Raw genomic sequence first — 72,089 nt, forward strand, 5'->3', positions numbered from 1 at the left:
TCCGGTAGTAGATCTGGAGGCAGGGCAGGCAATTAAAAAAAACAGAACAAGCAGGGCAAGATTGCAAAAATATTACAAGTTCAGGAAGAGGCTGGAAGCTACCCAGGTGAGAGTATCAACCGGCGCTGGAGTGTGGACACGCCACTCCTTAAATCCCCTGGCCTTGCTGATGGGAAATTAGCAGCAGCTGAGGCTCTCCGACACGCCCACCTGCAAAGAGACTGAGGCCTAGTCCACACGTAGCCGGGGTTTTTTAAAAACGAACATCCGCCCCTCCAAAAACTTGCATCCACATCACCGCGTTTTAAAAACAAACTCTGTCCGCACGTACCCGGATAAATACGTTGTTAAGGACATGCCAGACCTGTAGGCGGCAGTACTTCCCCCGTTCTTAACCTCGTCCTTCGTTTGTGGTCTTCCGCAAGGAGCAGTAATTCCGCTTGCAAAAACAAACAAGCAGAAAGCGCTTGGACAATTGATGGATCGGGCAGTGACAGAGCGCAGCTCTGAGGGCTTCCATGATGCCAGCTAGTGTAAACACAGGTCGCACACGTGATGTCAGCATTTTTTGTCGCGGAAAGTGACGTTGCGGACCTTAAAACTCCGGTTTTGTCTGTCCACACGCAGACACCCAAAACGGAGAAAACGCAGATCTTCACTTTGGCCGGAGTTTTTAAAAAGATCCGTTTTCGTGTGAAAAAACTCAGTTTTCGTGTGGATGACAGGCCAAAACGTAGAAAAATATCTACGTTTTGGCAGATCCCCGGCTACGTGTGGACAGGGCCTCAGAGAGAAAAACAGCAGACTCATGACAAACAGAGGGGTGACGTGTGTTCTTTTTGGCTTATTGAAGACCACACGTGCCGCTGCGTTCTGGACCATGTACACATAAAATGCCTGCTGTTCATTTTAGTAGCTGTTGTTAAAAATGAAACCTCTTTACCACTCGCTAGGCCGTTGTGATTGTCTCAGGTCCCATCAAGCAATAGATTGTTACACTGCAATGAGACTGCAGGTATCTCCTGGTCTGAGAACCTGGCAGGGCCCAATGACTGATGGGGGGTCCTTTAAGACTCACATCAGGCATCTATATCTTCGGACTTCAGAACCAATCGTCATCAGAACAGAAAAGTTACAGATTATGTAGTTTGCCATATTTTGTTTCAGAGGTCAACAGAGACAGAGAACCTGATAATCACACAGGGGATCTCCCCCCGATGCACAAAGTACATCTGAACTTATCTCTTAAATATGTTACACACAAGTCTAAAATAATTCAAACCCTTTGCTTATTCTACCCAGTATATTTATTCTGTAGTGTGTACTAGCTATTGGGAGAGAAGGAAAAAATAAACAATAAAATGTTAAATAATGTTTTGATTTATATTGTATTAAAACAGCTGATGCAAGTTTGTTATAACAACCTGAGAACATGGTCCATGTTAAATCAGAACCCATACTGACCTAAAACTACAATAGAAATCCACTTAGGCAGCACAGCCAAAGCCTACCTCTTCAGAATGAAATGATTTCAGTAGAAAAGCCACTTTTTTCCAGGATTCTTCTACATCACAAATGATAATAACAGGCTAGTTTATCCTGTCGTCTGTAGATCCATCCCGGACAACTACACTTCCTGAACCTCCTGGTTTGGTTCAAAGAGACCTCCTAAATCAGTGGTTCCCTGGAGTTACATAGAGTCTGCTACCTCATGAGGGATACATGATTGCAGAGGATCTTTGCTGAGGTTATCAAGATTATATTTGTAAAAATTACATTTATAAAATCTCAATAACACATCTAGTAGCACAATAAAACTGCATGAGACTGTGTCTGTATAAACTTTGTAAATCATCACTTGTACTGAGTGTATACAGGTAGGATTGGGGTTGGGGGTCCTGGCTTGTCTTGGCAAAAACAAGGAGTTCCTCCAGGAAAAATGGTTGGGAACCACTGTCCTAATTCTCTTCAGCAGCAGGATCATTAGAGGCATGACATTTTTTACAGCCTGGTAAGAAATACTGGCTAGCAACGACACCACCAGCTTAGCCAATAGCGATGGCTGGTGTGGCTAATTCATATTCAAATGTAGAGTAGACGTTTTACCTGATGAGGGCGCTACAGTGGCAGTTTTAGACAGGATAATTATAGTTTAGACAAGGTGCACTAAAATGCCATAATAATTCAATGTGCATTATTAGACATGCATTTATACAGTTTATCAGCAGAAAGAAGTTCATCTAATGATAGCTTGCATTTTAACAATTTACTGGCTAGAAATAATAGCGACAACGTTCTCTTCACCTGCACTTCTTGGCAAGAAATGTTTGAGTTGTCAAGCTGGAAACATCACCTTCACCATGCAGAGTCAGCTACCTGGGATTAAGAATGTGTCAGATAACCAGAATGCTTGCCGTTAGTGAGAAGCTAGGAGATTCTTCTGCCTCTGGAGAATTGATTTTATTTACTTATATCTCTGCTTCCAGTAATCAGTGCAGCAGGAAAAAGCTCTTGCTCAATTTTCTGTTATTATTAATGTTATTGTTATTATTATTATTATTGTTGTTGTTGTTGTTGTTGTTGTAATGAATAAAAAGGGTCAGTTTTCACCAGCGAATTGACACAGTAACCTTTCATGCACACCAGAGCTGCAAAGTCAAGGTTATGCCAGCTGGAGGAATCAGACGTAAAAATCGACCTTTTGCTCACTTATTGTTCTTCAACGCAGACATAAAAAACTGCCAAGGTCTCCCACAAAAGCCCTTTCCTCCTTTATCTCAGACTGCTGGATACCTCACTCTGAATAAAAAGGGAACTTTTACAACTCATGTCTATCGGATCTGATCCATCCTTATGTTCCCTCAAGAATCCTTCGGTCAGCACAGCAAAGACTGCTGGTTGTTCCCAAACACAGACTAAAATCTCGAGGGGGTCGTGCTTTCTCAGTACTGGGGCCGAGGCTCTGGAATGAGCTACCTACATGTGTCAAACAAGCCACCACGCTCTGCAATTTTAAGAGCCGTCTGAAAACACACTTTTATTCTTTGGCTTTTACTCAAGAGGAGTCTCGTTAATGGGTTGCTTTGCACTTTTTGCTCCCCCACCTAGATTTTATCTACATGTTTTTGTTGGTTTTTAAATGGTTTTATATGGTTTTATTTCTTTATGTTCATTTCTGTTGTGCAGCGCTTTGTTTGGTCCTTGGGCCATGTGAAGGTGCTATATAAATAAAGTTTAGTAGTAGTAGTAATAAGTTAAATAATCATATGTGATGACTGAACAAGATGTTTAAATGAATTGTTTGAATAATATGTGCTTAAATCAATGAAGTTGAAATGAATGTTGCTCTTACAATGATCCATTCATATCACTAATCACTGTGTTTAATTTAACAAGTTAATCATTATCTACACTCATACACATCTTCATAAGATACAAATTAAGGTTAAGGTTCACCTCACATAACATTTAACGGTTCTTTATTCACAGAATTAAGATTCTTGTATCTGAAAGAAGGCGTGGCTTTCTAAGGGATGTTGGTAAATACCTAGAAACTTGTCAAATTCTGATTTGCCAGAATACACTAGAAATCCTAACATTGCGGTTTAATAAAACAGGAATTACTTCCCGAGTAATTCAGTTTCGAATCGAGTTCCGAACCGGCCAATTCGGAACATCCTTGGGACATCTCTTTTGACGTACGGTCAACCTGTTTGCACGCTGCAAGCTGACACAGCCAGATGGCTCCCTAAAAGCCGCATCCACTTTGGATGCAGACAAGCATTCCAGCTACTGTTGTGACCTGGAAACATCTCAAGACTGGACGGGTTGAATCAAAGTCAATCTACTGGCTTTAGGTGCCGTGAAGTCCACCCAACTTCTTACAATCCGGATCTGCTGGGGATCTCCGCCAGGGTTTGTAGACACAACAGATTGTGTCTGATGCTGTTTTATTAATAATCATCTCTTTAGTTTATAGCAGACAACAAATTATTTTACACCCAGATTTCACAATTTCTTTTATATAAAGGTTCTGATAAACATCTAGTTTACATCCCCTCACACATCACATTCCATCACCGCATATCCACTCCATCACATCTCATTATTCATATCTTGTCATGTATAATCATTAGTTTAGAAAAGAATAAAATTCCTTTTTAACTATATACTGACTGTCTGAATTAATACGAAGTGTGTTTATGGTCCCTGAACAAGCAAGGAACCTTATAATCTTCTGATTAAACATTCAAAGATCAATCAGATTGATATTTCACATTTATATGGAATCATCACATCTTATTGGTCATATTTAATATGCAGTCATCACGCTATAAAGTGTGACTTCTACATTATTACTATTATTATTATTATTATTATTATTATTATTATTATTATTATTATTATTGGGGTCATGGAATAAATGACTCAATACTTGGTTTTATTTTTTTATTTGGACTTTATTGTTACTCAACAACAAAGAGCTGGACTTAAAATCAACATTCCAGCACATGATCAGCAGATGAGGATTTTTTTTTACCATTTTGTAAAATTAAAGATGATTTGTTCATTTGGGTTAGGAATATAGCACCCGATGCCTGTGAAAATATAAAACATTTAAATATGTTTAAATCAAATTTGCATTAAGCTCGGTGTTTATGTCTGTACACTTACCGACATCAGGGCGCAGGATGTGGTTGTCTGATGTTTTGACCAACAACTCCCAGTAAGTGCGTTCTTTCTCATTCCCAGCCAGACCATTCACACTCTCCAGGAACGGGCCGTAGTTTGGATCCTCTGAGTAGGTGAATCTGTCAGATCAAGCGAAACATGGTTTCTGTTTAAACATCAGCTGATTCATCTGCCTGTTGGGACCAGGAGGTCTTCGCCGGGTTGGTTCATTAAATACTGGAGAATTAAATAAAATAATCATTTCTGCAATCAGAAGCAATCACAAATTCAAGTATCTTTTTTACACTTTACTTGTAACACATACACAGCCATATAATGTGTACAATCATATATGTACATACGATCATTTTTAGTAACACAGATGTCGTTTAATCAGGAAATAGTGAAAGAAATTAACTTTTATCTTGGACAAAAATCCTAAAATTTGAAAAAGTTAAAGCATGTAGAGCTTGAACAGCTTTATGTAGTTGAACTTTACTCCTCTGGTTCAATAGATTGGGATTTCTCTTGACTGTCTGAGTCTATTGCAAATTGCATAAAGCCCCGTTTGTAAAACTTTCAATTAAATATTGTTATTCAGACTGTTACAACCCCAGGGGTTCATAAATAGTGTAGGGACACATACATGTTTGCATCACTGCAGGGAATTTGACAAGTTTAGCTTGAGCATCATTTAGAATTTGAGCCTTTATATAAAGCCTCAGTAAGGTTCCTTCAGTGGTGATCTAATCTCTGGCTGCTGAACTTGTACAGAAATGACACAATTTATCCATTTGTCCAAAAAGTTTAAGTCGTACTTAAAGTCTGCATTAGAATTCATGAGTCTTCTCATGGCTCCGATAAGGATCCCTCTGTAGACCACCTCAGTGCTGTAGGTCAGCGGATCTTTGTTCAGCAATCTGTTCTTCACCACCATCTCGATGGAAGTTGACCCACTGTCTGAAGAAATAAGCACTTTAAAAAATGGTGACAGGTTCGTAGTGGGCGGTCAACTTTTTTAGAGCTTACTTTCTGTCAGAGTTCCAGGCAGCAGCAGCAGCAGGCCGGCGAGGAGGAGAGCAGGCACCTTCATCATAGCTTGCTGGTTCTGCACAAGTCAGGAAACTGAATGGTAGTGAAGAACTGGGACAAGGTGTTTTGTTCAGTCATCGCTGTTTACATAAAGGTGTGGACTGAACTTTATACTTCTGAAATCAAAATCTAATATCACCTTTTGCTCTTGTCACAAAGCAGGGTGTGTTCTGATAAATGGCCTTAAATACACAATAACACACCAGTATGCTGCACCATGCAGCAGATCCAGAACCAGGACATGAGTGGATTAGAGACTGAACTGTTTCTGAAGGTTTTCTATTGTGGCTGCTTGAAACAGAATCAATTAGCAGAAATATCATATTAGCATGCAGATTTATAGCTTTAGATTTTTTTATTTGAAATAATCGTTAGTGTATTTAGGACTAAATTATCACTTAAACCAGAAGCAGGAAAAAAATCTTTTTGGGGCCTCCCTTGTTCTGCTGGGGGTCTTCAATCAATCAATCAATCAATCAATCAATCAATCAATCAAATTTTATTTGTAGAGCACCTTCCACAACGTTATCGGAAGCCCAAGGTGCTGAACAGCATCATAATAAGAAAAACATTCCCAGTACATGGGCATAAAAGCAAGATAAAAACATAAAACCATAAAATATCAAGCAAACAATATTACAAATAAAGAGAGATAACGGAATAAGACTAATCGATCAAAAACAAATGGTGGACAAAATAAAATCAAGCATCTGGGTTAAAAAGAAGAAGAATTAAAACCATAATGTCAGGGCAGTTCAAAGAACCCTAGCGCTAAAATGCAATCAAATAAAAATGAGTCTTTAAACGAGACGTAAAGACTTGAAGGGATGGTGCCTGCCTAATGCTCAGTGGCAATTTGTTCCACAGAGTTGGAGCCAAAACAGAAAAAGCACGACAACCCCTCGATCGATATTTAGACCGGGGGACCACCAGAAGTTCCTGGTTGGCTGAGCGAAGAGACCGAGATGGAGAATACGTCTGCAAAAGTGCAGTAATGTACGAGGGGGCACTGCCCTGGAGGGCCTCATAAACGAGAGTTAAGATTTTAAACTTAGCTCGATATTGCACCGGGAGCCAGTGCAGAGCAGTCAGCACTGGGGTAAGATGCTCTCGACACCTAGTACCTGTCAGGAACCTAGCCACAGAGTTCTGCACAAACTGGAGCCGTGCAACCATGCACTGGGCCAGACCAGCATACAGAGCGTTGCAGTAGTCCATCCAGGACAGGACGAAAGCATGCAACACAGACTCCAGATGAGCTCTGGACAGCAGAGGCCTGATCCTGGATAATTTTTTCAGGTTAAAGAAACAGGACCTCACCACTGTATTTACATGAGTGTCAAGATTAAGGGATGAGTCGATTTTAATCCCCAAATTACTGACCATTTTCTTTTCATAGGGGGTCAATGGGCCAAGGTCAATATCAACACCAGAACCATTTCTTCTGCCAGGACTAAGTATTATGACTTCCGTTTTGTTCTTATTTAGGTGTAAAAAATTAGAAGCCATCCAACATTTTATGTCCTTCAAACAGTCCAGTAAAGGAGAAACAGATCTATCCTCCCCACGTCGAAGAGGGAGATAGATCTGGCAGTCATCAGCAAAAAAATGAAATTTCATATTATGCTGGCGAAGGAGGACTCCAAGAGAAAGCAAATGCACTGCAAATAGGAGAGGACCAAGGACAGAGCCCTGTGGCACACCCCAATGAAGTTTCACGCTGGGTGACGCCACCTCACCCATCTGAACACTAAATGTCCTGTCTTGAAGGTAGGAGCGAAGCCATTGGAGGGCCTGCCCAGAAGGACGTGGTCGACTGTATCGAAAGCTGCAGATAAGTCCAGCAATAGTAGGACAACATTGTTGTCCATGTCACAGGCTAAAAACGTGTCATTAAAAACCATTAAAAGAGCAGATTCAGTGCTGTGACCTTTCCTGAACCCTGACTGAAAGGTCTCTCATAAATCATTTGTGTCCATAAAGGCAACCAATTGTGAATACACGACCTTCTCCAGCAGTTTTGAAAGAAAAGGGGTTTTGAGATGGGCCTGTAATTAGCAAAGGTTGTCACATCCAGCCCTGTTTTTTTAACATAGGATGAATAACAGCCTTCTTAAACGAAGATGGAACCATACTAGAAGTAAGACTGCCATTTATGATTGCCAAAAGCAAAGGGCCTATCACTGGAAAGAGTTCTTTAAAAATTCTAGGGGACAGCACATCACAAGGAGAGCCATAAGGTTTAAGCTGAGCGACCAGTATTTCCAAGTCCGATAAGGATACAGTCTCAAATGTTTCCAGTGTAGCCTGGAGTGGCTCTGGGGTTAGAGAGTCAGGTGGTGAGTTTGTAATGGCAGCTCGAATAGCTGTAACGTTATCAACAAAAAAATGAAGAAAGTCAGTACAAGTTTCAACTGTGGGAGGCAAAGAGCTAGAATCAGAGAACTCAAGTAGCGAATTTACTACAGAAAAAAGAGTGTGTGGATCATGAGATTTTTTTTCCACGATATCAGCAAAGAATTTCACCCTTGCTTCCTTAAGAGTTTGCTGATAGTTAAACAAAGATTCTCCGAATATCTCACGAGAGACTTGGAGTCTGTCTTTCTTCCATTTCCTTTCTGCCCTCCTACAGGATTGCCTGCAGGCCCGAACATCATCAGAAAGCCATGGTTCATGCCTAGGCCTTGTCTTTCTAATCCTAAGAGGTGCAATTGTATCCAAAATGTTTTTACAAATACTGTCAAATTGGAGTGTAAGCTCCTCTGCATTAAGTGACAATGTGTGTAGCTCACTTCCTTCTGCACATAGGAGCTCGCCAAGCTCAATAATCTTTTCTGCATTTAAAACACGATGAAATCTCACATGAGAGGAAGCCACAGCAGGCACGCAGGGCAAATTAAAATCACATTAAATGGGCGAGTGATCAGAAAAAACCGGGCTCAGTATCTCTACACCAGCAACAGCGAGACCAATAGAGATCACTAAATCCAAGGTGTGTCCTTGCACATGAGTAGGACCCAGGAACCACTGTGACAGATTAAGGGAGCCCAACAGATGTAAGAAGTCTTTAGCCAATGGCTTATCAGGGCAACACACATGAATATTAAAATCACCAAGAATCAAAACATGATCATACTTTAGCATGTTTACAGACAGGAGGTCAGAGAAGTCCTTTAAAAAGTCCCCATCAAATTTAGGAGGACGATATATCAACACCACGAGCAACAGGGGAGGTGGGCCAAGTTCAAACAGGCACATTTCAAAGCTGGAAGGAGGATTCGACGGAATAAGCTGTTTACAGTTGAAGTGAGATTTATACACAACGACCAGTCCACCGCCTCTGCCAGACGACCTCGGGACATTAAAACAGCTACAACCCACTGGTAGTAGTTCCAGTAAAGCACTCGAATCTCCCATAGGCTGCCAGCTCTCACATATGCACAGGAATTCCAACCCCTGTGCAACAAAGAAGTATTTCAAAATGAAAGTTTTATTCATTACCGACCTGGCGTTGACCAGACCTAGCTGTGTGAGATGTGGAGTCGTAGGCTCAGCGCTATTTAAGCCCAGGGACGTGGATGCTACCCCTGTACAAGTCACCGGGTGGAGATTCGCTGGGTTGACTCCCCTCCATCGGCACCGAGACACTGGACGAAAGCGCGGGTGCGCAGTCTCCTCTTCAAATCCCACCAACGGCATGAGGCAGGACGGGCCGGCTCCAACAGGCGTGACGGTGCCACAAGATGACAGCTGATACCCGTCAGCTCAGCAAGCTCCCTACGGGACCGTGACAGCTTGGACCGTAGTCTCACCCGCCGTCCACCACGCCTTCCACGACCCCTACGACGCTTCCTCCAGTTAGCCTGATCCAGGAGCCGTCGAGGCACAAGCGGTGGTGCCGAGCGGCACTGGCATGAGGACGAAAAACCGGAACTCCTCCAGCGTGTCCAAGCACCCGGTTTCACCAGGCCAGCAGCCGATCGAAGTTCTAGAAGAGCCTCTCGGTCATAAGTCAGCAACAAAGTCACATTACACACGAAAATACTCAAAAATAATAAAAAGATTAAATATCTGACAGGAGACAGATGGCTTGCCATGTACACCGGCGCCATCTTGCCTTACAAGTCCCAGTGGTCAGGTGGGCAATGACTGCGAGATCTGGAGAAGTTGTGGTTGGAAGCAACAGCATCCCAATCTGAACCCAAGCGGTGTTTTGTTTTTGGACTTCTATGCTCATCATGGATTGTCCATTACAACACCATGTTCAAGCATAAGGGTGGTGCACCTGGCACCAGTATACCTTGGGCTGCAGCTCAATGAACAACTTTGATGTCATCTCATCTGATCTGTAGCTGCATGTTTTAGGCACTCGGGTGGAGAGAGGGATGGAGCTGACAACTAACTACTTCCTGGTTGTGATTTGGCTCCAATGGTAGGGAGGGATGCTGGTCAAACCTGGCTGGCCCAAGCATACTGTAAGGGTCTTCTGGGAGCATCTTGCAGAGTTTTTTGTCAGAAGGAGCTTCAATTCCCACCTCTGACATTGACTTGTGTTCCTTGCCTCCATTGTTGAAGCAGCTGACTGAAGCTGTGGCCACAAGGGGATCATTCTTCTCAAATTTGCTGGCAGACACCGGTGGTTAGGGATGCTTTTCAGCTGAAGAATGAAACCTATCTTTTCTTTTTGGCCTGTTGGACTCCTTTGGCAGCTAGCAGGTAAATGCAATCCAAGCAGGATGGGGCTGAGGAAAAAACCCAGCTGTTAGAGGTATTTTGTGGGGCCATGGAGGAGGGCTTCCTTATGGCTTCCTGGGGATTCTAGAATCACACGAGGGGTATGCGATGCACTGCCAACACAGTTTATCATGGGGACATCAACTCAGAACATCATGGGTTGGTGGGCAGAGTACTTCAAAAACCTCCTGAATCCCACCTGTCTTTCTGTGAGGAAGTAACACCTGGGAACTTGGGAGGTTGGGGCACTCCAGTATCTGGTTCTGAGTTCACCAAGGTAGTTGAAGACCTCCTCAGTGGAAGGGCGCCAGGGTTGGATGAGATCCATCCATAGTTTTTCCAGGCTCTGGATGTTGTGGTGCTTATTTGATTTGCATGGTCCTACAATAATATGTGGACTTTGGGGGCAGTTCTGCCGAACTGGCAGACAGGGGTGGTTGTACCACTATTTAAAGATACAGTAAGAATTTTACAGCAAATCATGTTGAGAGTAAGTTTACATTCAAACAAATTTCATTCTCAACCGGCTAGTGGTTGTTAATGTTTCTCATTTCAAAAAGGCAAAAAAGGGACACAGTCATAGTTTACAATGTGTGAGTCCGCAGGGTTGCCGAGTCTCCAACAGCATTTGTAGTTATGCACTTGCCAGCAAAACACAGCAGCATTTTGGAAAGAGTCGAAGCCAGTAACAGGAGCGGTCCAGAAGGTATTTCCATTCTTTCGTTCTTTTTTAAACACAGAAACAGTTTTGTTTACCTGTTTGTAGCTACAGTTTCGCCGACAGCTGCCGGCTTCTTCAGGCTGACGCTGATGGTGGCGCGTCACTTCCTTCTCCGTTTATCTGCGGGCAGCAGAGGACGTTGTCGCCCTCTACTGCCCGCTCTCCCCTCTCCGACGATGCAGTCCCATGCGTGGTCCAGCGTGTAAACTCCGTCGTCCCTGTTCATGGTCCCGCATCCACGTCTCCTTATCTCGATTGCTTCCTTGATCCATCTTTTGTATTTTTGTTGCTCGGTGGTTATGATCCGTGTGCTGTCCCAGTCCATTATATGGTTTTCTCTTAAGCAATGATCTGTTACGGCTGACTTTTTTATTGTACTTTCTGCTTCTTCTTTTGCTGCTCTTGTGTGTTTACGAGACGTGGATGTGGGACCATGAACAGGGACGACGGAGTTTACACGCTGGACCACGCATGGGACTGCATCGTCGGAGAGGGGAGAGCGGGCAGTAGAGGGCGACAACGTCCTCTGCTGCCCGCAGATAAACGGAGAAGGAAGTGACGCGCCACCATCAGCGTCAGCCTGAAGAAGCCGGCAGCTGTCGGCGAAACTGTAGCTACAAACAGGTAAACAAAACTGTTTCTGTGTTTAAAAAAGAACGAAAGAATGGATTTAGAAAGACACAGCAAGAACACACCTAAGATGTTCAACCAGAAGGTATTTCTTGTAACCCTAAGAAGACACAGCAACTTTTTTGTTTTACTCTATTACCAGGTAAAGAAATCATCATCTAGGCTCCTATGAAGGGTCGGGTGTCGTCCTGCACCAGTGCTTTGAGCCTACCAGGTGAACCAGTTGTTTTCAGTGCTGGTGGTTTTGTGCCAGCTGCTCTTTATTTGCTATGGCAACTCAGAATTGTTGGAGGTCGCCTGCAACGACACTGAGCCATCGGGTGCGGGGTTTACCCTTGTTGTCATCGCTAGCCTGCGACCCTCGGGTCAAACTGCAGAACGGCTCTGGTTGGATGGTCAACAGTCCCTGTATGATTGTGTCAAAGACAGAGGACATGGCCAAGCTAGTGGGTGTGGCGTTGCGCTGTCAGGCAAGATGCTCTTGGCTGGCGCGTGCATTCTCTTAGCACTTGGTTGGAGACCCGCTGGGGCCACCTGATATTCTCGATGGTTCTCTGAGCCCTGCCATTAAAGCCATCGATTCTTGTAGCCAGAGTCCTGTTTAAGGGCCAAGTCTCCGAGCCATAGAGGAGGATAGAGAGTATGGCAGAGTTGTAAATACGGAGCTTTGTCTTGAGAGATGGTCTGGTGCTGCCAGAGTGGTTTCCAGAGAGACTGCAGAGCTGATGCAGCCAGGGCTCTTCTGCGGTTGATCTCTAATTTCAGGTCTCCATTGTCTGTCACTAAGGAGCCCAGATGCACAAAGTTCTTGGCAGGCTCTATGACATCATTACCAAGGCGTATTGAAGGTGGATCTAGTCCATCCCCGACATGCGTGAACTTTGTTTTGATCCAGGTAAAAACAAGCTAGAGGCTAATGTTGAGCTAACAGTGTTTGCTAATCGTGAATTAGAAACAATCATCTCTAAAATTATCTCAGATTACCAACGACTAAATATTACAGTGAAATGTATTTTTTTACTTAATAACTCACTGTATATGACTCAGCTTTGCTCATCTTCGGTCACTTATCTAACCAGCAACTGCCATCAAACTCACAAACGGGGGTGAGGAGATTCACTCATTTATTATTAAACATGGACTGCAGTACACAAACTTGAACACAGGAAGCCATTCCTGTTTAATTTTCATATCATGCACCTTTAAAAGGGCGTGTACATAGGGCGTGTTTTAACTACAGAGGGATTACACTCCTAAGCCTCCCTAGTCAAATCTATTCAGGGGTTCTTGGGAGGAGGGACCAACCTCGGATTCAGTAGGAACAATGTGGTTTCCGTCCTGACTGTGAAACTCTGCGCCAGCTCTATACCCTTAGTAGGGTCCTAATTTGTGCATGGGAGTTTGTCCAACCAGTCTACATGTGTTTTGTGGGCATGGAGTAGGCATTCAACCAAGTATCTTGAGGAGTCCTGTTGGGGTGCTCTGGGTGTATGGGGTACAAGGCCCCTAGATACGGGTTGTTAAGGTCCCTGTATGATTGTATCAAAGCTTTGTCCACGTTGCTGGCAGAAAGTTGGGTGTTTTTCCGGTAAGAGTTGGACTCCACCAAGGCTGCCCTTTGTCACTGATTCTGTTCTTAAGTTTTATGGACAGGATTTCAAAGTGCAACTTGTGCTGAGGGGATCTGTTTTGGTGTCCTAAGTGTCTGCCTTTTGCAGATGACGTGTCCTGTTGGCTGGATGGTGTCCTACCCAATATGGAGGAGGTTACGTGTCTCAAGGTCTTGTTCATGAATGGGAGAAAAGTGGAGCAGGAGGTCTAAAGGCAGGTTACTGCTGCATTTAAACTTATGGGGGTGCTTTACTGGTCTTTTGTGGTTAAAAGAGAGCCAAGTCGAAAGGCAACCTACATTCCAACCTTCATCTACGGTCACAAGCTCTGGGTAGTGACTGAACAAGATTTGGGATACAAATGGCATTTTTTTTTTTCATTTTCAGGGTGGCTGGGATAGGATGAGAAGCTCCGTCATCTGGGAGTAGATCATTGTAGATCCCCTGCTCCTCCACACCAAGATAAGCTACTTGAGGTGGCTTGGGCATTTGGTTTGGAGGACGTAGAGTGGGTTGTCCAGTTGTTGGAGGGTTGCTGGACTGATCCCAACTCCATGCAGGAGGACTCTGCTGTTGTGTCCCTTGGTCACCCTCCTTGCCTTCTGATGGTGGTTGGAGGGACCGATGGCACCTGTGTATGGCAGCCTTGCCTTTTTCAGCATGCACCAGGACAGCTGTGGCTACAACGTAGCTCATTACCAACAATGTGTGAATGTGTTCATGAATATAAATGAATGAAGGATTCACTGTAGTGTAAAGTGCTTTGGATCCCCTGACTCAGAAAGACACTATACAAGTTCAGGTCATTTAGCATCCAACACAACCTCTCAGAGGCTCGTGCTCTTTCTCCCAGAAAATCATACTGTGAGAGTAGAACTTGTCCAGTGCCCCTCATAAACTTCTCCCACCATCTCTTACACCCTCCCCTCAGCTTTGCATCCACCCTCCCTGCTGGGACTGTGCAAAGATGCTGTAGATGCAGCAGACTGAACCAACACCGGTACATGCTGAAGGCAACAGCTTGGAAGATAACAACATCAGAGAAGACAGTTAGACTTCAGCCCAGCAGCAGGAGATGTAAGCTCTTGGCCTCCTTCATTTGTGTTCTGTCAGCTCTTAAGAAGTTTTTCATCTCTTTGGTATCTTCTGAGTAGATGTTTCACCTTAGCTTATCTCTGTCTGGGAACAAAACTAACCCCGTTCTGCTTTTTTGTTGTTTTCTAAAGTTATTTAATTCTGTTTTGGCCTGAAAACAAGGTTAGAAGCTGAGCTGTTTTCAACCTAAATTAAGTCACAATTTTTGTGATGAATTTAGGTTTTTTAATGTTGTGTTTAACCCTTTAATGCACACAACAGGAAAAGACAAAGACATTTTATGTATACATTTGGAACACACGTGGGTTATAATTTAATTTTGAGGTAATAATAGCGTAAAAATACTTATATATAATATTCAACTGAATGTTTATTTTTCATTCAGATTATTTTAATGCAGTAGATTTTTCTCTAAGCTTAGTTCATGGTAATTTGCGGACACTCAATATGCTTCATGAAGTGGTCAACCAGCAGGTTGATGTATAACATTTTACAATATTCTACATCCTTAAAACTGAAGATAACTAGTTCTGTGATGATGTACAACACTATGATGAGAACATTTAAACTCATAAAGTTTCTTTCATTGTAGTCATTTTAATTAGAATTCTGACTGAAAAAAAGGAAAAATTCTAAAAGCTATTCTTTTGTTCTAAAGTGAATTTAACTTACTTGTTAGCATCTAATTCTTTAAACCTGTAAAAAAAAAAAACAGGAATGCAGCAGCTGTTACTCACAGAATTCTTCCCCGTATTGAATTCAGATTTTAAAATGATCTGATCCAATAGAAACCATGAATTTTTCTAAAAAAAAAAAAAAATTGTCTGTTTTTCTTCTTTGCTGATTTAGTTTTATTAAACTGCTGCTTAAGAAAAGTCACTGAAGGGGTTATATTTGATTTGAGGTGCTTCTACATCCAACTCCAAACAAAACATTAAATTCAGTTTGTTCACACTAAAACATCTTATATGATGAAACTTATTGTTTCCAACTGATCTGTGTATGTTTGATGGTTCAACATCTGAGAAGATGTGATTAACAAGATAATATTTTATCACTTCATGTTTGGAAGTCATTTCCAGCTTTTAAATCTATTTTTAAAACAAATGTCTTAAATTTGTTTTATCCTTTTAATTCTTTGTAGTCATAATTATTTGGCCTGTGCACATTGGTGGCTCGTTGTTTTTAATTGTGTGATACAAACAAACAGGAACGGAAAGACAAGATGCATCATTTAAACACCTTCCCTCCTCATTTGAGCTCTGTGTGGGTGAAGCATTTCTCTGTATCCTGGAGAGTTTTCTTCCTGTTAAAGCCTCTTCGGTGAATCATGTCTCATTCCCGTAAAGTCATGAGGAACCAGCGGTGCTAATCAACTATGTGGGTCTGATCTCAAAGTCGTTTCTTGTTATGTAACATCAGCAAATAAGCAGCCGCTTTCTGCAGAATCAGGGAATGAGATTTGAGTATGAAACTTGACTGATGTGGGTCAGAGTCAGCTTAGTGCTAATGTTTAGATTATGAACAGTGCTGCAGAAAAATGTCCTTTCATGTTTGTGGCACCATTCCCAAAACCTTGAGCTAAGCCTCCTTAACTGCAGATGTGGGAGTGTCTCAAGGACATTATGGAAACACTATAGAACAATGACCTTTCATGCTGCAGATTTTTATGTAATTGGTGTGTATTGTAGTGAATGCTGACTTTGCATATATTTACACCGTGGTGGATAATAATTTATAGGTATAATAAAGATAAACATGGGTTTTGGTCAGAAGTACAGCAGCCCTTCAATTCCCCACAGTTGGTCTCACAGTCCTGTTCACCTCAGCTCTCCAGTCATCGTAAGCCCTTCCAGCCTTGAGGAGGTCCACAGTTTTGTCTCTGGTGTCTTTTGACAGCTCTTGTGTCTTGCTTGAGGTAGTAGTTGGAGTCTGACTGACTGATGTGGACAGGTGTCTTCAACAAGCTCAGACAGGTGCTAATATTTTAGTGGAGTAAAGGTGGACTTGTTAAAGACAGAGTAGCCAGAATTCTTGCTGGTTGCCAGGAGTTCAAATACTTTTGTGCAGCAGTGGAATACAAATAAATTCTTAAAAAGTCGTACAATGTGATTTCCTGAATTCTTATAAATGCAGTCGCTAACAGTGAGAATGGACCCACATGAATTTCAGACCCCTCCATGATTTCGAAGTGGGAGAACTTGCAAAATCGCAAGGTGTTGAAATACTTCTGTTCCTCGCCGTACATGAGGGCGTCAATCTGCCAGAGTGGGTGGGTCTCTGTTGTTCCAGGTATCTTCTTTAGAGTTCCAGATATCTTGTTTAGTTCCTGGTACTGGACTTTGTCATGCGTGCCTCCGTGTGACAGAGGCAGGAGATGTGAGGCTCAGCTTGTTGGATAGAACATTTTGATTTAAATCAGTGAGTATTTAATCCAGCTGGTGTGTCAGGTATTAGAGTCAGATTGGCACAGTAGATAATCTGAAGCTCAATGATCAGGTCAGTGAGTTCCTTTCACATCCTCTCTGCCCTCCATGGACTTCCCCTTTTCACCGGCGCCGTGCAGTTGTAGTTGACATGCTGGCATTCATGGCATCCCTTCTCGGCTCTGCCTCTCTTCTCGTTCTCTTGGACCCTTTGACACCAGAAGGGGAGATCTCTCTCTCTCTCTCTCTCTCTCTCTCTCTCTCTCTCTCTCTCTCTCTCTCTCTCTCTCTCTCTCTCTCTCTCTCTCTCTCTCTCTCTCTCTCTCTCTCTCTCTCTCGATGGAAGCTGCAGGAGAACTCTAGGAGTGATTTGTTCCCATACGTTGGCTTAGCGTGGTGCTTGGTGGTGTACCTAAATGTGCAGATTTTTCCCAAGATGGGACCTCCACTCCCCTCCTACTTTGAGCAGATCAAGGGTAGAAAAAAGTTTATTTTAATCCTTAAAGGGATTAAGAACCCCATGAGTTATTAAATGAAACCTGTGTCTGAAAAAAGACAAATTACTGTACCACCAAGGACTTGGGAACCGTTCTCTACAACGAGCTTTGGAAAAGAAAGTAGATTAGAGGTATCTGCATTTTGATGACCAGTAAGCACCTGGGGAAGCATGTCTTTCCTCATCGGGTCTTTCCACAAAAAGGAAATACATATTACTTTACTATGAGAAAAACCAAAAGTCAGGTTAAAACTGTTTACCTCTAAGCCTTCAGCCTAAACGCCTCTGCAGCCAACTTCTGTAAATCTGAGACACAAATTCAGTTAATCTGCACAAATGTTACACAATATTTACTGGAGTGAAGACAAACAACAGTATTTTGTAATAAAAACTCTCATCTTGCTCATCATTAACAGAAGGTAGAAAATACCAGTTGAACTAAGCATGTTTGATGTTTTTAGAGTTCAAACAAATTACACTTAAGTTCTTTTACAACCTAATTTGAATGGTTGATGTTTGTAGAATGTTTGTAACTTTTTTATGAAAATTGATCATCATAATCATTATAAATTATCTGAGGTGCAAAACAAATTTCCAAGCTGCAGCAGTTCACAGGGTGTTATGTCTTGTCACTGAAAGTGACTTGATTGTAAAACTGATCTACAGAAGGATTTTAAAATCTGTTTTCCAATTTCCTTTTGTTTTCTTTGTCCTGAACCTTTTGGGAAACATTATAAAATATGCACTATACCAGCTCTATGTCTGCAGACACTGAATGATTAATTTTCCTTTGGATCCTTCTTTTCTCCATCCACAGCTGGAGATCCGATATGGACAATAAGGCATTAGAACCTGATTGTGTGACTCTCTCCATGGAGGAAACCGTCTTCTGTAATGGAGCCAGCCAACCTTTAGCTCTCCCTCAGCTGCCTCAGGACCCATCCTTGTTTGACCACATGAAGAAAGTTGAGAGCCAGATGACTGATGCTCAGTGTTTCTCACACCTACCTAAGCGCTCACCTGTGGACCTGGAGTTTATCAACGTCTCCTATACTATTCAGGAAGGACCTTGCTGGAAGAGAAGAGGTAATGCAAGCGTGGTGCACATGTTACAAACTGTCACAAGTACAGCTCAAAATATTAGAATATCATTTAAGAAAGTGTAGCTCATATTAAAGTGCTCAGCATAAACGAGTACACCCCACTACATTTGTCAAAAAATCTTGAGTTTTCTTTCAGAATCAACATTTTTTATGAGACACCAAACTACAAAATACTCCCACAAATGTGGTCCATTGATTGCAAACAAGAAACATTTATTTGCAAACACAAAAAAGTGATTTTCCTAACAAATACTTTCAAGCCCATGTTGCAAAAATGAGTACACCCCAATTATAGTCTTAGGAGAAAAGCCACACTTAAGACTACAAAATTTGAATGAACAGGCATTCAACCACAGGTGAGTCTGATGATTCATTTAAAGAGGGACTGCACACCATCAGAAAATGTAACTCCACCCCCAGTCAAGATTTGAAAAATACTATGAAAGTGGGCGTTGCCAGGAGGCACGGAGTGGCATGGCCAAGTGTGGGGAATTTCCATCCTGGGAGGGAGGGGGAGTGGGAGGAGACAGTACCGATGATGTCAAATTGTACCGGCACCAGTCGATCACAAGTTTAAAAAGCAGTAGCCACTTTTCTGCCACAGGGGGCAGCACCAAGATGTTTTTAGACCTAGATTCTAGATTTAATCAAGTTTACACCGACATGTCAAAAAAATGCACAGAAACAGAAAGATTGCATTTGTAAAGACCCAGTTATACAGTTTATAAGCAAAATATTATTTTCATTTATTTATTTTTTATTTATAAAGCATGTTTAAACAGCGACTACGCCAACCAACGTGCTCCACAAGACGATAGGACACCAAACCAGAAGACAGCAGCATAAAATAGATAAAAACACTTAAAAACTAAAGTAACAGATCACCAAACTAGAAAACAGCGTCGTCATTAGATAAAAATAAGTTTAAAAAAACTAAAATAACAGACAAAATTAAGAGTTAAACAATCTCAGCTGCAAGCCAGGGAATAAAAATATGTCTTCAGACGTACTTTAAAAGTTGTAAAGGGGGGGGGGGGGGGGACAAGTTGGACCGTCAGGGGGAGTTGGTTCCAAAGCTTAGATGCACAAACTTAAAAAGCCGTTCGCCACGTGCCCTATAGCGAGCTGGAGGGACGAGCAGAAGGTGCTGGTCAGAGGACCTCAAGGTTCGCACCGGAACATAGGGGCTTAAATGCTGTGCCAAATAAAAGGGTGCCATTTCATTCAAAGATTTATTCACCAGCAGTAGAATTTTAAACTTAATCCGAAACTGAACAGGAAGCCAGTGCAAATTTGCTAAAACAGGTGAGATGTGTTGCCATCGGTCTGTGTTTGTTAGAAACCTCGCTGCAGCATTCTGTACCAATTGGAGGCGTACCATTAAAGAGGAGGGAACCCCATATAACAGAGCTTTAGCATAGTCCAAACGTGACGTTACAAAAGCATGAACAACCATGTGGAGATCTCTCTTGTAAAGGACCGATTTTAATTTAGTCAGCCGGCGAAGATGAAAGAAACACGACCTGACTATCTGGTTCATCTGTGTATCCATTTTAAAATTGGTGTCCAGTATGACCCCCAAACTTTTAATTGTCGGCTTCAGAAAAACTGACAAAGAATACGGCAGAGATGGCTCAACAGCAGAGGGGGAGCAGGGGACAAAAAAAAAAGCCTCCAGTTTGGAGCTGTTTAGATGGAGGAAATTGGCAGAAAGCCATAACTTCATTTAATTCAGGCAGTCAGTCAGATGTAGTAGTTTTTGTTGCAGGCTTCAACCAATATTAGTAAAACTGAAGGTTTTGTCCCCTTAGTTATATTCACTTAATTTCATGTTAAGGAGTTAAACAAGTGTTCAATAAAACCAGCTTTGTGAACATTCTGGAAATTGTCCTTTTGTTCATTGAGCTACTGATTAAATTCATACTTTTTAAAAGGGGTGTTCTCATTTATACTGAGCCCTGTATATAGATTCAGTACACAGAGTGACGTATTTCAGGCTTTTATGTGTTTTAGTTTGGATGATTATGAATTTTAGATCATGAAAATCCAAAGTTCAGTGTCTCTATAACCCAGAATCTGGGACCTTGATTTCCAAATGAGCTGTAGACTTAACGTTCATCTAAAAAGAGGACTTTAGACCACTGAAAAACACTCCAGGGGACTACAACTTGCCCACGCTGTCATGTTGAGAGCAAGGAGGAGGTTGTTAGGACCCAAGATGCAGTAACCCAGGATGACACGAGGCAGGAGTTGGTATAAAGTAAAAATCCTTTATTTAGGAGGAGAACCAAAAATCCAAAAGCTCACATTCTGAGCAGAGAACTAAAAACTGAGACTGGAGACAAAACAACGCTGACCAAGAAATACAATGGACCGACAACAACACAGAGACAAGACAGGGCTTAAAAAGACTGGGAGGAACAATTAGGGAAACAGGAAGCAGGTGTGTGGAGTGAGGGCTGGAGGGAAGACAGGCGACAACAATTATCTAAATGGGGAAGCAGAACCAAAAGGGCAGATAAACACAAAACTGAACTAAAAGACTGAGGGAAGGACTCACACACACACAATCACACCCAAATACATTCACACACACCAAATTGGGGAATGGACACGCACACACCCAAACAGACAGAGCTGGGGACAAAGAGGCTGGAGCTACAACTAGAGGGAATGGGGATGATCGAATGCCCACAAACAGAAAACACAATAAATGAGACGCAGACAAAGGACACATGAGGGAATCTAGAGAGGGATGGAGGACACCAGGAGACACATAAAGGAGGGGGCAGACGCAGACCATGACACACGCAAATAAATAAATAAATAAAAGGGGTCTAAAACTTGTGTAACTTCCTTTGCAGACTTTGTGATAAGGACTTGTGACACCTGTGTATGCATCTCTGACATCCAGTCTAATATTTGCACTTGTATAATTAGGATTATATCATGTGTAATAAGAAAAGGTAAATGGCCTGTGTTTGATTTGGCACCTTCCAGAGTTTTACAACCCCCCAAGGTGCTTTACAACACAACCAGTCATTCACCCATGCACACACACATTCACACGCTGGTAGTGATGAGCTACAGTGTAGCCACACTTGCCCTGGGGCGCGCTGGTGCCACCGGTCCCCCCAACCATCACCAGCAGGCAAGGAGGGTGAAGTGTCTTGCCCAAGGATATGACTACAACAGACAGGGCTCGAACCTGCAACCCTCCGTTAATGGGGTGGGCACTTTGCTCCTCTGCCACCACCGCCCTCACAAATGGAAAACAAATCATTTTGATATCTGCAGTAATTTGGTCAGAATAGAAGCTTTTTGATCACAGAACATTTTTTATTTTACATTTTATTAGAAATTGTGCGTCATTTGCTGGTTGAGCACAAATTATGTATCTTCAGTTTGACTAAATTATTTTAAAATACTCTTTATCAACTAATGCAAGTAGTTCACAAATATATTTCAACAGCTCAACAAAAATTGTCAGTCTATGTCTGTGAACCCATCCTGAAATAAGCTTGGGTGCTAGGCTGACGTGAACAGATCCTACTCAGATTACTCAGCTCACCGGGTCACCTCGTCCACATAATCGACGTTTTTCTTTGTTTCATTAAGCAGTTCCATAAATGCACTGTTTAGTTTTGCTGCAGCAAGGAGATGAAAAGTTAAACTAATTAATAATTAATTCTGACATTCCCACATCCATGATCTGATAAAACAGCTCGACTGATGTCAGATATTGTGTACCAAAGGTGAAATGATCAGTATGGGCTTTTGATAAATTAATAAACTAATTTAGTCTGTTGTTGGTTTTTTTTTCTAATTGAAACGTTAGAATGAATGAAAATTCACCGTAGCTACCCACTGTGCAAAGATCTAGTTTGGACGTCCTACAGACGTGGTGTGGACCGACAGACTCAATATAGACATGATCTGCACGTTCATGCAACGTTGACTGTTTGCAGGGTAAGCTTGCCTGGGTGGCCTTGTTTTCTAACGCTACAGTTTTATTAATGTGAGACACACTCAAACCTCCAAATCCATCAGCTGTCAACCAAACCGACCAAATAATTGTGTTAGCATTATGCCAGGAGTTGGTCACTAGTCAAAGGTCCCTACGTGGCTGGGCTCTGCCCATGAACACAATCAGTGTCTACTGCTTTGACTGAAACAGGTCGTGAGTCAGGCCAATAGTTAATTCAAGTCAGAAAATCAGAAACAGATTTTTTTTAAAACAAACAAATCTTACTCTGATTTTAGTAACACTGCAGTTAGCCTAGGGTTTGTTTACACTTTCAGTACAAAGACCTGTAGCGGAGTATTTCCACACTAATAGCACACACTGGATCATATCAATGTGTAAATGAAACACCCAAAGAATCTGGAAGGTTTTCTGCAGTTTAATAACTAAAACAAACAACTGCAACCAAAACAAAGGAACACCCAGGTATTAGTGTGAAAGAACAAAAACATTGAAAACTTATCAGTGAGAGAATGTGAGACGGAATCATTAACAAACCTAAAACCAGGTTAAATCCTAGTTAAAGGATAACCAACATGATGTCGTGTTCCGTGTCCCTTTGGTCCCCAGCCCCCTCCAGGTGTCCCCTCATGTTCTATTAGGCCCTGTCCACACGTAGTCGGGGATCTGCCAAAACGTAGATATTTTTCTACGTTTTGGCCTGTCATCCACACGAAAACTGAGTTTTTTCACACGAAAACGGATCTTTTTAAAAACTCCGGCCAAAGTGAAGATCTGCGTTTTCTCCGTTTTGGGTGTCTGCGTGTGGACAGACAAAACCGGAGTTTTAAGGTCCGCAACGTCACTTTCCGCAACACAAAAATGCTGACATCACGTGTGCGACCTGTGTTTACTCTAGCCGGCATCATGGAAGCCTTCAGAGCTGCGCTCTGTCACTACCCGATCCATCATTTGTCCAAGCGCTTTTTGCTTGTTTGTTTTTGCAAGCGGAATTACTGCTCCTTGCGGAAGACCACAGACGAAGGACGAGGTTAAGAACGGGGGAAGTACTGCCGCCTACAGGTCTGGCATGTCCTTAACAACGTATTTATCAGGGAACGTGTGGACAGAGTTTGTTTTTAAAACGAGGTGGTGTGGATGCAAGTTTTTGGAGGGGCGGATATTCGTTTATTAAAAAAAACAGCTACGTGTGGACTAGGCCTTAGTCTCTCCACAGTAGTTTTCTATAGGTTTATGATTTCAGTTCTTTAGTCTCCTTTATGGGCCATTCCCATCTGTACCGGGTCGGCCCGGGCCGGGTAGCCCCAGTCGGCCCCAGCCTGGCCCGGTTGATTCCACACATCCTTGCCTTAAGCCCCTGTGGGCTGATTCTACCCACCAATCAGAGGCTTGCTCTAATGGAAGGTGTGATTGGGCTGATTCTACCCACCAATCAGAGGCTTGCTCTAATGGAAGGTGTGAATTTGCTGTCAGCAGTGGGCGTGTTGGCCCTGGTCGGCCTGAAGCAGTACCCCTCGGGAAGAGGGCCAAGAATGAGCCTTGGTTGGCCCGGGAAAATTCCAGGCCACCCAGATATGTAAACAACCTACGCTACCCGGCCCGGGCCGACCCGGTACAGGTGGGAATGGGGCTTTAGTGTGTGTGTTCCCTTCCCCACTTCAGATCATTCATTTACTTATTAGTTTCACCTGTGCCCTGTGTCCCCACACACCTGCTCCTCGTCTCGTATCACCCAGCCCTGTGTATAAAACCCTGCCTGTGTCTCCAGTGTTTGTCGGTTCATTGTCTTTCGTCAGCGTTGCTTTATCCCCGTCTCTAGTAACTATACATTCTGGCTCATGAGTGATCTTTTATTTTTGACTTTTTGAACTTTAATTTTGGCGTAGAGTCCTGCAGTTTTTTTTTTTGAGTGTTTTATCCTAATAAAAGGATTTTTTTTATTCATACAACCTCTCCAGCCTTGAGTTGTGTGGTGTTCTGCGTTTTGGGTCCAGTCCTCCTGCGCTCGCAGCGTGACACATGATGTTCACATCATGAGGCTGAATTAAGGAAACACCTTTTTTATTATTTTATTAGCTGCACACATGATTGATGGAGCTAAGCTAACAGGAGCCTACGAGAGCCATGATTCCCCATTTAACAGAATACTACATCAGATGTGTTTATATTGGTTCTGGTTTTTTTTTGTTCCTCAGACTGAGGACACTGTTATTGCACTGATGGCACAACCATGCTTGGAAAAATCCAGTTTATTCTTGAAATGTTTTAAGGTTTAGGTATTTGATGTAGCAGTGGTCTTGTACCAGTTATTTACATTAGTTAGTTACAGGTGAGACCATATTCAAATGTTTTGACTTTCACCTGAAATTTTCATACTAAGTGTCTGAAAGCTAGTTTTGTTGTTTCCAGGATTCAAAGCTTTATTGAAGTGTCTTTCTGGAAGATTCTGCAGCAGGGAGCTGATTGGAATAATGGGGCCCTCGGGGGCCGGAAAGTCCACTTTAATGAACATTCTAGCTGGATACAGGTGAGAGAGCAAAGCTTTCTTTCCACTGAAGGTGGTACTATTCCTGCTCCTTTTCTGGATGGTTCCGCCCTTCCAACCAGCACAGTGGTCTTAAGTGTTATGTGTCCTTCGTGCTGTTCAGAGAAACAGGAATGAAGGGGGAGATCCTGGTTAATGGGAAACCCAGGGACCTGAGAACATTCAGGAAGATGTCCTGCTACATCATGCAGGAAGACATGCTCCTGCCACACCTTACTGCCCGGGAAGCCATGATGGTCAGGACTTTTATTCTGAGCTGCAGCTAAAACCAAATTGGACTTTTGATTTGATCAGATGATGATAGTGAATATTTTGTTGTTTCTACAGGTTTCTGCCAACTTAAAACTGAATGAAACACTGGAAGTGAAAAAAGAAGTGGTGAGCATACAGCTTAACACAAAAAACACATATAGAGATGTACGTCCCCTGAAATTCAAACCATTTAACAGCACACATAACCTCAGGCAGACAAATAGGACTCAGATGCATGAAGATCCATTTCCCAACAATCCTCTCCTTTGTTTGAACACACTTTGAATAAAAGGGGGCCGTTCATTTCTGCATATGGATTCTTTTAAACCACTTCTGTCTTAAAATTAGCAAGTTTTATAAATGATATCACATTTGTTTGTGCAAGGTTTCTCTCAAAGCTAAGTGTTTGTTCTTTATTGTAAAATGGTAAAACCAGGAATTTTCACTTTAAATAAACGTAAATGCATGCAGAATCCACAGGTTGTACAGAGTTATGGCAGACTGAGATTGTATTTATTCACTGTCCGATGAGGTCAGTAGAAGTAACAATATTACTCTTTTACTCTCAGCCATGACAAATCGATCACTGATTTGTTTTTCTGTGACTAGATTAGAGGCACCAACAAGTTAAAGGAACAGTGATGCTTTAAAAATCAAAAATTTAATCATGACATTTAATTTGTGGAAAATCTAAATCTGCTTCACTAAAATGAAAAATGTGGAGGATGGTTTCACTGTCTCCTTCTGTCTGTGAAATTGACCCTTTAGGGCAGGGGTGGCCAATCCTGGTCCTGGAGGGCCGGTAACCAGCAGGTTTTGTGGTTTTTCTGCTTCAACACGCTTGATTAGCTGGTTGAATCACCTGTGCAGCAGCTCATCAGGCTCTGCAGAAGCCTGTTAATCACCTGCTGATTGAAATCAGGTGTGTTGAAGCAGGTTAAAACGAAAATGTGCTGGATACCGTCCCTCGAGAACCAGGATTGGACACCCCTGCTTTAGGGTGTACAAAGGTCTAAACATCTGCAAGACTGCTCTTTTCATTAGTTGTGCACCACTGGGGTATTTAAAGCAACTGGTGAAGCCTGATGGCCGTTTTCACTCCTGACACCAAACAGTAGGGAGCCCTGAGTGGTGACTAAAGCTATCTTTACACTATTGTAGCCGTGATGTCTGCAGTAGCACTGATTTGTTAAGGGACTTTTGCTTTCACAGCTAACTCGGATAAAAGATGGGTGGCAGGTAGACAAAGCTGTGGATCTAGTCTGCATACGTCTACAGACCTGAGCCGCATGGCATCACTTCTCTCTCAGTTCTTCTGCGACACTAACATAAAAACCAAATGTGTTTAAATATCTTTCACATCCTTCATAAACCTGTTTAATTTCATGTTCTGTTCACAGGTCAATGAGATTCTCACTGCTTTAGGGCTCCTTGACTGCGCTCACATCAGGACCAGCTCTCTGTCTGGGGGTCAGTGTAAACGTCTGGCCATCGCGTTGGAACTAGTAAACAATCCTCCAGTTATGTTCTTCGACGAGCCCACCAGGTGAGAACGGCAGGTCATCAATTTATTTATTATTATTCATTTATTTTTAAGCTTTTTAGAACTTTAATGCCTTTAATAAAGCAAAAGTTCATGTGGATCCAATTAATATACAAAGGGTTATAGCAGACCTGTGAGCTGTCAGAAGACTTGGACTTAAAGAGCTAATTGCAGGTTAAAATTGTTTTCTAATTCATATAAAATTCTGTCCAAAAAATACTATTTAAAAAGGTTATTGTGGATATTTGGTTTTAAAATACATAACAGCAGAGTTTTTCTAGTAGAACGTGTCCTTTCTCAGCAAAGCTTGTTTCTAAATGTGAACCTCTGACGTAACCAAAGGGAGTCAGAAGCTAGGCTGCCTCAGCTCAGTGTGGAAAGTGGCTAGTTTTAGGGTAGAGAGGTCATGTTATCCAGTCCGTGTGTGTGTTTACTAGTGGCGGGTTGTGTTCATGTTGATAAAATATAGTTTGTGAAGGCTGTACCAACTCCAGCGTGTCTGGACATCGAGTCCCCAGGTTTCCAGACAAGAGGAACAACGCCTCTATCTCCATACCTGAGGGTGTTTTGGGCAGCTGAAAAGACGGACTTCTGTAGCCCGCATTGGTCGGTACCAGGACAGGGAGGTCCGCGCTGGGCTCTAGAGACCTGTGGTGGGGTTTGACAAATTTAATGCGGATTTCTGGAACTCAGATCACCGTCAAAACCAGAAGAGACGCGTGACTCAGCGGGCCAACTGGTTTCCGGGTTGGAGCCGGATCAGAACCGCCGCCTGGACCACCAGGAGAGGATGCGTGGCTTTTAAAAATGCCAGCTCGACTGTCTCGATCGTGTTTGGGTCAAATCCAGCTCACAGATGCCCGCATGAGCTCCAGAACTGCGTGTCTCTCTCAGCTCAGCGGACCAGCCAAGCAAGCTTTCTGGGTCGGAACCAGATCAGAACCACCGTGGACCTCTAGGGAACGATCGTGTGCAGCTTTTAAAAATATCAGCTCAACTGGCTCGCTGGTGTCTGGGTGGGATCCCACTCACAGAAGCCCGCATGAGCTCCAGAACGAGATCACAGGCGTCTCTCCCTCTCCCTAAGCTAAACTACGATATGTGAACAGATGTTAACAAGTATGAGACCGCTGACAGACACCCATTAGTATTAATATTATTATTAACTGACCGATACTATTTTAATTGTCTGGTACACGATAGTAATCTGTACAATATTGTGATTTTAGCACACGAGTTTAAGCTAACATGGTTAACTCACCAGACACCTGCTGCATCTCCTCCTTATTCTCTCTGCTTTGGCCGATCGTTTCTCCCTCTGGTTTGTCTTTGCTCTCTGGGGCGTGCAGCAAACTCATAACTTTATGGTTTTGGTCCATCATGAGTATAATTGTAAACATTTAAAGTTTCTGTCAACGCCAGCATTATAATATATATTTTTCACTGGATTAAGCTAACAGGACTCCCTCAGATGATGTCACTTGGTTTGGCCAAAAAATTAACTTTCACAAAAAAGACTCTAAAAGCCTAAATAATTGATGGATGTGTAAAAAAAAAAACTTTTAAAATGAGTTTCTATTATGTTTCTCTAAACATCGGTTCATGGGAGTCTCTAACCTGCAATTTGCTCTTTAATTTCAAGTCCAGTCAGTGTTGATAACTTTAGAACTCAACTTGGACTTTAATGTTACTATGGCAAATCTGCAAAATTAGATAGCTTAAAAGCATTTTTCATGCCTCTAAACAACATTCTAACAAATATATTATGGAGATTTTTTTAAATGACTAAATTAATAAAAACCTCAGCCAATAACACGGTTCGAACTGAAACCAACGGCTGGACCATCCGTTTGTCTGTCTCATCAGACCAGTACCCTTCCACATCCACTCGTTATGTGCTCACACATTTCACACCAGAACACCACTGGTGTGAGGTTCTCTAATGAGTAATATCAGAGAAGGATGGCCAGATGCTGCAACTTCAACTTTAGAAAAAACAACCAGAGTCCCAAAAAGAAAAACACCATTTGAAGTCATGGACAACAAAAGATGTTTGATGCTGCAACTGGTGTTTAGCTCTCTCTCGTTTACTGTGGCAGTGTGTGTTCCCATGTAAGGTGGAGCTGACCTATAAGAACGATCAGCTTGTATTCTCATTAGAGACGTAGACACATTTTAAGAGGAATTCAGAGTTTATAGGAATTGATTCTTAAATCATGAAACTGGTCAAATGACTTGTTTAGGACCTACAATTTCAAACTCTAGGATTTGAATTAGTCATTACTTGTATGAAAGGACAAGACTCTGTCCGATTGTTGTACATCCACTCTTGTTTGATTTTATATACCCATGTTTATTTTGTGTTTTATCCAAAATTATTTTAGCTGTGATGTGTTTTATTATTGGTGAGTTTTTAGTGTTTAATATGTTTTTTGTTTTTCTTTTGTTTTTGTGCTTGTTTATTTTTAACTGTACAGTCAACAGTGTGAAATTTATAGAAATAAAATAAAATTGGATTGGATTGATGTTAATAGTACAAATTTATTTAAAATCTTGTAATTCATATGCACCTTCCCATAACAGGTCATGCAAATCCCGACTGGCATGCTCTTTTTGGCAGAACACCTGTTAAATTGCACCCCACAAAAAAAAAAAAGAAAAGAAAACATTTCATCAGCCGCTACTGTGTTTTTCTCAATATGTGTTTTTAGCTTTTTTCAGCCTTTTTATTTAGTGTCATATCACAAGAATGGTAATTTGGTGCCCCCTAGTGGTGATATGTAGTTAATGCATCTAAGATATAACATTATGAAGATGCCATGACTGCACCCCGCCCAATAAAAAATTCATCAGCCACCACTGAATGCAATACACTGCCACAGGCTAAACTCTCCCAGCTACCATAAGGACCAATTTGATATGCCACCCCAAAATTTTCTTTGGCCCCGTCTGGCTACCCTTATCAAAATTTTCTGGGGGCGCCCCTGCAAACAGGACATTTGGATGTAAATATATAATGAAGTTTTTGACAGTCAGACATCTGGTTTGATCAGTCTCTTAATGTTCACACCACCTGTCTCTTAAAGGCAGTTTGGTGCTGAGCTGTCTGACCAATGAACTCATGCACAGATGAAGTAAAATGTTGTCTAAACTAACCAGAATTTTACTGTCTTAAAATGTGATGTTAGAGGACCCAGAGAGCTGTTTTAGAAGGAAAGGTTTTTAGGAATGTCTTTAGTGTTCCAATTGAAAGCTGACAAAGCAAAATACAAATAAAACCTGGAGCCAACAACTGGGAGGTAAAACAGTGCCAGTGAGGAGGTTACCAGCATCCAGCTGGACTGGGACTGGCCCAAGGACCGAAGGAAAACCGGGAGTCTGACTATCAGGGAGGGAGTGGTATCTCATAACAGCCACCCGGGGAAATTTAGAGTTTTGGTTTTTTTTTACTTGGTGATGTTTAATACATAAAAAAAATATATTGTGTTTGTGAGGCCCATTATGTGAACCAGCTTGTTAGGCCAAATATTTAAAGGGCATAAGTTACCCTTAGCAAACTTTAAGTTCACATATGTAAAGGGTTAATTTACATCTATTTAAGGAACCATAGGACACAAGATTCCATAGTAAATATGAAATCAATCTTATGGATCTTTGGGTAATTTTAACCAGAAGATTGGAACTTTTTATTGCAGGGATTATGTAACAACTTCATGTTAACTGAGAGACAAGAGAAGAGAGAGTCACGTTTAACACGTTTAAGAAAATTTATTTCTAAACAACTTTAAACAAGACTAACTCTAAATTCTAAGTGAATGGATGATCTGGTGTGAATGAGACATGAGATGAATGGTGTGTGTGAGTGATGTTGTCATCAGAACTCTCGTGTCCGGAGAAGCAAGTCTGAATGATGTTATGAGGTTTTGCTCTTAAGCTATGATCGTAGTTTCATGAACAAATAAGACGCCATGTTGTCGCTCCACACATACCCTTCAGGATGAGACCTCCGTACAGATCCAGAATGCCAGGTCCTCGAACCCCCCTTCGGTACCGGAGCCGATGAAACAGCATCAGCAGTACGACAGACTAGTCTCTGGATTGTCTCCAGGTAAAAAGCGACAGTTGGTTGACAGCGTCAGATGGACCCTGAGGGTCAGTGAGTTCAGCTTTTATTCTGAAGGGAACCGTTGCTTGGTTGGTAAGTGCAACAGATTTTATCCAACTTGTTGGTTCTTTGCTTAAAAAGCAAGTCCGGGTGGCCGGTCCGATACTTCTCTTAGAATATGGTGAACTGATCTAAGATGGCGTGGGGACTGGTTTTATTAATCTGGATGTTTTGATTAATGGACGAATCTGTTATATTCCCGCTAGCTCAGGCAGAAATAGGAAAAACAGGCAGCGTAGACTCGAGTCTCAGAACACCATCATCCTTTATTCTACTCCTTTTCTTCTTCACATCGCAAACACCACAGTGCCACCTTTTGGTCAGATACAGGAACTACATCTAAGAACACAACATATTTCCCCCTTGTTTAGAAAGATCTCAGGGTAACAGAAGAAATGCAGTTATAACAGAACTAATCAGAATTAGCTTTCCAGACACATTCCAACCTGTCAGGGTACTCAAATAACTTGACTGAACACCCAAGGCTTATATACTTTTCTCATTCTTACTACTTAAGCCTTGAAAACAAATATAGTCCTGAATGTTTAACAAACTTCTATGTCATACATATCTATCTATGTCATACATGACAACCACCTTTTTTCACTTCCTGTAACACTTATGCATTAAGACCAGAACAATACAATAACACAGCCTTCTTTTCTTTTTCTTTTAACATTTATCCCAACTGCCCCCCAAAGGCCATAGATGAACATTCAATGTTCAAAGTCCTCCAGCCAAGCTGGTTTCTTTCTGATTCTCGCAGGCCTCTGTGGACCTACTGGTTGCTGTTGTTGTATGGGGTCAGGCGAGCACAGAGTTGGCTCTGATGTTGCCGGGATAAGAGACAGATGAGAAGCATTCCATGTACGGCCATCCTCTAGGACATATGAATGTGAACCCGCTCTCCGTATAACTCTGGTTGGATCCTGAAACTTGGACAAGCCCTTTTTCACATGAAACGGTTTACGTACTCTCACCAAGCTGCCTTCCTTGATCTTTGGCACTCTTGCACCACGTTTTGCATCTGCGTACTTCTTTGCAGCTTGCTGTTTCTCGCTGACCCGGGAGCGTAACTCCTTGTTAGCTTGGGATGTCAGTGATGGTACGGATCCTACATTCACTTTAGTGTGCATTTTCCTTCCAAACATCAGTTCGTAAGGCGTGAGTCCAGTGGTACTGTGAGGGGTTGCACGGTATGCCAGCAGAAAGTTAGTAACAAAATCCTTCCAGGGTTTCTGTTCCTGCCTCGCTGTGAAGACTGTCTCTTTAAGAACGCGGTTCCAGCGTTCAACAGCTCCATTAGCTTGGGGGTAGTACAAAGACACCTTCCTGTGCACAATGTTCCTCACCAAAAGAAAATCAGCAAATTCCTTTGAGGTGAATTGTGTTCCGTTATCACTTACAATCTCAGTCGGATTCCCAAATCGAGAGAAGATTGAAGTCAGGAAGGCTGGGACTGCAGCAGTGGTGACAGTTGGCATGAAGGCAACCTCTGGCCATTTGGTGTAGTAGTCGGTTAGAGTTACAGCATATCTACAGTCCCAAGTCGCCATTTCAAATGGGCCGACCACATCAATGCCCACTTTTTGCCAGGGCCCATCAGGTAATGAGACCGGCTGTAGTGGTGCTGGGTACGTCCTTGCAGTTTTATCATGTGATCTGCATGTAGTACATGTACTGATAAAGTCCTCGACGCAACTGTCCATCCCTGGCCACCAGTACAGATCTCTCAGTCTTTGTTTAGTGCGAACCACACCTTGATGTGTCTCATGTGCCAAGGTAACCAGTTGGTATCGCAGCGCAACTGGAACAATCAACCTGTGGGGCCCTCTGAACACTTTCACATCTTGCACTGACAGTTCATCTCTGACAGCAAAGTAGGCTTTCACCACTGGAGGCAGGGACTTAGCTGTTTTGGGCCAACCCCTTTTTATCTGTGCACGTAAAGCATCTAGTTCTGGACATGCCCCACTTGCTGCATCGAAATCAGACACAGACAGAGCTCGCAAGTCTGTTTCCAGAAGAGCCACCATGTCAGGTTCTGTGATGTCTTCTGCCTTAGCATCTAAAGGTAGAGGCAAGCGTGACAACCCATCTGCCGTATGGTTATGTACACCTGCCCGATAAATGACATCGTATGAGAAGCATAACAATCTGGCAGACCACCTAGCAATGCGCATACCTGCACGGCCTAAACCTTTAGTGGCCAGCAAGGTGGTAAGCGCCTGATGATCTGTGCGAAGCGTGAACCTGGTACCCCACAGAAATGTTCTCCATTTCTCCACTGCCCAGACACACGCCAGTGCTTCTTTCTCCACAACTGAATACTTCCGCTCAGCCGTGCTTAATGTGCGTGAGGCAAAAGCAACTGTCTTTTCTGTGCCATCCGGATGCACTTGAGTCAAGACGGCTCCCAACCCATAGTCAGATGCATCTGTAGAAACCATTGTAGGCAGGCTGGGGTCAAAGACTGTTAGAGCGGCACTGTTTACAATGCCTGATTTCACCTTTTCAAAGCTCAGCTGAGCAGCCTCAGTCCAATGAAATGTATCATTCCGCAAACATTCCCTCATGGGCTCCACCAAAGTAGCATAGTTGTCCACAAACTTTGCGTACCAGGAGGTGAGTCCCAGAAATGAACACAGAGTAGGTGCATCACTAGGCGCCGGGGCCTCAGTGATGGCCTTGATGTGTTCCCCATCTGGAAGCAGACCCTGAGCAGAGATTACATGCCCCAGGAACCGTAAACTGGTCTGGTAAAAAGGGCACTTTTCCACGTTAAGTTGCAGTCCTGCTTCCTTGAGAGCAGCAAGAACAGCTTGTAAGTTTCAGTCATGGTCCTTTCTGTCTGCACCATAAACAATAATGTCATCCAGATAGTTCTGAACACCTCTGAGACCTTTGAGTACAATGGACATCATTCTGGAGAATGCGGCTGGTGCTGAACATAGACCATATGGCACCCGCTTAAATCTGAACAGTCCCTCGTGTGTTATGAAAGCGGTCATGTCCCGGCTCTCCTCTGCCAGTAGTACTTGATGATATGCGTTGGCCAAATCTATCGTGGAAAACACTTTTGCACCTCTCATTTCAGCGAATAGGTCGTCCATATGAGGAAGTGGGTAACTATCCATCACTATTGCCTTATTTGGTTCACGTAAGTCCACACACATCCTCACTGTTCCATTTTTCTTCTGTGTGACAACAATAGGGGACACCCATTGGGATGCTTCTATCCTCTCTATAACATCCAGTTTCAAAAGTCTGTCGATCTCTGCAGAAACAGCTTGTTTAACGGACAGAGGAAGCTGGCGTAGTTTTTGCTGAACTGGTGTGACCCCCTCTTTCACTTTAAGGCGGTGAATGAACCCTTTGGCCAGTCCTATTTTATCTTCAGCTGCAGGTTTAGCTCTGATTACCTCAACTGTGCCTGGTGTTTCTGGAATGCTCACTGCATTTTTATCAATACTCAGTCTCAGTGCTCTGAATAAGTCCATGCCCAAAAGCGCTGTGCCAGTTTTAACTACATACAGCTCGGCTTGAGCTGCAACTGAGCCATGTTGGACTAGAGCAGTCAAACAGCCCAAAACTGGAACGTGATCTTTGGTATAAGTCGCTAACCTTTTTGGAGGTTCACTCAGTGGCACATGCTGGAAGTAGTTTTCATACAGTCGCTCAGGAATGATGGACACTGCAGAACCTGTATCTACCACAAGTTCCACTTGACATGTTGTTGATTGTGCAGTCAGGGACACATCACAACAGATTTTGTCCACCTCTTGTCCATTATGAATCATCTGCACTGTATTTAACTCCAGTACAACCATCACTCCCACATCAGCTGTGTTTTTCTTGGATTTACATACACGAGCAAAATGTCCTTTTTTGTTGCAATTTCTGCATGTCACCTTTAGCGCAGGACATTCTGGTGCATCAGCAAGGTGTGTAGCAGCACCGCATCTGTAACAAGCTCTCTCTTGTTTTCTAGTGGTTTTGTATTCCTCTGAGCGAGCATTTTTATTTCTTGCCTTGAATGGACGTTTTGGTTTCACTTTCACTTCCTGTACAGCTGCGGCTTCTGTCGTCGCTGAAAGAGTCTGCGCGTGCCCAATGGCTGCCTCCACTTGACATGCTAATTTCAGTACTGTGTTGAGGGTAGGGTTAGCATCTGTCTGGACCAAAAGCCTCTCACGGACTCTAGGACAACTTGCATGCTCAATCAGCTGGTCACGTATCATTTCATCTGTATTTGCAGCAAATCCGCATGTTGCTGCTAGCTCTCGCAGCACACCCACATATTCCATTATGTTTTCATGTGGCTTCTGCGCTCGTTGTCTGAATTTGTGTCTTTCCACCACAACATTTATAGCTGGGTTAAAGTGTGCCCGCAGAGCCTGTACAGCTGCATCATAAGTAGTACCTGCCTCTGCAAATGAGTAGAATATTCTCTGCCCTTCTGTGCCCAAGCTGTGTAGAAGAAGCGCGCGCTTACGCGCGTCGGGCCAGTCATCCCCCTCCGCATGGATGGCAAGCAGGTAGTTCTCGAACATTTTCATCCACATGTCGAACGGAATTCCTGGTTGTCCCGGGCAGGGCAGAAACAGAGCAGGAAGCGGCACCCCCGCCGTCGCCATCCTCGTCGCCAATTTGTTATATTCCCGCTAGCTCAGGCAGAAATAGGAAAAACAGGCAGCGTAGACTCGAGTCTCAGAACACCATCATCCTTTATTCTACTCCTTTTCTTCTTCACATCGCAAACACCAAAGTGCCACCTTTTGGTCAGATACAGGAACTACATCTAAGAACACAACAGAATCAAAGTTGGCAGATTTATAAACACCACAGAGACCATGCCACGCTTCAGAAAGGAAAGTTCCGATTGGATGAGTAAAAGCAATGTGTCATGCATTTACATTACGTGTTGTCAGAATGTCTAGTGCAACCAGATTAAAGTCATATTACTTCTTATATTCTGTAGGATTATAATATCAAGTAATTAATATTTTCATTTCACAAATTGGTTCACATTTTATTATTGGACTAACACTTCTTTTGATTAGCTTATTAAAAATAGAGTTCTTTGAGTTATTAAAGAAAGAGTCCTTTGTCTTCATTCTTCTCTTGGGCTGGTAAGGAAAGCAGTTTAGAAGCAAATGCATGAGACCTTGAGGCAATCTCATACCGATTAGTTCTGTGTCAGAGGCATCTGAGGAGAGAGGGTAAATAACCTTCGGTGGAATAGCCCCTTCATCACGTTACACATAAAAGTTTTTATTTTCCTGCAACTAAATTACCAACATAAATAAAGTTGGGCAAAACAGCTGCACTTACTTCATTTGTACCGCCTACTCACCTGCCCGGAAGTGCCGCCTTCTAGCCTGGCTAAGGGTCCTGCTTACTGTCGACTATATGAACATACCTATACTGTATTGTAACAGTCTAATAACTAGTTCAAGCTAAACATTTAAGACATAGAACTACAGTTACTGTAGGTACATAAATATTTTTCGGACATCAACACAATATGATACAACTGCAGATTTTCAGCTTTAATTTGAGGATTTATTTTATTTTTGTTTGACCTTTATTTAACAGGAATGGGCCAATTGAGATTAAAAACCTCTTTTCAAGGGAGTCCAGGAAATGTATATCAAAATCAGGTGAACATTGTAGGAATTATAATATATGTACCTTCCAACTGTTAAGGGACCAAAAGTAATGGGACAAAATAATAATCATAGAGCAAGTCTTTACTTTTTATTACTTGGTTGCAGAGGTGTGACCAAGTCACTGCTTTGCAAGTCACAAGTAAGTCACAAGTCATTCCAGTTGTTTCGAATCAAGTCCAAGTCAAAGACAACCAAGTCCAAGTCGAGTCTAAAGTCAATGATGTGGAAGTCCAAATCAAGTCCAAGTCCTTGAAGGGACTTTACGGAGTTTTGAATTTTTATGCTCCTGATTGCCCCCTCAGGCCAAAAGTGTAATGGCAGCTTCATTAGTAGGCTCGTGAACGAGGCACGCATGCGTACGTGCACACTCCTTAATGAAAATAACAGCTGAGGTAGTCCCGTGTGTGTGTGTGGCCCGGAGGACAGAGGACAGGAGAACATGCAGCTAATTAATTAAATAATTTGGTTCTGTACCTTTCTCTTCAGCACAGCTGACAAAGGTTTATGGTGGGTCAGTTTTCCTGCATGCAGATCATGCCCTTCCTTTGCTTGAAAAATTGTTCCGAAATGAAAGTTGAACCCACATCTTTTTTATCTGTGAATTCAATGCCGTTCGGCGAGTCTCAAATAAAAATTTAGGCATCTTACTGTAAAAAAAAAAAACATTAATGTAAATAATAAACTCTAAACAAATTATGTTCACATCAAGAATCAAACCCAGGTGTCCCTGCATGATAGTCCATCATCTTATTAGATGAGCTAAAGCACCAGTGACATCTTTTGTATCTGTAATATTTGTATCCTTGATGACAGCTGAAACGACGTTCGGAGAACGGTTCGGAGCAAAAATGGCTATTTTGTTGCTAATTTGCAGGAAATATTTAGAAGAAAGTGGCTAAGGGTCCTCAGAAATGTAGCTAGGTTCATCACTAGGCGTTAGGGACAACGACAAAGTCGCTGAGTTGGCACTACCTCTCTCTCTGCTGCTAAAGCTACGGATAGCAAATGCTACGGGCTATGCCTGAGCGTGAACGCGCATGAAGCAGCCTGCTCGGCCCGAGCAGCTCTCTTTTTTTGTGATTTTACAGAAAAACAGGCAATCACAGTAAAAATGCCAGGGCTCATTCTACAGGACCAGGGCATTGCAGGAGAATGTATGAAGAAGACATTTATTATTTCTATACATGTTTTGGCTGTCAAACTTCCATAATGCCCCTTTAACTTTGAATTTTCAAGTTATAATCAAGTCATCTGTCCATTTTCAATTTAATGACAATGATGACAAATAAATTCTAGAAATAAAGCTTCTTAAAGCTTAATTTATTTTCTCAAACAAGCAGGAAGTGCAACTGAAACCGATTATAAACAAAGTGCTGCTGCATTTAACAGAACAAGATCAAACCCAGAACCAAGAATGATTTATGGTTTTTGTCCATGTCATGCCACTTTTGTGCTAAAATATCAAAAATTCTCGTCATCATCAAGTCAACAGATACAAGTTTGATTCAAGGCGCAAGTCATTAGTGTTCAAGTTCGAGTCAAGTCGTAAGTCTTTATAGATTTTATCAAGTCAAGTCAGAAGTTAATAAATAATGACTCGAGTCTGACTCGAGTCCAAGTCATGTGACTCAAGTCCACACCTCTGCTTGGTTGCAAATCCTTTACTGTCAGTTACAGCCTGAAGCCTGGAAGGCATAGACATCACCAGACGCTGGGTTTCATCCTTGGTGAGGCTCTGCCAGGCCTCTACTGCATCTGTTTTCTGTTCCTGCTTGTTCTTGAGGCATTTTCCCTCAGCAAGTGAAGTACAGTTTCTATGTGAACAACACATCACAAGGGGGAGCATCTAACTGACTGTCCATATCCACCAGTCTAAAAGATGTACAATATTTATAAAATTGCTCTTTGGTCCTGGCTCATGAAGTTATCAATGTTACTTTCATAAAAGCTCAAATTTACTGTTCATATGAGCTGCTAATGTGCTTATCTCTGTTATCAGTGGCTTGGACAGCGTGTCATGTTACCAGGTGGTGTCTCTGATGCGATCTCTGGCACTAGGAGGACGTACAATCATCTGTACCATTCACCAACCAAGTGCCAAACTGTTTGAGATGTTTGACAAGGTGTGTGTCCACAAAGGTCCAGTAGAAACTGAATATTTAGCCACCGATATGTAAATATCCTTTCAACAAGTGCCTTTATTTTTTGCTTTTTTACAGCTTTACATCCTCAGTCAAGGTCGGTGCATCTACAAAGGCTCAGTACCGTACCTCATTCCCTACCTGAAGACTCTCGGCCTCCACTGTCCCACCTACCATAACCCTGCAGACTTCAGTAAGTCAACTCCTCATTCACACCCCCCACATACGCACAAACACACAGCTCTGAAAGAGTGTGTGTGTGTGCGTCTGTGTGCGTGCGTGCGTGCGTGCGTGCGTGTGTGTGTGTGTGTGTGTGTGTGTGTGTGTGTGTGTGTGTGTGTGTGTGTGTGTGTGTGTGTGTGTGTGTGTGTGTGTGTGTGTGTGTGTGTGTGTGTTTGGGGGGCATCTCCTGTTGTTAGTTTACTGTCTTTAATTCTCTGATTTAGTCATTGAGGTGGCATCAGGAGAGCATGGGGACTTGAACCCAGTGCTGTTTGAGGCAGTCCAGGGTGGAATGTTTGCATTGGAGGAGAAGAAGAACCACTGTGACAACGGCACAGTAGTTTGTCCAGATAAGTATCCACTGGTATGTATGAAATTATCCTGTCCGAGCACAGTTTGCCACATTACCAGCTGGACAAAGTCAGTCATTATCTGTGGTCATCTGTTAAAGCTGTTATAGCAAATCTGCAAACAAGCTGTGTTTAAAACGCAAAACCAGTCATGGATCACTCACCCCTCCCCTCGGATATTTTCCCTGGATCTGTATCCATCGCAATTGGAATCCCACATTTTCAAGAAGAAAGGAGATAGTGCTAAACAGCAGTTTCTATTTTCTAGGTCCAAACATCTTTTGTTGTCTGTGACCTCAAATGGTGTTTTTCTTTTTGGGGCTCTGGTAGTTTGTCCTAAAGCTGAAGTGTGGCAGCTGGCTGTTTCATCTTCTCTGATATTATTGAGATTATTGAGTGGAGAATCTCTCACACCAGTGGTGTTCTGGTGCTGAATACACGAGTGTGTAATGAGTGGAGGACCCAGGGAATTGTAGCGGTTCAGCAAGATCAATAACCAGATGGTACAGCAGTTGCTTCTGTGTTATTGATGGAGATTTCTAGACAACTGAGAGAGAACCGTTTTATTTCCACAATGTATTTACAGCTATACTATGTTAGAATGTTGTTGAGAGGCACGAAAAAGTTGTTTTAAGCTCATTTGTTTTCCAAATTTGCTATTGCAACTTTAAAGCTGCAGTCTGGAGTGTCTTTTATTGACTGCACCATCTAGTGGCAAACAAATGTATAGTGCGTTGTTTTCATTTCCATATTTACAACCCAAAGCAACGCCTCTTTGTGAACATGTACCTCTAGCGGTCAAAGAGAGTCAGTTATTTTCTCATGTTGTTTATTCGTATAAATATTCATATTTTAAAGACTTAGAGAAAGGTTGCTAACTCTGCATTTGTCTAGGAATGTCCTCAAATGCTCACGCACACTCTGTGACTGACATCCAGAGGCGCACGGGTAATCTGTGAGTTCTGTAGAGTCCCAGAACAGCTGGTGGGTGTGCTTCGGGCATCGTTGCACACAAACACACCCACGTTGTTACCTGCTGTTACCTTTTGTTGCAATTTCAGAAATCTTTCCTTGCCTTGCTTTTCCATCATTTTATCCAGCTGGTTCATTTGTTCACGATAAGAAAAGGAGAAGGCCATAGTTCCATGTAAAGTAGGGAATAAGTTGGTTAAAACGTATGATCTGTGTCTGAGGAAGAGACACTTGTGTAGAAATGTTAGTTTTGCTTGTTCCAGAAATAAATGTATTAGCCTTGCTACTTTGCTGATTTCACATCCTACTTCTGTGCAGCACCTTTAGCAGTTTTTTGTTTGGATTATGAGGAGAGCGCTCTGAATCAAGAGTATAATCTGTGTCTGAAGGTACATAAGTGTGGTCTCTGCTGCATTTAAAACTGGTTTCATTCTGTTGTTGAATTTCTACATTCTACATCTTGTGTGCCTCTCAGAAGAAAACAGACAATGATGTCAAATTAACATTGGTGTGTTACAGAAATCTCAGCACATAGAGAGCCATTCTTTTGCCACAAGCACACTCACACAGTTCTGCATTCTCTTCAAGAGAACCTTCATAACCATATGTCGAGATCAGGTTGGTGACCTCACAGAGATGAAATAAAGACAGCTTCATGTCAAACTTTCAGAAGTTTAATCAGTCTGACCCTTGTTTAGGTTTTGACCCACCTTAGATTGATGTCCCACATCTCTATCGGCGTTATAATAGGCTTGCTCTATTTGAACATTGGGAATGATGCAAGCAGGGTGTTCAACAACACTGGATTTCTCTTCTTTTCTATGCTCTTTCTCATGTTTGGAGCACTCATGCCAACTGTGCTGACATGTGAGTATCATCCAGTAATTGCTCAATTTTTGGCACATTTTTGGGATAACAAGTAATGTCAAACTTCAGCCTCCTTATTCACAAGCTGGTGTATTGTTCGATGTGTAAACATATGATCCAACAGTTCCTCTGGAGATGTCGGTGTTCCTGAGGGAGCATCTGAACTACTGGTATAGCCTGAAGGCCTACTACCTGGCCAAAACTATGGCTGACATCCCATTTCAGGTGAGCTGGATCAGCCTGACAAAGCTGTAAAACTGAGGTCAAGGGTTTGGTGAATGACTCAAATATCAGTTGAAGCAACACTTAATAAGTTTCTCACTTCTCTATGGTTGAAAGTGGGGTTTCTTCTTCTTTGTATTCTTCTTGCATTTGAAAAGAAGATGGCCAAGGAGATTGACTCATTCACAGTTTAGTCTCAGAACATCCGTGAATGAAGAATAGTACCAAACATCCTACCAGAGAACCTCCTTCAACCATTCAACAAATGTTAATTAATGAACAACATCTTCGCCAGCATGATGGAGCACTGGGCCAAAAGGCTAAAGTCAGAACTAAATCAGGAACAAAGCATCAACACGTTGGGCCCAGGGCCCTCATTTATCAAACATTTGTAGAAAGTGTCCTATTCCTTCCTACAAATGAAATTTAACGCTTATACACAAGTGCTAAATCCTGATTTATGAAACATGCTGTGTCCTCTCGTACGCATGTTCCTCCAATCGACCATTGAATAATCCCAGCCTATATGATTATTACCCTGGGCACTCACCCCGGTAATCATGAAATTAAAGTTTAAAAGTTAAAGTCCCATCAGTTCTCACACACACTGATGTGTGTGAGAAATTTGTTCTCCACATTTGACCCATCCCCTGGGGGAGTGGTGAGCTGCAGACACAGCTGTGCTCAGGAACCATTTGGTGGTTTTACCCCCCCCCCCAAATCCAATCCCTTATTGCTGAGTGTCAAGCAGGGAGGCATTGGGTCCCATTTTTTTCTAATGGGCCATTCCCATCTGTACCGGGTCGGCCCGGGCCGGGTAGCCCCAGTTGGCCCCAGCCTGGCCCGGTTGATTCCACACATCTTTGCCTTAAGCCCATGTGGGCTGATTCTACCCACCAATCAGAGGCTTTAGCCCCATTCCCACCTGTACCGGGTCGGCCCGGGCCGGGTAGCGTAGGTTGTTTACATATCTGGGTGGCCTGGAATTTTCCCGGGCCAACCAAGGCTCATTCTTGGCCCTCTTCCCGAGGGGTACTGCTTCAGGCCGACCAGGGCCAACACGCCCACTGCTGACAGCAAATTCACACCTTCCATTAGAGCAAGCCTCTGATTGGTGGGTAGAATCAGCCCAATCACACCTTCCATTAGAGCAAGCCTCTGATTGGTGGGTAGAATCAGCCCACAGGGGCTTAAGGCAAGGATGTGTGGAATCAACCGGGCCAGGCTGGGGCCGACTGGGGCTACCCGGCCCGGGCCGACCCGGTACAGATGGGAATGGCCCATAACTCTAATGGAAGGTGTGAATTTGCTGTCAGCAGTGGGTGTGTTGGCCCTGGTCGGCCTGAAGCAGACCCCCTCGAGAAGAGGGCTGAGAATGAGCCTTGGTTGGCCCGGAAAAATACCAGGCCACCCAGATATGTAAACAACCTATGCTACCCGGCCCGGGCCGACCCGGTACAGATGGGAATGGCCCATAAGTCTTTGGTATGACCCGACCAGGAATTGAACCCTGATCTCTCAGTCTCAGGGCGGACACTCTACCACTTGGCCACTGAGCTGATGAAGTTCTTTGAGAAACTAGTGTGCCAACACATCAAAGTCTATCTCCCCCAGGACAAGTTTGCCTACCACTCAAACAGATCCACAGACGCCATCCCCATATCCCTCCACTCTGTGCTGAGCCACCTGGAGCAGCGGCAGAGCTATGTCCGGATGCTCTTTGTGGATTACAGCTAAGCTTTTAACACAGTCATCTTTTCTGCCGGCGTCTCCTGGACAGACAACATCACAGCTGTGATCAAGAAGGCTCAGTAGCAGATATACTTCGTGAAGGTCCTCAGGAAGCACAACCTAGACTCCAACCTGCTACTGACCTATGCATTGTATGGTAAGGCAGCTGCACCATGGCAGACAGGCAGGGGCGTCGGACTGGGGGGGGAAAGGGTACCGTTTACCCAGGGCCCACTGCAGGGAGGGGCCCTGAGACAGCTTTGAATAAAAATGTTTTATTGTTGTTGTTTTTTTCCCCCAACTTACTTAAGGTCTTAATAAACTTCCCTTTACCTGGATAAAGGGGTTAAGAAACAGAATTTTGCCTTAAAAATAATAACTGAATAATCTCTGAGGCATCTATCACCCCTTAAAAATGTGCAAAGTGGTTTAGTCCACACCAGCGGCCAGGGGCTGCACGGCCGCATGTACAGCTAATGAGACATCGCAGATGCCGACAGCCAGAGCTGGAGGCAGGAGAGTCAGTCATGTCTTTTCCCAAGAAAGGGAAATCTGGCTTCCAGAAAAGAAAAGAAAAGAAAAGAAGGAGAAGGAGGAAAAGTTAATTGAACAGAAGCAAGTAGAAGGACGGTGAGCAGCAGCAGCAGAACACAGTTTTAGCTGATATTAGCTAGCTGTCAGAAGCTGCATTCATGTTAGGAGTTCAGTGTTAAACGCCTTTAGTTTCACCATCAAGATCAAATATAAATTAATTAGTGTTATCAGTGAAAACACTAATTAATATATATATATATATATATATATATATATATATACATATATATACATATATATATATATATATATATATATATATGTATATGTCCGCCAATTAATTCGCGGACCTCGCAGTAAAAACAGGTTCACTCTGTGTGGATATTTCAGCTCCTTCCCAGTCATGGACCAGGACAAACTTGGTATCGATGGATTCGTGGTAATCTCAGGAATGAGAAGCTGCCACTGTTTTTCGTATAGCATGATGACACTGGTGTTAGAGGATTGTTATTGACTTGGTTAGATATTTTAAGCCTATTTTAAATTTCTTTATATTTGATCATGAAAACGGACAATCTTATAATTTGGCTGATAATGCAGGGATTATAAAATTTAGAGTACATTACATTCACAGAGAGAACCTGGTTTATTTCATGTCATATGTATTTAATATATCAATATATATCAGCAAAGCTTAACATCATGAACCATGACAGACATGACTGAAGAGCAGATGAAGATATCATGCCAGGCACTGATGAGAAAACATTACAAGGATCTCACAGCTGAATTTGAGAATGAGATGCTACACCTGAGAACAATATATGGTGCCACATTTCCACACATTCGGTCTCCTCTTGAGCTGCTTAATGCTATCTACAGGATGCAATTACAGAGCATTTTTGGAGAAGTTTGTATGGGACTGAGGATATTTTGCACACTACCTGTGACTGTTGCTGGGGGTGAACGGGCTTTTAGCAAACTGAAACTGGTGAAAAATTATTTGAGATCAACAATGTCCCAGGATAGACTGAACATCCTAGCTCTTCTTTCTATTGAAAGCCAATTAGCCAAAGGATTGGACTTTAAAGATCTCATAAGTGATTTTGCTAACATGAAGACCCGTCAGTGGGCATTTACTGGAAAATAAATTCCAGGATTTTTGTTTGAACACATTGTTGGCAAATAAAAATAATTATATGTGAAGTCTGGGCATTTCACTTTTATTATGCTGGCATTTGTATTTGCTCAATATAGAGGTTAAACTAAGATCATATTTATTATCTTGTCTTATAGCATGACAAAAAATGTGTAAGAGAGATAAAGTAATTGAGCATGGGGCCCACCTAGAAGACTTGTACCTAGGGCCCAGAATTTGGTGCTACGCCCCTGCAGACAGGAAGAGGTTTCAGACAGATTTAAATGCAGCAAGGAGGATCATCGACTGCCCGCCACCCTCCCTAATGGATATTTACACCTCCCACTGCCTCGACAGAGAAAAAACATAATCAAGGACAGCTCCCACCCTGGCTGTGACCAGTTTGACCTGTTGCCCTCCTGGAGCTGATACAGATGTGTCACAACCAGGACAAACAGGCTCAAGAACACTTTTTTTCTGAAAGCCATGACCACCTTAAACTCAAACATGCACGGACACCCAACCTCATGTCTCACATCTGCCCATCAATCTGTGCAATATCCAATATGTGTATACCCAACACATTCTCACTCCCAGCGCGTCAAAAACAAATGATTGGTCAGCCACCCTCCGCGTCAGACCCCTGACGCCAAAAGTGCCCTTTTTCGTCACTTATGTGCGAAAAGGGGTTTTTCCCTTTTCTGACTGCAGATCCCAATGCAGCGTAAAACTGACGCGATGGGATGTCAGCAGCCAGGGCACCAAACAAGCTCATTGTACCTCACCCTAACCTTATCCTCTTGTTATTTAACCTTCCCCTCACCCGTATTTTAACCTCAACCATCTTATTAGCTAACACGTTAGTGATGTGTCAGTCGCTCTAAAAGCCGGCTCTATGAAGTGAACGGCGGGAGCCGCCTCGTCATTGGTCGGGTTTGGACTGAGGCAATGCGAGGGGGAGGTTTCAACTACCCAGGTGGAGGTTAAAAGTAGAGTGCATTTGTAACCTCCCCCTCGCCAGATGGTGCGGAGGTCACCACTGGCCACTAGGGTGTGCTGTAATCAAACCTCGAGGGAAAAAGGTGTATTCAGGGATGTGCCTGAAGTCACGTACATGTGACTATCCCTGACTGTATATACTGCTGCTTCTCATTTGGATTGCTGCTGCTCAACCATCACATTGCTGTCTATCCATGCTACTGTTCGACTTGTATCTGTAAGTCTTCACCTGCTTGTTAAGCTAGTTCAAGGATTGTTCACATTGTCAGTATGCATGCTAAGCCGCACTGCATTTATTGACCTATTTTACCGCATTGCTTAGCTTTGGCCTTCAGCCCATGCTGCTGCTTCACGCTGCTGTTATTCTGTTCACTCAGCTTTGTATGTCGCCGCAGGGCTCCTTCCTCCTTGTCAATAAAGCCATTAGACATTGAGGAGCGTATTTCTTCAGATGGTATGTTCTAACATTCCCCTTGGGCGGCAAATTTGAAAACTCAGTCAGAATGCATGGGAAACAAACGCTTGATTACAGTGAGAGTAACGTTTTAGGTAGCAAGAGGGTTAAGGTTAGGATGAGGACGAGGGGAAGGTTATAAATAGCAAAACGTTAAAGTTTAGGTGCGGTTAAATGAGCTGGTTCGGTGCAGCATCAGCGGACATCCCATCGCGTCAGTTTTACGCTGCACTGGGATCTGCAGTCAGAAAAGGGAAAAACACCTTTTCGCACATAAGTGATGAAAAAGGGCACTTTTGGCGTCAGGGGTCTGACGCGGAGGGTGGCTGCCCAAGCGTTTGTTTTTGACGCGCTGGGAGTGAGAATGTGTTGGTATAGCGCAGCTTTGTACCGCTAGTTTTTTTTTATTGTTTATTGTGTTTTGACTGCACTGAAGTTGTTGCATTTAATCTCATTATATTTGTGTATAGTGACAATAAAGGCATTCTGTTCTATTCTATTCTTTTATTTAGGGACATTTCTATGCACAAGTACAAAACACAATGCATAAAATAGTTCCTATGCACAAAATGCACAGATCTGTGTGTAAATACATTTATCATACCGTAACACTTAATTTATAGTGTGCTTTTAACATGGCATTACAACCGACCAAAGCGTTGCACATAATAAAACAACACAATCAGGCACAGGCCCTCCCTTGTGTGTCAGTTCAGGTTCATTAGCTGCATCTTGCCAACTGGTAACCCTGCAGCTAATACAGTTGCTGTTGCAGGTGATTTGTCCCATAATGTACTGCAGCATTGTGTACTGGATGACAGAGCAGCCGCCTGAAGCCCCTCGGTACCTGCTCTTCATCGCCCTGTCCATCTGCACCGCCCTGGTGGCCCAGTCCCTGGGCCTACTGGTTGGTGCTGCCTCCACGTCCCTCCAGGTATTGCTAGTTTGTAGTGGTTCTGTTGGACTTCATGTCTCATGCTGTCCGTGAACAACAGGTTGTGTCTTCTGTCCCACAGGTCGCTACATTTATAGGACCTGTCACAGCTATCCCTGTGCTGCTATTCTCTGGATTCTTTGTGAACTTTGACACGATACCCAACTATCTGCAGTGGAGCTCATATGTATCTTATGTCAGGTGTGTTTACGATTATGTAGAATCTCAGTAGAACAATTCATCACCTGATGCTTTATTTCAATAAAGTTTGTTTATATTGCGCCAATTCACAACAAGAGTTGTCAAGTGGTCAGTAAGTCCTTCAGCAGTCTGTGAGGGATTTATCTCCTCACTAATAGTTATGTCTCTTGTTTCTGTTTAATCCTGTATTTCTGTGTGTGTTTTAGGTCAAATAAGCTTGGTAATCTATAAATTACTTTAAGTTAAGTTGATTTATTGGTGATCATCACTCCTTTCCTTCTGAGGTCATTTAAGTGTTGCCATGGAAGCGCGCCCATAGGCAGCCATGATCAGTTCCTGATGTGCTTAATCAGCTCCATTGAGGAAGAAACTAACTGACTGAAGAGAGAGGGGGGAGAGGAGGTTATCTTGTGTTTGTTTAAGTGTAGTTGTTGTTGTTTTTGTTCTTTTGAGTTAAGGTAGGAGGTAAATATGTAAATAGATTGTTTGAAATATTTGTTGAGATGTGCTTTATTGATTGTAGGATTTCAAGCTAATTGTTTCCCCTGCCCATGTCATAATGGTTGGTTCTAAGTTAGCTTTAAAATGGTGGATTCGGCACTGTTGTTGGTTGGTTGATTGCTTGTTAAGGGGAATCCATGCCCCAATGTCATGGATTGTTTGTGTTCAGAAAAAAAGGATAAAAAGTCAGAGCTCTGCAACATCCTGGACTCTTGCTTTTTCTTCTGTTGACAAACATCTGGTAACATCCTGAGGCAGAGGCTCTGTCTGGGCCAAAACCGTACAGTTGGTGGCAGAGGTGGGATGTGGCGCTGACATCAAGAGCTGTCCAGTAGGAGTAATCATGGATCCAAAGCAGCAGTCAAAGAGCAGCAAGGCTGTTGAGGCGGAAGTGGTGGAGGAGATGGAGCAGGAAATGGCTACGGGGCGGCCGGCCGTAGCTACGCGCACCGGAGAGGAGTCCCCAGCTTCAGGGGATATGAGCTCTATTGTTGCCATGCTGCAAAAATGCCTACAGTCCCAAAGTGAGTTCACTGACATTTGGGACAAGAAAGCAATCAAGCAGGAAAGGAGATGGAGCCAAATTCAAGTTCAAGTTTATAACCTCCAAGATGACCTGGACGGGCAGCGGGGAAGTGAACATGATCCTCAGCCGGACCCTTCGTCTCAGTCAGATGGGGGCTCGAGTCCCTCACAGCCGGATGACGAACCCTCCAATGGTGAGCCAGCAGCAAGAGGATGGTCTCAGCCGGCGGTGCCAAAGCTGGAGGAGGGGAATGATATTGAACATAATCTGATGACCTTTGAACAATTAGCAACGGCATACCTGTGGCCGGAAAGGGACTGGGCAGTGAGGCTGGTACCACATCTTCCAGGAAAAGCCCGCGCAGCATATGTGGCCATGGCTTCAGAGGACTTTTCTGAATATATCAGAGTAAAAGAGGCCATCTTAGGCCTAGTCCACACGTAGCCGGGTTTTTTTAAAAACGAATATCCGCCCCTCCAAAAACTTGCATCCACACCACCTCGTTTTAAAAACAAACTCTGTCCACACGTACCCGGATAAATGCGTTGTTAAGAACATGCCAGACCTGTAGGCGGCAGTACTTCCCCCGTTCTTAACCTCGTCCTTCCTCTGTGGTCTTCCGCAAGGAGCAGTAATTCCGCTTGCAAAAACAAACAAGCAAAAAGCGCTTGGACAACTGATAAAGCCAGCGCAGCTCTGAGGGCATCCATGCTGTCGGCTAGTGTAAACACAGGTCGTACACGTGATGTCAGCATTTTTTTTTTGTCGCGGAAAGTGACGTTGCAGACCTTAAAACTCCGGTTTTGTCTGTCCACACGCAGACACCCAAAACGGAGAAAACGCAGATCTTCACTTTAGCCGGAGTTTTTTAAAAGATCCGTTTTCGTGTGAAAAAACGCCGTTTTCGTGTGGATGACAGGCCAAAACGTAGAAAAATATCTATGTTTTGGCAGATCCCCTGCTACGTGTGGACAGGGCCTTAAAGTATGATCACACTTCAGTTGTTCTCAAAATGGCATCTGAGTGATCATACTGCTTCAGTTTTTATAGAACATATAAATATGTCAACAAGTCTGACTAATCATGTTTATTCACTTCTACATCATTTGAACTGTAAAACTTGAGAAGTCCTTGACGCCATTACCCAATGCAGATGCAGGCAAAACATTTGTGTTGGTGATGTTCAATCTCAGAGCAGCTGTTGACACTGGGGACCACAACTCCCTTCTTGATAGGCTCATAAACTGGGTGGGACTATCAAGCATAACATGAGGGGTCCCCCAAGGCTCAATTCTTGGATCACTGCTCTTCAGTAGCTCTTCTTACAAGAGTAGACACACCGTGCTGGTGTAATATTACAGCAACGGTGTGTCTTATAAACGCGCCATGCCAGCATGACGACGTATGAATTTTGCAGCAGTCGTTCCGCCTTGCTTGGTAGTAATATTGCGGTAATGGTCTGTCTAATAAACGGCTATTGTGCCGTGGCGCAACAGAGGGAGGTATCATGATGACATGGGAAGTTAATGCCGAGAAATATATTGAATATGAAAGTAAACACGGGCCGTAGGTTTTGCTTTTGAACAAAATCAGCTTAGACGGCAAACAGGAGCGCTGCAGCGCTCCATGAGTGTCTCTGTTAGAGCTGAAGCTCAGATCATCAGAGACTGCACAGGGACTGATGGGGACAGACATCTTTAGGAGCGGCTTGTTAAAAAAATGTAACAATCGCGGTTCAATCGCAATAAAAAGCAAGTTATGTCCAAGACCAACGGAAGTCTGCGGCAGCGCAGAGACCGCCCTCATACCCCCTTTATGCCGCCATCGCCTAATCTTTTATAAAAAGGACACGATTGCACCACATTGCCGCCACGGTCTGACCACTTATAAATGACCTAAGGGTCCCAGTGCTGCCACAGCGTTGTGAAAAATTGATGCCATTGTTTTGTAAAAACAGCTAATCTCTACATGCTGTCCTCGGGTCAGGTTGTGCACTATAACAGCATTGCCTATCATTGTTATGCAGATGATACCCAGATCTAAGAGAGTGCTTGGGAACCACGTGGTGGTTTATCCCCCCAATCCAACCCCTTAATGCTGAATATCAAGCAGAGAGGCATTGGGTCCCATTTTTTCAAAGTATGACCCCAACCAGGATTTGAACCCTCGTCTCCCTGGGCCGACACTCATATCAATTTATTTCTGTATTTAGTTGATTCTAAATTTAAACTTGATTTTAAAATCTGCTGTTTTATGTTGTCACATTGATTTTAATGTTTCATGTTCCTGTTGATCATGCTTCTGGTGAGCACACTGAATTTCTCCCGTATGTGAAATGTGCTATACAAATAAAGCTGCTGAGTGTTTTAAACTGACCGTTTAACATTAACCCTCAAATCTGTGTCAAAATGATTGGAAACATTTGAACGGTGCCTAAGAGTGAAGATGGACTTCTGTTTTCCAGGTACAGCTTTGAAGGTGTGATCCTGTCGATCTACGGGATGAACCGCTCAGAGCTGGAGTGTCCAGGGAAGGTGTGTAAGTTCCAGAAGCCTGAAGAGGTTCTTCAGCTCTTAGATGTAGAAGATGCAAAGCTTCACGTCGATTTCATTGTTCTGGGTGTTTTCTTCATCATCCTACGACTGGCCACCTATCTGGTCCTCCGCTATAAGGTCAAGTCTGAGAGATAAGCTTTGCGTTCCTTGAGGATGTCTATCACACTCATTGCTGCTACACAACTCAGATCTTGATTCTGCTCCTCCAGCAAACTGCGATGGTATGGACCATAATATGTTAATGTCATAAATCACCACCTTCAGTCTTACCTTGTGTTGGCGTGTTGTCTGCAGATTCAGTATTTATCTGCATACAGGCTTCTCTTCACTAGGCTGACGTTTGTCGGAGGTTTGGGACTTTGTAATTTTCTACTTGGTACTTTGTGTGACCAATCATGCGTTTACATCTGCCCTATAGACACAAAATATAACTGTTACATGAATGTGATTTACTGTGTCTCCTAACTCAAAGTTGAAAAAGATAAAACCTAAGATGTATTTATAATCTGGGCACTAAAGTTTAGGAAAACAAGCAGTTTGTACCTCAATAAAACAACCGAAGATGTTTATAATCTGATTCACCATAACATCTGTTCAGCTGCATAATGTCCTGTAGAATCCATGTTATTCTAAATATATACATGCAGTTCCAGTTTTACTTTGTGTTTAGTGTCTACTGCAGTCACGTTTGGTGCTATTCGAAATGTTGACTAAAAATGTACATGTATGAATGTGAAACTTCTTTATTGTTCTAACAGCATGTGGTATTAACATTTCAGTGCACTGATTTAGTAGATTTATTAAATGTGAAATTAAAAACTTTATTCAGTGAAATGTCAGAAAGATAAGCAGATTGGTACTCATTGGTCTCACTTTTCCTCATCACCATGGCTATGTTAATAATAATAATAATAATAATAATTATTATTATTATTATTATAATTATCATAAACATTATCATTATTATTATTATTGTTGTTGTTGTTATTAAGGGTAGCGCAGTGGTTAGAGCTGTTGCCTTGCAGCAAGAAGGTCCTGGGTTCGCTTACCGGCCTGGGATCTTTCTGCATGGAGTTAGCATGTTCTCCCTGTGCATGCGTGCGTTCTCTCCAGGTACTCCGGCTTCCTCCCACAGTCCGAAAACATGACTGTTAGGTTGATTGGTCTGTCTAAATTGTCCTTAGGTGTATGTGTGTGTGTACATGATTGTCTGTCCTATGTGTCTCTGTGTTGCCCTGCAATGGACTAGCTCTCTGTCCAGGGTGTATCCCGCCTGATTGCCCATTGACCGCTGGAGATAGCCCCCCCCCCCCCCCCCCCCCCCCCAACCACCACCACCACCCACCCGCGGCCCCACATGGACAAGCGGGGTCAGAAAATGGATGGATGGATTATTATTATTGTTATTGTTGTAGTAGCAGCAGGAGTAGCGGTGGTAGTAGTAGTACTGTTTATTACATAACCCTCATTGCTCTAAAGAAAAGAAAGACTTTTTGTTGCTTTTTTCTTGGTTTATGAATTAAAGTGTTATTTAGGAGTGTTCAGTTATTTTAATTGGTATCTTTACCACTAATTTTGACTGTGTGACATGCTGAACTGTAAAAGGTATGTAGGAGTTTGTAAACTGGTCTTCCAATAAACTCATTCAGTGACGACCTGGAAAATTGGGTGAATTTATTTACCTGGAAAACCTTGGAATACCCCACAGAAAGAAGTGCAGCTAACAGTCTGTCAGTTTGAGTCAAAAGAAGGTGAACAACTGAATTACTGAGTCAATATTTTTTTTATCTTTTTTATTTGTTAAATTTCTGTTTGTGAAGCATCTCATTAATTTGTCTTGAGAGTTGCTATATAAAAGATTGTTTTGTTTCTTTCTTTCTTTATAAATAAATAATTGTTGAGTATTGTAAAAGTAAATGATTAGAACTAACACGACAACTTTGCAACCTTTAAATAGAATTTTATTATCATATTTCTTATCCGTATGCATCCTGAAAATGGCCTGATTTGGGGCAAATAAGTAACAGGTTTTATCTGAACATGTTAAAGACAAATGTTTTAACCCTCCCACTCTCTTTATGGGTGACCCCACGAGGAAAGTTGACCATTGAGCAGGATTGATGGTTTATCCCTTGAGGTCCATGTGGCAGGGGTGAGGAGTGAGCACCACCTAACCCCTGCCACGTGGACCTCAAGGGATAAACCATCAATCCTGCTCAATGGTCAACTTTCCTCGCGGGGTCACCCATTAGGACAGCGGGAGGGTTAAAGTCAGTGTGTCAGGATTATTGTCTCTGCTCCCTGGTTCCTAATGACGGGTCACATTCCCGCTTTTGAACCCAACAGCATCACAGTTTAAGCCCAACTAAATGTTTATGAGCATCTCTGTTGATGCTCAAGAGCAGAATTGGGTTATTTTTATAATTAATTCTGTAGGCTCATGAAAACTCACAACACTGCAGTGTTATGGAAAAACATTATTGCATTTAAGTGGTTGGACTTTGCCAAAATATGCATAACAAAAGTAAGGTAGAGGTATAATAACTCAAATTATAAACTAAACAAACAATATGTGTTATTTTTATTTAAACATTGCATAGAGAACTCTGTATGCTCCCTAAGAGTCCATTCTGTTAAGGAAAGAAAATCATAAATTTATTTTGTGAAAATGAAAACAATGATGCAGAGGCCTTCTTCAGTAATTTATGTACATTATATTTATTATAAATAAAGTTGAAAAAGATGCCAGTCTGGGGATTATTGTTTTACTGGACAACACCTGGGGCAGCTAAGATTGTGTCCCGTAGCCTAAAATAAATTATGTTGGAATGAAAGTCACTCCAGTAGCTCAGAGTACACGTCTGGCCTACAAAATAATTTGTTAGAGACTATTACTCTAAAACTAAAATCAAATATCTTTGTTGACTAAAACCTTTTTGAATTTTAGTCAACTAAAGCTGACTAAAACTAAAATGTATTTTTGTCATAAAGTCTAAGACTTGCTGACCAACGCTCACTTCATATGGCATGGAGCTCTATGGGACAGGGGCGGGCTTAGCAGGGGAAAAGACATATTTCCTACATTATATCACAATACACAATACCAAATTTGTTTTATGGATTTCTGTAAAATCATTCATTATTCCTTAAAAGGGAAAACTCTGGATAGCAACTTTAAACAGATCGAATGTGTAGTTCCAATTTTCTGCCAGCAGAGGAAGACCTTTACCTGAGTTTGTAGGCTTATATGGCTCCATCTCCTCCTCCTCTACCTGCTTCGATATTAAAATGCATAGGACAGAAACAAGAGTTGTGGTTTTAATTCCAGCTTAATTTATAAAATGATGCTAAAATGTTCTCTTAAATGACCAAAATACCAGTTCCCCTTCTCACGAACAGCGCCGGTGAGGAAGATGAATGTACCCATAATTTTACTCCTCATTGTGCCACCTTGTGGAATAATCGAGTAATTGTTTCAAACAGAAAGTCTTTGTTTAACCAGCAGTGGTTTGATCAAGGAATTATCTTTGTACACGATATTATGGATAAAGATGGTGAAATATTACAGCTACAGAATTTTAAATACAAATTTAATAACATTCAATGTTCTCTCCAGGAATATGAGAAAGTATGTAAGACTATTCCAGTGACTTTGATACAAATGATAAAAAACACAATCCTCTTCTCTAATGTTCAAACAAAACTTCCTAATTTATTAATAGGAGAATTGAACATCACAGAAAGAAAATATGAAAATAAATTTTAAATGGAGCCTTTAAAAAATATCTATCATGATTATGATGAAGATTAAACTAAAAATATTAGGAAATCCAATAATTGAAGGAAAACAATTAAAATTTCTAAAATGGCCTATGATGCCAAAAGTAAAAGAAACGCAATTTAAAATTCTTAACAACTACTATCCATCAGCAGAGACACTGAGGAAGAGATTTGGTTTTGAAGTTGACCCTTGTGAATTCTGTAAGGGAAGCCCTGAAGAAATAGAACACTTATTTTTCAGCTGTCCTGTCAGTAAGAAGTTTTAGGAAGAAGTCCATTGTTGGTTAAGAAATAAAATAAGAGAACTTGATCGTTTTACAAATGAAGATATTCTTAAATACAATTCTAAATTAAATGGGAATAATTCATTGTTAATATTATTATTATTATTATGGGTAAATACCACATCCACAAAAGCAAATGGTAAAAAAGCAACTGCCAAAAATGAACTGTTTCAAAAATGAATTCCGTATGTTCTTATTCACTTTGATTCGTACAAAAAATTCCAATGTAACTGCAAAAGCCATTTGTCATGCTGAAGAAAATTGTTTAATATTGAAACACTGTTTTTACTTTGTGATATAAGTGCCTCTTTTTAAGTTTCTTATTTGTTTTTCTTTTATCCTTAGTACCAACTAAGGATGCCTCGCATGTTTCCATTATGTGTTGTTGTCTCCACGAGAATTGTAGTACGCATATATTGATAATAAAATAAAAAAAACAGCGCGGGTGAGGGATCTAGCTAATATATATATATATATATATATATATATATATATATATATATATATATATATATATATATATATATATATATATGTGTGTGTGTGTGTGTGTGTGTGTGTGTGTGCATAAACGAACGCTCGGCCAGCGTATGCACGTCAATCACGTGACCAAGCCTAAGCGTCGGGTCTGCTTTAATACGTCACTGCTATACCTTTTGGCTCATTTCAGCCTTGTGGTTGGTCGGCGTTGCACCTCGGATACCGGCTGGGGAAAAAAACTTTTCAAAGGAGTTTCGTGTTTTTCTGGATTATTTCACTTCTGATAACTAGCAGTTTAACCTCAGGTGAGTTTTTTTAAAAGCAGAAATTCAGCTTTTTTCTAAAGAAACTCAAAAGTTCTTTATGTCTGAGGAGCCCAGTAACCTGAGACTTGTGACTGAATTCAGTTTATCCACTGTCAGCCATTCAGTTAAACAGCCAATCCAGGAATCCAGAATGAACCAATACACTAGAATTCAAGCCTTAAACGAGAACATCAGTAGGGAGCGTGAAGGATTTGAGGAAATCCCGTTTCACCAAGTCATATCTGAGCCCAGTACTCAGAGCCTTGACACTGAATTCATGTTTCCCTCTGTCAGTGATGCAGTTAAACAGCAAATCCAAGAAGCCAGGATGAAGGACAATTCTATTATTCAAGGATTAAAGTTTAAACTCACAGCTCTGATTCAAGGGCTTGAAGAACAAATGTTTAAACTTCAAAAAGATCGAGAAGATTTTGAAATCAGCAAAGTTAGATCAATTGAGGAAATAGAGGGTATGAAATATTGTCTACTGGAGCAGAGAAAATACTTTGAAGAGGAAAGATCTCTATCAGAGTACGAGATCAATGAAATTCAGACTTTTCAACAACATGAAAGAGAAATGATTGAACATTTGAAATACAATTTAGCAGTTCAGAGCAACGACCTGCAGGAAGAAAAAGTAAGCTTACAAGAGGAATGGCATCATCTCGAGCAGGCAAAGCTCCAAATGAAAGCGGTTTATGAAAACCTACAGGAGGAAAATGAGAAACTGAAGACACACATAAAGGATATCGAGAGAGCCAAAGCAGACGCTGATAGAGAGATTGAAAACATGAAAATTCAACTCGAAGCAGATAAAACGTTGTTTGAACAGACGAAGAAAAGCTCCGAGCTGGAGTTTGTAACTATGAGAGAAGCTTTGGATGATGAGAAACGTCAGCTTGACTGTGAGAAAACAGAGTTTGAGAAAACAATGACTGAATCACAGCAGGAGATAAGAGACACCATTCAAATGCTGAATGATGAGAAAATGGATCTAGAAATTAGAATTGGACATCTACACAAAGAAAAATCTGAGTTTGAACAGAAAAAGGCTGAAGCTGAACGGGAGATAGAAGACACCATTCAAATGCTGGGTAAGGAGAAAATGTATATAGAATTTAGTACTGGACGTCTAAACGAAGAGATATGCGAGCTGAAAGCCAGATACCAGCTCGTGAACAAGCAGGAGGCTACTCTTGAGGAGGAAAGGCGGGAACTTCAGGAACAAACTATTAAACAAAACGATGAGAAAAAGAAACTAGAGGAAACAAAAATCAAATTGGATCAGGTCTACGACAAACTGCTGAAAGGTAAAGCTAAACTGAAGAAAAACATCCAAAAGTTTAAGACTAACAAAGCAGAAATGCAGCAGATGATGGGAAGTCTAGAAGAACAGAAAAAGGTGTTCGACGAGACAAAGAAAAGCTCTGAGCAGGATTTAATAAATATGAGAAAAGCTCTGGATGATGAGAAACTTCTGCTTGAAGCTAGTAAAGAAAACCTAAATATGCAGAGAACTGCGTTCGAACAGAAAAAGGCTGAAGCTGAACGGGAGATAGAAGACACCATTCAAATGCTGGGTAAGGAGAAAATGTATATAGAATTTAGTACTGGACGTCTAAACGAAGAGATATGCGAGCTGAAAGCCAGATACCAGCTCGTGAACAAGCAGGAGGCTACTCTTGAGGAGGAAAAGCGGGAACTTCAGGAACAAACTATTAAACAAAACGATGAGAAAAAGAAACTAGAGGAAACAAAAATCAAATTGGATCAGGTCTACGACAAACTGCTGAAAGGTAAAGCTAAACTGAAGAAAAACATCCAGAAGTTTAAGACTAACAAAGCAGAAATGCAGCAGATGATGGGAAGTCTAGAAGAACAGAAAAAGGTGTTCGACGAGACAAAGAAAAGCTCTGAGCAGTAGATCAGAAACATGAGCTATTCATGGAGACAGAGCAGCTGGTGAGTGAATTGAAATGCAAAGCAAATTACTGAATTAATTTAGCTGCACACAGGCTGCTTTACACAGCAGCTCTTGGTTCAGCAGGTTACGTCTAAGGTACCCTAACCCTTAAGCCGGGCGTACACTGTGCGACTTTTTCACTTTTTGAGCCGATTTTCCACTCGTGCGAGAATCCACAAGATTGGGGTGAGTTTGGCGCCGAGCGTGGTGTAGTGTACAGGGGGTTACGAGAGGCGATTAACACCACGTGACCAGCTACAGATCAGCAATCGTGAGCTCGCACGGACTTCTGGCGTTGTGGTGGCCATTTCAGTAAAGTAGCATAAATCTGTTAGTTGTAAATTTCTTTTAGAATTTCTTATCATTCCTTTTCTAATAAGTTAAGTTTGCAATTTAAATGTGTTAATTTTAATTTTTTGGTAAATTGATGTATTTGTGAACTTTTTGGACACGCCTTAGTCATTAAGCTGATTAGTAGCACATGGGGAGGTGTGTGGAAAATGTTTGTTTGCCAAGTGTCAGGGGAGATGGGAGGATTTGGTTGAATGATTTTTTGACCATTTTTTAGACCTGATAATTTAATTTAAGGTTAATTTTCGTTGGATGAAAAGTAGAACATTTTGAATGAATTTTGAACTTTTTTTTTTTGGAAGAATAAACCATTTATAAAATTTGAAAGAAATCAAGTCAAAAAGTGCGTCTGGTAGCAACACGTCGGACCTAAAAATATGCTAAAAATAGCAGTTTTTACTCAACACGTTAGACGTTTTTGTCTTGTTTTGCCTGTTGTCCTTCGGGAGTGCTGCAGGAGGACACACAGGGTTTTATGGGGGTTGGATGAGGAAAACGAAATAAAGAAAGTAAATCTTTGTTTTGTGATCAGTTTAATTTGACATGAACACGACAAACACGCTTTCTTGACCATCTCTGTGAGTAAAAAAACGTGTAGAAATTAAAACGAACAACGTGTGTTATTAGGGAAATAGCGGGCGAGCGGTGTTGATGCAGGATTGCGCATGCGCCGTGAGCGGTTCTGATACTTTTTGGGTCGCAGCTGCTTGCAGCGCCGCTTCAACAGTAAGATACCCTCATGAGGGACGAGCAAAATATTAAACACGCCAGAAGTCCGTGCGAGCTCACGATTGTTGATCGGTAGCTGGTCACGTGGTGTTAATCGCCTCTCGTAACCCCCTGTACACTACACGACGCTCGGAGCAAAACTCGCCTCGATCTCGTGGATTCTCGCACGAGTGGAAAATCGGCTCAAAAAAGTGAAAAAGTCGCACAGTGTACGCCCGGCTTTAGATAGAAAACATTTACATTTGATTAATAAATTAATAAAAATGACATAAAATAAAAAAATACATAAAAAAAAAAAAACTAACTCTGCCAGAGTGTCCCTTTTGGGTCAAGTCTGCCAGTCCCAAGCCTGGATAAAAGAGGAGGGGTTTCATTTGTGACACAAAACAAAAACATGTTTTTATTTCACACTTTTTGTCTCCCACATGAGAGTATTCTTCTAGGGAGCCTGAGTGTCCTCTCTTTCCAGTCGGCTCATGAGTTCCCAGGAAGAATGAAAGCAAGTGAACGGGGCTAAAAGACATTTCCTAATCCGCTTTGCCTAATGCCCTGAGTCACACACACGTCATACTTCAATTTAAATGAAAAGTAGGATGTGTGTTTCGACCATGCCATAAAACTTGAGATTTGGTAAGTAGCAGCTAAGCTAGGGGAGAGGAGATTCTGTGGTGATGTCATACATGCGACGCACCGACATTTGATTTGCAGTCATGCTATTGACGAAATTTATTGAGCTACTCTCAAAGTACGTGACTGGCGTGGTCGAAACACACTTCATTACTTTTCATTTAAATTGCAGTATATAACACATGTGCGATTCAGGTAAAGTGGATTAGAAAATAGCTCTTTTAGCCCCGTTGACTTGCATCCATTTTTTCATTCTTCCGGTGAACCGTGAGCCGACCGGAGAGGGAGGAGACTTAGGCTCCCTACATGACACACGGCCACTAATGCTAGGTTATTATATAGTTTAGGCATCATTTTCATGTTGTAATTTCTAATAACTAGATAATTCCTGAAGATATTTTAAAAGCAACCTGCCATCTGACACTGAGACATTTTATTGTGGTGTTTTAAAGCGCACCTCGACCCACCCCTTCGATGACATAATTGAATGAATAATTAACTAACTAATTCATTAAATGGCAGGCCAATTAGAGAGGTATTCTTGCTGTGTTTTTCACTAAATACATTACTAAATGAATCTTGGGGTGACGTTGGGGTGATACATCACACTTCCAAGACCGAGATGTTGTTTTCGTGTGTCTTATGTAGGGGTGCAGTACTCTGCTTTCTTTTGAATTATTTGACAATAATCACTAATTTCGTAACTAATGAGTTGGTAAAACAAATCGCGTTAGAAACTGCTTCCAAAAGAAGCACATTTCATTACCATTACGTTACAGTATTTTTTCTTGGGTTGTGTGAATCTAAAGTCTCAATGAGACACGCATCTGTATTTTACGCAGACTGGTGCCTGGGTGCTAATCCTGATCCCTTTGTTTATTTAGACACTGGAGCTGGCTGCACATGTCCTCAGATGCATTTTTCAAGAATATTTTTAGTTTATGGGGGTGTGACGACTCTGCTCTCTTATTCTTTATGATAGGACCTGTTTGAAAGCGAGATGTCACAGCCATCTCAAGCAGTTTTAATCTCATGAAAAAAAAGTCAAATAAATAATTAAACCCCCACACCCCACCACCACCACTTTCTGAAACAGATAGACAAGATGGAAAAAATATATATATCAGTTGGTGATCGATAGGTAACATCCGCCGATATTGATGCATCCCTAATTTTTAGACATTATTTTTTCAGCAATTGTGTTTTTGACAGACAGCACGCTCAAATGGTGGCGGTGGCAGCCTGAAGTGTTTCCATCCAGTTGACCTAAATGGTACATACAATCAAATAAACAGATTACAATTAAAATTTAGTCAAAGATCAAAGGTAAGAAAGATCAAAGGTAAAAAGAAGTTACTGGTTACTTTTGGTATTTGATTTTTTATGTGTTTGAGTTATTTTCATTCATTGTGATCCAAATACATGCTGTCCAGTTTAACACTGGTGGTCGCCGATACACATGGACACTGGGCTGAGTCTGCTCCTTAATGGTGAATGGCTGCAGTGGGTGGCCATCCACGGCCGTGATGCGAATGTGACAGGTGACACATGAATACATCCACAAAGTGCTTCCCAGAGAAAATTGTCTTTCTTTTTCGAATGGGATGTATTTTTAGGAGCTTTTGCTGATTGTCCCTTTTGGAAGACGCTTGTGCTGATAAACAGGGTGTTGCTCATATGTAAAAGGGTGTGGACCACTTTTAGAAGCCTGACCAGGAACCCCTTCCTCTTTGTAGCAAATGCCCCTTTCATTCTACTACATTTAATCACATTTGAGATTGAAAGCTGATGCATGTAAAATGACACCTAAGATCTTTAGTATAAACGTCTTCATGTTTTGTGCTTTATGTTTTGACAGGTAGAAAATTTCTGGTCCATATTAAATAGTTTAAGTTAGTTTGCAGCTGCTGTGAGTGGGCTGACTCTCTTCAGGCAGGCTGTTGTAGAATATAACAAGTAACACACTTCTTCCATTAATTAAAGTCTGCTTTAAATGGTTAGTGAACTAATTAATTTTTCTAGCCATTGAATTCAGAACATTTAGTTGGTAAGTATACAATGATCTAATATTTATAAATTGCAGAACTAGATGTTTTTGTTAGAAAGATATAAAATATTGTTGTGTTTTAATTTTTAGGAGAGATGATGATTTACAATTTTTTTAAATCTATCCAAATATTATGTATCAAAGTCTTTACTTTAGTATACCTTCCTGCTTTTATGTTTATGTCAAACGTAAGCTATTATTGTAACATTCAACCACTAAAAACAACAAATAAAAGAAAACTTGTATTTCCAGAACTATGCAGCATAAGAGACACAGACGTAATAATGTACATCCGGTATTGCACATATATTGAACACATACCTAATTTTGCAGCCAGGTGTAAATAAAAATAAAGGTGTATAATGCAATCTTAAAGCTGTTATAGCAAATCTGCAAATAGGCTACGTATTGAATGCAACTCTGTCATGGAACACTCACTCCTCCCCTCGGACATGTTTCCTTAGATGCTTTTGCCGGAACTGGAAACTCACATGTTTAACGTGATGAAGGAACTGTTTCCACCAAGGATTTAACCTCTTTCCACAGTTGCCTCTGACACAGTGCTAGAGTGCATGAGACAGCCTCAAGGTCTGGGTTTGTCCTTTTTACTGTACAGCACTTTGGTCAGCTGTCATGCTGTTTTTAAATGTGCTATATAAATAAACACGGTATGGTATGGTATGGTATGGTATGGTATGGTATAGGTCATGCATTTGCTTCTAAACTGTTTACTTTCCAGCAAGAGAAGAAAGAAGATTAAAAGACTCTTTTTTTAAATCAAAGATCTCTATTTTTAATTAAGCTAATCAAAACAACTGTTAGTCAATAATACAATGTGACCGATCTGTGAAATCACAATGTTATGATAAATATGTTTTAATAAGTGAATGACTTAATCTAGTTCACTAGTCACACTGACACACGTAATGAAAACACATGACACATTGGTACTGATTCAATCAGAACCTTCCTAGTCTGAAGCGTGGCATAGTCTCTGTGGTGCTTATAAATCTGCCAGAATTCAACCAGAATTCAAAACATCCAGATTAATAAAACTAGTTCCAACGCCATCTTAGTTCAGTTCTCAAGATCTCACTGAGTTCACCGCATGCTAAGCGAAGTATCGGACCGGCCATCTGTACTTCCCTTTAAAAGCTGAGAACCACCAAGCTGGAAAAATCTGTTGTTTTTACCAACCAAGCAACGGTTCCTTTCAGAATTAAAGCTGAACTCGCTGACCCAAGGAGGGTCCCCTTTTGACGCTGTGAACCAGCTGTCGCTTTTTACCTGGAGACAATCCAAGGACTAGTTTGTCGTGCTGTGACGCTGTACCACTGGCTCCAGTACCGAAAGGAAGGTCCGTGAACCTGACATTCTGGGTCCATCATTGGAGGTCTCCCTGAGGGTATGTGTGGATGCGACAAAATGGCATCTCACGTGTTTTTGACTACTCCGGTCAAACTCTTATCAGTTAGAAGCAAAACATCATCCCACTCAGACTTGCTTCTCCGGATACGAGAGTTCTAAATAACACTCATTCACACACACCATCCATCTCACACCTCATTCAAACAGAACATCCATCATTAGAGAGTTAGTATTGTTAAATTGTTTAAAATTATTTTGTAATAAATCATCTTAAACGTTTGAAGTACTCTCTCTCTTCTCTTGTCTCTCAGTTAATACAAAGTGTTATCTAATCCCTGCATTAAAAAGTTCCAATCTTCAGATTAAATAACCCAGTGGTCCGTAAGATGGATTTCATACTCGATATGAAATCTTAACGTCTCACGGTCCTTAATTAAATGTAAATTACTATCATTACACAATGGTGAGCCATTGCCCGATATTTGCAAATTTTTGGACACTTTGTGCTAAGTCTGAGACGTATTTAAACAGTATTTAAAACTTCTAATTAAAAATTTGATGTTTCTGGTTGAAAACGAGGCAATCTCGTAGTCCACCACTAGAGAGCAGCGTCTCCATTTAAAGCAAAGGGGGGTTGGCATCAGTCATCCTCCACAGGAGGCGCTGTTTCATCTCAAATCATCCTAAGCCTGACGTGGCAATCGACAGCGTCCTCACGGCGGCCATCTTACTTCGGACGCTAACCGTTCTCTAGTTGAGGGTGAGTGCACGGCTAAAAAAAAATACTTATAACTCGATGAAATATTAACGGATTTACAAACGGTTTGCCTTATTACAAACCGTATGATACATAGACTTGACGCGGGATATTTACACATGTTGAAATTACCGCTTTTACTTTTGAAACACGACATACTTGTGAACAATGTGTCCCGGTGTTCTGGGAATTTCTCCTACCCTAAACCGTCCTACCCGTTGTTACTGAGCATGTGTGCGCATGCGTACAACACAAAAAGGGAATGCTACTCCATTGTCATATTTGCAGGAAAAAAGGTAAGTATTAGTACTTAGAGACCACAGTCAATATTTTTATAGGAAAAGGCTGTAAACTATTTACAATGATTTTTAAAGCTGCCTACATTTTGTCACTTGTTTAAGATTTCCCAAAGATGGAGAAAGAAGGAGGTAGTGGGAAGTTGCCCTAAGAAGTGTCTGCGATCTTCCTCAGAGCTGACGCTCAGTGGCGTCATGATCAAAACTGTCAGCAAGGTAAAAAACCTTCCCTGTGTTTCCAAAAGAACCTAAAAATGCAGTCAGAAGAAAAACACAAAAGATGTTGTCATGTTGTGGGTAATGTATTTCACCCAGGACATGAAGAATCACACGAGAGAAGAGGTATGAATGTTGAACAGAGGTTGAATGTGAACAGAAAAAAACTAGAACTAATTGGCGCTGCTTCTATGAACAGGAACAGGATGGTACCGGAATCTATGAAGATAAAAACAGAAGGTGAGCGAGGTCAGAAGCAGAGAACCAGGATAATATGAATCCTTAACTAAAAGTTCTTACGGTCCGAAGCCAGGATTTGAACGGAGACGAGACTGGAAGTGGTTGGACCGGGTGAGAGGGTTCTGAGCGTGGGCAGGCGGGCAGGTGTGGAGAATGGAGACCGGAGGATCCTTGAGTGGCGAGACGTGAGACAACTCCAGGCAAGGTAGGTGGTGCAGAACAGGATACTTAGCCTGGCAAGCCAGACTAAATAAATGTATTATTTAGTCTGGCCACGCTCCATTGACGGTTCTCAGTTGTGTGGCGGGTTCTACCGTTGTCTTTCAAATGATCTCCGCATTCCACTGGACAAAGAATGTGACATACTCTTGTTTCACTCTGTTGCACCATCCCACCCACAAGGCATATAGAGTGCCCTGATTGGCCCACAAAGCGGATAAAGCTCTGTGATCTGTTCACTAAGCAGATAGAGCACTATGATTGGCCCACCATTATGGGTCAATCACAGCTCTTTATGTGTTTCAAACCCCTCTAGAGAGCAGTGATTGGCTAGCCAGAGTCCTGGTAGGAGCTGCGGAGGTTCTAATGGAGCATGCCTAGACCAATCTTTGCAAAGCAAGAATTTGGTCTAGTTCACTAGGCTACAGGATACTAGGACAGGATACAAAAATCATTAGTTCAGTATTGCAGAGACCAAGGCAGATTCAAGGCTAGATGCTACCCATGTGAGAGTATCAACCAGCAATTAGTGGAACTCCCAAAAGCTGTGAAGACTGCCGCACCCACCTGCAAACACAGAGCTGAACACTTCACCAGTAGATGGAGGCAAACCGTGACAGCCCCCCCCCCCCCCCCCCCCCCCTGAAGACTGAATGTGCCTTCATGGATGGAGGCAGTGCCAACCGGACAGAGACCGGACCCAGAACTTCAGCCACAGGAAAAGGTCCAAGGAAACGAGGAGAGAATTTCCTGTTGGACCCACGGACCTTGATGTCCCGGGAGGAGAGCCAGACCATCTGACCTGGGGTGTAGGTAGGCGCCGGCCGTCTGTGACGGTCAGCAATCCGGCGGTTGTGCTCAGCAGTACGTTGGAGTGCTGCATGAGTCTGAGTCCATGTGCGGCAGGCCTGGCGCAAAAACTGAGGGACTGAGGTGGAGGAAGCAGAGTCGGAGGGAAACAGAGGAGGTTGGTATCCAAGTGAGACTTCAAATGGGGACTGACCTGTGGATGACGAGGTGTGGGAATTGTGTGCATATTCCACCCATGGCAGCTGCAAACTCCATCCGGCAGGATTGGAAGAACAGATACAGCGCAGCATAGCCTCCAGTTCCTGATTCATGCATTCCACCTGCCCGTTAGTCTGTGGGTGAAAGCCGGAAGTGAGACAAACCTTGGCTCCCAGGTGATGGGCGAAGTCAGACCACACACGAGAGATGAACTGGGGGCCACGGTCAGACAGGATCTCGCTGGGCAATCCATGAAGACGGAAGAGATGTTTAATGAGGAGGTTGGCAGTCTCGGTGGATGACGGAAGGGATTTCAGAGGAACCAGATGACATGCTTTCGAAAAACGGTTGACAATAGTGAGAATGACAGTGAACCCCTTAGACATGGGAAGACCAGTTACAAAGTCCAGAGCAATATGGGACCATGGGCGATGGGGAACATGCAGAGGCTGGAGGAAACCCTGAGGAGGTTGGTTACTGGATTTGCATCTGGCACATACCTGACAGGCGCTGATATATTCTTTAACATCACGGTACATGGAGGGCCACCAGAATGTCCTTCTGAGGAGAGCAATAGTCCTGCCAAGGCCTGGGTGAATAGAAAATCTGTCCGTGTGGGCCCAGCGTATGAGAGCTCCACGGGTGCCGGTAGGGACATAGATCTTATTTGGGGGCCCGGTACCTGGATCGGGATCTGCTGCTGAGCTTCCAGGACCTTGATGGTAATATCCCAAGCAATGGAGCCGACTATGCAGGAAGCAGGTAAGTGGTGGTAGGCTCCACCTCTCTGTCGGACGCATACTGTCGAGAGAGGGCGTCAGGTTTGACGTTCTTTGAGCCGGGTCTGTAAGATATGACAAAGTTAAATAGAGAGAAGAATAATGACCAACGAGATTGGCGGGGATTCAGTCTCTTAGCCTCTTAAGTACGACAAGTTTTTATGGTCAGTCCAGATGGTTATTGGATGCTCAGCTCCCTCCAACCAGTGGCGCCATTCCTCCAAAGCCAACTTTACTGCCAACAGTTCACGATCACCGACATCGTAATTCTGCTCGGCTGGGGAAATGCGACGAGAGTAGAAGGCGCAGGGATGGAGACACTGATCAGAGGAGGAGATTTGGGACAGGACTGCCCCAACTCCGGTGTCAGAGGCGTCAACTTCCAAGGTGAATGGAGCTGATGGATCCGGGCGAGAAAGTATGGGTGCATGAGCAAAACTCTCCTTGAGAGTGAGGAATGCTTGGTCAGCTTCCTTGGTCCATAAAAACGGTCTCTTGATGGAGGTGAGCTGGGTTAATGGTGCTGCAATCCGGCTGTAATCTCTAATAAAACTGCGGTAGAAATTACCAAAACCTAAGAATCTCTGGAGCTGCTTATGTGTGGTAGGAGTGGGCCAGGACAGGATGGCAGCGATCTTGTCAGGATCAGTTCTCAACTTCCCATTCTCCAAAACAAAGCCGAGGAATTTAACAGAGGGAACGTGAAACTCACATTTTTTGGCTTTAACATAAAGCTGGTTCTCGAGGAGGCATTGGAGCACAGCATGGACATGTTGACGGTGTTCAGGTAGGTTTCTGGAAAATATGAGGATGTCATCCAGGTAGACTGTTACGAATTTGTTAATGTAATCACCCAGCACGGAGTTGACCAGGGATTGAAACACAGCGGGAGCGTTGGTGAGTCCGAATGGCATCACAAGATACTCAAAGTGTCCGAGAGGAGTCTTGAATGCCGTCTTCCATTCGTCTCCTTCACAAATTCTGACCAGGTGGTAGGCGTTGCTCAGATCTAATTTAGTGAAAATGGAAGCGTCATTAACGGGTTCGAATGTGGATGATAGCAGAGGCAGAGGATACTTATTCTTGATGGTGATAAGATTTAAGCCACGGTAGTCAATGCAGGGGCGGAGCAAACCATCTTTTTTTGAAACGAAGAAAAACCCAGCGCCCAGGGGAGAAGTGGATGGTCGTATGATGCCAGAGGCTAGGGATTCTGAAATGTAATCAGACATACAGGCCTGTTCAGGTTTAGAAAGACTGTCCAGCTTACTGGTAGGTAGAATATCATCCGGGACGAGGTCAATTCCACAGTCATATGGGCGATGAGGAGGTAGAGAGGACGCTCGGTCTTTACTGAACACTTGTTGAATGTTGTGATATTCAGCAGGGACTCCAGTAAGATCGGGTGGTTCCTGAGGAGGGTTATTGGTGGTCTGGGCAGGAAGCGGCGCTGAAAGGAGACAGTAAGACAGACAGTAGGGGCTCCAGACAGACACCAACCCGGTCTTCCAGTCAGTTTGTGGGTTGTGTAAAACTAACCACTCATGGCCCAACACAACTGGCGACTGGGGAGAAGGAAAAATGTAGAAACTCAAAGTCTCATGATGGTTACCAGAGATTTGTAGGTTAATGGGAACAGTGCAATGCGTTATGGTTGTGAGTAAACAGCCATCCAACGAGGAAGCGCGGATGGGGGTAGACAGAGGAATAGTAGGAATGTTGAGCTGTTGTACTATGGTTTGTTCCAGGACACTCCTCTCACACCCAGAGTCCACTAGCGCCTGAGTAGAAACAGTCTGTTGGTTGAAGGAGACGGCACAAGTTAAACTGCACCGGGAATTCAGGGTGCCAGGAATTCCACCCATCAGTAATCCCGGTCCTACTGATGGGCCCTGGTTTTTGGCTGAACCGGACAATTTTGCAGCAAGTGACCCGGCTGACCACAGTAAAGGCAGAGGCCTAGGGAACGACGTCTAGCTTTCTCCTCAGAGGTTAAATGCGCTCGTCCTATCTGCATAGGTTCCTCAAGGTGAGCCGGAGGGGAGTGTTGGTGGGTGTGGTGAGGTCATTGCTGTGGAGCATCAACAGGGAATGGTCTGAAGGTATGTGTCTTGTATCTCTCCTTAAGACGTTTCTCAATGTTAGCGGCCAGCTGGACCAGGGGCTCAAGGTTCTCCGGTTCTCGGCAAAATGCTAATTGATCCTTGATTTTTTCATTAAGTGCCTGAGAAAAAGCGGCCCTAAGGGAAGGCTCATCTAGTGTAGAAGTGGAAGCAACAGTACGAAATTCGATGGCGAATTCTAAAACCGATTGCTGACCCTGCTGGAGACTCCATATTTGTTTAGCTATTTCGGCTGGGGATTCGGACTGATCAAAGATTTGATTAAATTCGGCTAGGAATGTTGAGAATGGTCCCTGTAGAAAAGTAGATTGCCGACTTCTAGCCTCGGCCCATTGTAGGGCTCTACCACGTAACAGACCGATGATGTAAGAAATTTTAACCGCATCATTAACAAAAGTATCAGGTGATCTATCGAAAGCCAACTGACAGAGTAACAGAAAACAGCGGCATTTACGTGGTGCGCCGGAGAATGTTTCTGGTTGAGGAGATTGCGTAACCCGGAAACTGACCGTGTTGCTGAACCGGAAGTGAAGCTGGAGATGAAGCTACGGAAGTAGCGGCAGGAGGCGGTGTAACCCCGGCTTTCCACAGCAGCCGTCAGCAGCACGTTACTGCAGCAGCACGTCATAGCTGCTGATAGGAACCGCTGTGGTCAACAGAACCTTTTCCACAGGAGCCGTCAGCAGCCGTCAGCAGCGCGAGTCGGCCGCGTCTCAGGAGCAGCATGTCGTGGCCTTTACGCGCCGGTTCTATTTCCTACGCGCGACGCCTCTGAAACGGGTCAAGTTCGACATTTTTGGGGAAGGAAAGACAGGAAATCGGACGCGGAAATGGAGAGAAGCTCCCGAGATTTTCAGAATAAAGAACGTACTGCCTTCCGGTCGCTTTACTTTAAAAAAGGTTACTAACTGTGCGGCCCCGTGAGAAGTTATCACCTAGCTAGCGGTCTCCTTTGTTTTTCAGGTCCGTATTGGCGATTATAAAACGGACAGAATATAAAAACACAAACATTGTGGAGCCATGTTGTAGTTTTCTCCTGCTTGTTGTTGTGTTTACTGACGAAGTCACTCGTGTGACTTCGTGCCCTGTCGGTGACAGCTGCTCCTCTGCTGCGTCGCGTCTCGTGGGAAGGGCCAAGCAGCAGCTAGACGTGCTGCTGCAGTAACGTGCTGCTGACGGCTCCCGTGGAAACCCGGGGTGAGTCTCTCGTTTACCTGTCGTATGGCAGAGTCAAGCTGGAATAAGCGCTGATTAACGAGTGACAACTGATCAAGGGCTGAACGGATGGAACCTTCATGCTGGGACAAGATACCTGCCATAGCTGCAGGGAGTGATTCTTCAGTGAGGGTGTTTGTGTGGCCGGTTGTTTCTGTCATGTTGTGGGTAATGTATTTCACCCAGGACATGAAGAATCACACGAGAGAAGAGGTAAATAAAAATACAAGTGTTTTTATTTTGAATGTGAACAGAAAAAAACTAGAACTAAGGGCGCTGCTTCTATGAACAGGAACAGGATGGTATCGGAATCTATGAAGATAAAAACAGAAGGTGAGCGAGGCCAGAACCAGAGAACCAGGATAATATGAGTCCTTAAATAAAAGTTCTTATGGTCCGAAGCCAGGATTTGAACGGAGACAAGACTGGAAGTGGTTGGACCGGGTGAGATGGTTCTGAGCGTGGGCAGGCGGGCAGGTGTGGAGAATGGAGACCGGAGGATCCTTGAGTGGCGAGAAGTGAGACAACTCCAGGCAAGGTAGGTGGTGCAGAACAGGATACTAGGACAGGATACAAAAATCATTAGTTCAGGATCGCAGAGACAAAGGCAGATTCAAGGCTAGATGCTACCCATGTGAGAGTATCAAACGGCACTGGGGTTGAGTGACGCCACTCCTTAAATCCTCTGCACCTCCAATTAGTGGAACTCCCAACAGCTGTGAAGACTGCCGTGCCCATCTGCAAACACAGAGCTGAACACCTCACCAGTAGATGGAGGCAAACCGTGACAGATGTTTTTAGACTTTTGAAAAACTGCTGGCTTATCAAATCCCCCTGATAAATGCAGTGAATAAATTCCACACTTACTAATCATGATTACTTGTTTGCCTTTAGGTAGTCAAACTATACAGGTGCTGGCCAGTAAATTAGAATATCATCAAAAGGTTGAAAATATTTCAGTAATTCCATTCAAAACGTGAAACTTGTACATTATATTCATGCAATGCACACAGACCAATGTATTTCCAATGTTCATTACATTTAAATTTGATATTCATAAGTGACAACTAATGAAAACTCCAAATTTGGTATCTCAAAAAATTAGAATATTCTGAAAAGGCTGAATATAGAAGACACCTGCTGCCACTCTAATCAGCTGATTTACTCAAAACACCTGCAAAGGCCTTTAAAAGGTCCCTCAGTCTTGTTTTGAAGGCACCACAATCATGGGGAAGACTTCTGGCTTAACAGCTGTCCAAAAGACAATCATTGACACCTTGCACAAGGAGGGCAAGACACAAAAGGTGATTGCTAAAGAAGCTGGCTGTTCGCAGAGCTCTGTGTCCAAGCACATTAACAGACAGGCGAAGGGACGGAAAAAATGTGGTAGAAAAAAGTGTACAAGCTCTAGGGATAACCGCACCCTGCAGAGAATTGTGACGACAAACCCATTCAAAAATGTGGGGGAGATCCACAAAGAGTGGACTGCAGCTGGAGTCAGCGCTTCAAGAACCACCACGAGGAGACTCATGAAAGACATGGGATTCAGGTGTCGCATTCCGTGTGTCAAGCCACTCTTGAACAAGAAACAGCGCAAGAAGCGTCTCGCCTGGGCCAAGGACAAAAAGGACTGGACTGATGCTGAGTGGTCCAAAGTTATGTTTTCTGATGAAAGCAAGTTCTGCATTTCCTTTGGAAATCAAGGACCCAGAGTCTGGAGGAAGAGCGGAGAAGCACAGAATCCACGTTGCATGAGGTCCAGTGTAAAGTTTCCACCGTCAGTGATGGTGTGGGGTGCCATGTCATCTGCCGGTGTTGGCCCACTCTGTTTCCTGAGGTCCAGGGTCAATGCAGCCGTCTACCAGGAAGTTTTAGAGCACTTCATGCTTCCTGCTGCTGACCAACTTTATGGGGATGCAGACTTCACCTTTCAACAGGACTTGGCACCTGCACACAGTGCCAAAACCACCAGCACCTGGTTCAAGGACCATGGTATCCCTGTCCTTGATTGGCCAGCAAACTCGCCTGACCTTAACCCCATAGAAAATCTATGGGGTATTGTGAAACGGAGGATGCAATACGCTAGACCCAACAATGCAGAGGAGCTGAAGACGACTATCAGAGCAACCTGGGCTCTCATAACACCTGAGCAGTGCCACAGACTGATCGAGTCCATGCCACGCCGCATTACTGCAGTTATTGAGGCAAAAGGAGC

General features: G+C 42.7%; 3 protein-coding genes across 3 annotated transcripts; 2 read left to right on the plus strand and 1 right to left on the minus strand.

Annotated features, from left to right (window-relative positions):
- Positions 1 to 4,435: 4,435 nt before the first annotated feature.
- On the minus strand, positions 4,436 to 5,856 carry tcnba (transcobalamin beta a). The gene is made up of 4 exons (XM_015952161.3): positions 5,701 to 5,856; positions 5,490 to 5,631; positions 4,675 to 4,811; positions 4,436 to 4,598 (listed from the first exon to the last, which is right to left on the minus strand). The coding sequence occupies exons 1-4, from the start codon at positions 5,765 to 5,767 to the stop codon at positions 4,537 to 4,539; spliced, it is 408 nt and encodes a 135-aa protein (XP_015807647.1). The 5' UTR covers positions 5,768 to 5,856; the 3' UTR covers positions 4,436 to 4,536.
- Positions 5,857 to 16,888: 11,032 nt separating this feature from the next.
- On the plus strand, positions 16,889 to 51,363 carry LOC107373509 (ATP-binding cassette sub-family G member 4). The gene is made up of 15 exons (XM_070543397.1): positions 16,889 to 16,974; positions 18,293 to 18,561; positions 24,973 to 25,090; positions 25,212 to 25,344; positions 25,436 to 25,486; positions 26,761 to 26,906; positions 38,740 to 38,863; positions 38,960 to 39,074; positions 39,328 to 39,467; positions 40,945 to 41,043; positions 41,124 to 41,292; positions 41,417 to 41,517; positions 47,146 to 47,304; positions 47,387 to 47,505; positions 50,997 to 51,363. The coding sequence occupies exons 2-15, from the start codon at positions 18,306 to 18,308 to the stop codon at positions 51,220 to 51,222; spliced, it is 1,956 nt and encodes a 651-aa protein (XP_070399498.1). The 5' UTR covers positions 16,889 to 16,974; positions 18,293 to 18,305; the 3' UTR covers positions 51,223 to 51,363.
- A 4,631-nt stretch (positions 51,364 to 55,994) lies between these two features.
- On the plus strand, positions 55,995 to 57,860 carry LOC139062408 (golgin subfamily A member 6-like protein 6). The gene has a single exon (XM_070543227.1). The coding sequence runs from the start codon at positions 55,995 to 55,997 to the stop codon at positions 57,858 to 57,860; it is 1,866 nt and encodes a 621-aa protein (XP_070399328.1).
- Positions 57,861 to 72,089: the final 14,229 nt, after the last annotated feature.

This window comes from Nothobranchius furzeri, chromosome 13, assembly GCF_043380555.1.
Source record: "Nothobranchius furzeri strain GRZ-AD chromosome 13, NfurGRZ-RIMD1, whole genome shotgun sequence".
NCBI classification, from domain to species: Eukaryota; Metazoa; Chordata; class Actinopteri; order Cyprinodontiformes; family Nothobranchiidae; genus Nothobranchius; species Nothobranchius furzeri.

Excerpts from the sequence above, each read along its gene's own strand:
- tcnba (XM_015952161.3), bottom strand. The coding sequence starts at position 5,767 with ATGATGAAGGTGCCTGCTCTCCTCCTCGCCGGCCTGCTGCTGCTGCTG. Across the intron at positions 5,632-5,700 it reads GCCTGGAACTCTGACAGAAA|ACAGTGGGTCAACTTCCATC; the intron begins GTAAGCTCTAAA and ends TTATTTCTTCAG. Across the intron at positions 4,812-5,489 it reads AATTCTAATGCAGACTTTAA|ATTCACCTACTCAGAGGATC; the intron begins GTACGACTTAAA and ends TTGATCTGACAG.
- LOC107373509 (XM_070543397.1), top strand. The coding sequence starts at position 18,306 with ATGGACAATAAGGCATTAGAACCTGATTGTGTGACTCTCTCCATGGAG. Across the intron at positions 41,044-41,123 it reads TAACCATATGTCGAGATCAG|GTTTTGACCCACCTTAGATT; the intron begins GTTGGTGACCTC and ends ACCCTTGTTTAG. Across the intron at positions 47,506-50,996 it reads TCATATGTATCTTATGTCAG|GTACAGCTTTGAAGGTGTGA; the intron begins GTGTGTTTACGA and ends TCTGTTTTCCAG.
- LOC139062408 (XM_070543227.1), top strand. The coding sequence starts at position 55,995 with ATGTCTGAGGAGCCCAGTAACCTGAGACTTGTGACTGAATTCAGTTTA.